Genomic DNA, 72,089 nt, shown 5'->3' on the forward strand with positions numbered 1-72,089 from the left:
TTGTTAGTGGCATGGAAGATCGTAACCCTCCCAGAGCTCTCACGCGATCGCAGTCCTATCTTGGTGGCTTCTTGGACACATTTGGTCTGATCGATTGTTGGCGGATGTTTCACCCTGGGCAAGCTCAATACACCTTCCACTCTGGGGCACATGGGAGCCTTGCCAGGCTTGACTACATCCTCATGCCTGCGACACAGGCCATATCGGTGAGAGAGGTGCGACATTTGCCCAGAGGCATCTCGGATCACTCCCCTCTATGGCTACTCATAGATCTCCATCTGGGGGCCGGGGGTCGGGTCGCCCCGATCAATCCTTGGCATCTCCGTCTTCCGGAAACCAGGGCTGGTGTGGTTAAGGCTATCGACAATTACTTTGCCGAAAATGTGGGATCGGTGTCCTCGTCTGTGTCCTTGTGGGAGGCTTTTAAAACTGTTATCCGGGGCCAGACACTGTCGCTGATTGCCGGTTCTAGAAAACGCCACAATGAGGAGGTTGTGCAACTCGAATCTGAAATTACTGCTCTAGAGGCCGATCTTGAATCCGGGGTCACGCAAGATAAGGTGCATGTTTTGAATTTGAAAGCCATGAGTCGTGAGCAACAGGGTCTGTTGTATGATGCGGGCGACAAGGCAGGGAAATTGACTGCATGGTTGGACAAGAGAGAAAGACTGAATCGAGTGGTGCCGGTTATTGAATGTGTGGATGGTGTGCGTGTGGTAGATCCACTGGAGATCGTGGAGGAGTTCGCCTGTCATTTCCAAATGGTGTATGCGCCGGTCTCCGATCGGCCGGAGGAGGACTCGCATCTTTTGCTCAGAGATATCGCATTGCCTAGCTTGTCTGACTCTGATAGAGAGCTTATGGAGGCGGAATTTTCCAGTAGCGCTCGCTATTCGCTCCATTCGCTCGGGGATAGCTACAGGCCCGAATGGTATACCCATCGAGTTATTCAAGTTGTGTCCGAACTAAATGGCGCCGTACCTTCGTTCGATGTTCTTGGAGTCTAGGGAGAGTGGCTCACTTCCCTGAGACCAGAGATTGGCGTCTATCGCCGTAATTCATAAAGAGGGGAAGCCCCGTGAATTGTGTACCTCTTATAGACCCATCTTGCTTCTTAATGCTGAACCTAAGATCCTGGCGAAATTGTTAGCGAATCGATTGATTAAAGTGATTGGGGATCTTATACATCCAGATCAATCTGTCTTTATCCCAACCCGCAACACTGCGTTGAACCTACGCCGTCTGCACGGCGTTCTTGCGAGGGCGGAGACGTTGCGTGAGCCGGCCATTTTGGTTTCTCTAGACGCCACTATGGCCTTTGATACAGTGGAATGGCCATACTTGTGGGCGGCCCTTGCGAAGTTCGGCTTCGGGTCGGTGTTCATTAGCTGGGTCAGGCTACTCTACGTGGAGCCTCTGGCTCAGGTTGTCGTTAATGGTAAGGTCACGGCTCCCTTTGTTCTTGGGAGAGGTACGCGACAAGGATGCCCCCTGTCCCCGCTGCTTTTTGCATTGGCTTTGGAACCTCTGGCCGCATGGTTGCTGTGGGAACCATCACTCAAGGGTATCAGGTGGGCCCCCGACTTTGAAGACCGCATATCATTATATGCGGACGACATTCTCCTTTATCTTACTTCCCCTCGGAAATCATTGGGGGTGCTGTTTGATATCCTCAGCTCTTTTGGTAAGAACTCTGGTCTGGTGATCAACTGGAGTAAATCCTGTGTCTACTCGCTCACTGATGATATACCTCTCGTGCCGCGTAATTGCCCGATACAGATTTCACACTCCGGCTTCAAGTATTTGGGTATATATATCTCGCGTGACCCTGTCATTAGGTACCAGCGTAATTTGCTCCCCCCGCTTCTCTGGTTGAAAGCCGATGTGAAAGCTTGGTGTAGGCTGCCGCTGTCTCTTGTGGGCAGGGCAGCTCTCTTCAAGATGATGTCCCTCCCTAGATTTCTGTACGCACTCCAAAATACTCTTGACCTTGTGCCCTCCAGCTATTTCCATGAGATCGAAAGCCTTCAGAGAAAATTACTGTGGATCGGACAACCCCGTATTGCCCTGGCTAGGCTCACACTGCCTTGGTATGATGGAGGTATAGCGCTGCCTGACATCAGGCCAGTGGCGTAACAAAACATGAGGGGGCCCCCCTGCAAACTACATGGAGGGGGCCCCCCTCCCATTCTCCGTGCCAGTCTAGAGCTCTCAGGCCAGCGACCCGCCATACTGCAGGGGATGCGGGCGATTGTTATGCCACTGTCACCAATACAGCCGTTATAAGTAACACTTACCTTGCATCCTTCTCCTCTCTGCCTTGCACCCTTCTCCCCCGCCGCCTTGCACCCTTCTCTACCCTGCATCCTTCTCCCCTCTGCCTTGCACCCTTTTCCCCTCTGCCTTGCACCCATCTGCCCTTTGCCTTGTACCCTTCTCCCCTTTGCCTTGCACCCTTCTCCTCTCTGCCTTGCACCCTTCTCACCTCTGCCTTGCACCCTTCTCACCTCTGCCTTGCACCCTTCTCCCCCTCCGCCTTGCACCCTTCTCTACCTTGCACCCTTCTCCTCTCTTCCTTGCACCCTTCTCCCCTCTGCCTTTCACCCTTCTCCCATCTGCCATGCACCCTTCTCCCCCTCCGCCTTGCACCCTTCTCTACCTTGCACCCTTCTCCCCTCTGCCTTGCACCCTTCTCCCCTCTGCCTTGCACCCTTCTCCCCTCTGCCTTGCACCCTTCTCCCCTCTGCCTTGCACCCTTCTCCCTTCCGCCTTGCACCCTTCTCCCCTCTGCCTTGCACCCTTCTCCCCTCTGCCTTGCACCCTTCTCCCATCTGCCTTGCACCCTTCTCCCTTCCGCCTTGCACCCTTCTCCCCTCTGCCTTGCACCCTTCTCCCCTCTGCCTTGCACCCTTCTCCCCTCTGCCTTTCACCCTTCTCCCATCTGCCATGCACCCTTCTCCCCCTCCGCCTTGCACCCTTCTCTACCTTGCACCCTTCTCCCCTCTGCCTTGCACCCTTCTCCCCTCTGCCTTGCACCCTTCTCCCCTCTGCCTTGCACCCTTCTCCCCTCTGCCTTGCACCCTTCTCCCCTCTGCCTTGCACCCTTCTCCCTTCCGCCTTGCACCCTTCTCCCCTCTGCCTTGCACCCTTCTCCCCTCTGCCTTGCACCCTTCTCCCCTCCGCCTTGCACCCTTCTCCCCTCTGCCTTGCACCCTTCTCCCCCTCCGCCTTGCACCCTTCTCTACCTTGCACCCTTCTCCTCTCTTCCTTGCACCCTTCTCCCATCTGCCATGCACCCTTCTCCCCCTCCGCCTTGCACCATTCTCTGCCTTGCACCCTTCTCCCCTCTGCCTTGCACCCTTCTCCCCTCTGCCTTGCACCCTTCTCCCATCTGCCTTGCACCCTTCTCCCCTCCGCCTTGCACCCTTCTCCCCTCCGCCTTGCACCCTTCCCCCCTCCGCCTTGCACCCTTCTCCCCTCCGCCTTGCACCCTTCTCCCCTCCACCTTGCACCCTTCTCCACTCCGCCTTGCCCCCTTCTCCACTCTGCCTTGCACCCTTCTCCCCTCTACCTTGCACCCTTCTCCCCCTCCGCCTTGCACCCTTCTCTACCTTCTACCCTTCTCCTCTCTTCCTTGCACCCTTCTCCTCTTTGCCTTGCACCCTTCTCCTCTTTGCCTTGCACCCTTCTCTTCTCTGCCTTGCACCCTTCTCCCCTCTGCCTTGCACCCTTCTCCCCTCTGCCTTGCACCCTTCTCCCCTCTGCCTTTCACCCTTCTCCCCTCTGCCTTTCACCCTTCTCCCCTCTGCCTTTCACCCTTATCCCATCTGCCATGCACCCTTCTCCCCCTCTGCCTTGCACCCTTCTCTACCTTGCACCCTTCTCCCCTCCAGCCTTGCACCCTTCTCCCCTCCAGCCTTGCACCCTTCTCCCCTCCGCCTTGCACCCTTCTCCCCTCCGCCTTGCACCCTTCTCCTCTCTACCTTGCACCCTTCTCTACCTTGCGCGCTTCTCCTCTCTTCCTTGCACCCTTCTCCTCTTTGCCTTGCACCCTTCTCCTATTTGCCTTGCACCCTTCTCTTCTCTGCCTTGCACCCTTCTCCTCTTTGCCTTGCACCCTTCTCCCCTCCGCCTTGCACCCTTCTCCCCTCCGCCTTGCACCCTTCTCCTATCTGCCTTGCACCCTTCTCCCCTCCGCCTTGCACCCTTCTCCCCTCCGCCTTGCACCCTTCTCTACCTTGCACCCTTCTCCTCTCTTCCTTGCACCCTTCTCCCCTCTGCCTTGCACCCTTCTCCCCTCTGCCTTGCACCCTTCTCCCCTCTGCCTTGCACCCTTCTCCCCTCTGCCTTGCACCCTTCTCCCGTCCGCCTTGCACCCTTCCCCCTCCGCCTTGCACCCTTCCCCCCTCCGCCTTGCACCCTTCTCCCCTCCGCTTAGCACCCTTCTCCCCTCCACCTTGCACACTTCTCCACTCTGCCTTGCACCCTTCTCCCCTCTACCTTGCACCCTTCTTCCCCTCTGCCTTGCACCCTTCTCTACCTTCCACCCTTCTCCTCTCTTCCTTGCACCCTTCTCCCATCTGCCATGCACCCTTCTCCCCCTCTGCCTTGCACCCTTCTCTACCTTGCACCCTTCTCCTCTCTGCCTTGCACCCTTCTCCCCTCTGCCTTGCACCCTTCTCCTCTGCCTTGCACCCTTCTCCTCTCTGCCTTGCACCCTCTCCCCTCTGCCTTGCACCCTTCTCCCCTCTGCCTTGCACCCTTCTCCCCTCTGCCTGCACCCTTCTCTACCATGCATCCTTCTCCCCCTCTGCCTTGCACCCTTCTCCCCCTCTGCCTTGCACCCTTCTCTGCCCCCCATTTCCCTCTCCCTGCGGACGCCCATGGTGTGTTCTAACAAGCGTGCTTACCTGAGGGCACCATTTTGCTGCCTCGTCCCTTCTCATGTGAGCTTTGCCCTGGAGAATACTCTGTCTGGGGGGCCCCCACTCCCACCCTTGTCAGGGTCCCGAGCACTGCTCCGTGCTGTCTCTTGCTGTTGCTCTCTGAGGCCCCCACCCCATCCTTGTCCCTGTCTCTTCTCTTCTCTTGTGGGTGGGCCCCCCACCCCATCCTTGTCCCTGTCTCTTCTCGGATGGGGGCCTGTCCCTTTCTCTTCTCTTCTCTTGTGGGGTGGGCCCCCCACCCCATCCTTGTCCCTGTCTCTTCTCGGATGGGGGCCTGTCCCTGTCTCTTCTCTTCTCTTGTGGGGTGGGCCCCCCACCCCATCCTTGTCCCCGTCTCTTCTGTTCTCTTGTGGGTGGGCCCCCCACCCCATCCTTGTCCCTGTCTCTTCTCGGATGGGGGCCTGTCCCTTTCTCTTCTCTTCTCTTCGCTTGAGGGGTGGCCCCCCCACCCTCTCTTCTCTTGTGGGGTGGGCCCCCCACCCCATCCTTGTCCCCGTCTCTTCTGTTCTCTTGTGGGTGGGCCCCCCACCCCATCCTTGTCCCTGTCTCTTCTCGGATGGGGGCCTGTCCCTTTCTCTTCTCTTCTCTTCTCTTCTCTTGTGGGGTGGGCCCCCCACCCCATCCTTGTCCCTGTCTCTTCTCGGATGGGGGCCTGTCCCTGTCTCTTCTCTTATCTTGTGGGGTGGGCCCCCCACCCCATCCTTGTCCCCGTCTCTTCTGTTCTCTTGTGGGTGGGCCCCCCACCCCATCCTTGTCCCTGTCTCTTCTCGGATGGGGGCCTGTCCCTTTCTCTTCTCTGGGGGCCGGGCTCTGTGCTGCCTCAGAGGAGCAGTGGAGACTGCTGTCTCTGGTGCCCCCATCCTCTTTCCGGGACTGCCTCTGGCTCTGACTGAAGAGAAACAATGTCAGTTGATACTTTGTTTCTCTTCAGTCAGAGGGAGGGGGCGAGGGGCTCCGAGCAGGCTGCACCTGCTTCAGACAGAGGGAGAGAGGCTTGCTTCAGCGCAGACCTCTCTCACAGCTCTCAGAAGAGCTGAGGGGGCCGGGGACCCCTGGGGGCCCCTTCATTAACTGTAGAGAGTGAGGCCCCCCGCACTGCGGGGTCTGCGGGGGCGTTTGTTACGCCCCTGCATCAGGCGTTACTACTGGGCCTCCCAACTAAGCGCGGTCAATCACGCACTGTATGGCTCGGTGTCCAACCCGGCCTTCGCCATGGATAAATGGTTGCTCCCGGGTGGGAACTATTACAGGGCACTCTATTCCAGCCGGTCGGATAGGACGTTAACTGGACCCACCAAGGTGGCGGTGCGGATCTGGTATAGTGCCAACGCAGCTATGGGCTAGTCGGACACTGTCACTCGAGCGGCTCCATTATATGTCTCTGAGAAGTTAGGCAATTTATGGACCACCAAAGGCTTTGAGAAATGGGACCTCATCGGTATAAGCAAGGTAGAAGACCTTTGGATTAAGGATAGGGTAAAGACCTTCGATGAGTTGAAGACTGAATATGCACTCAGCGATAGGGAATACTTCCGGTACTTACAGGTCCGGCACGCTATTGGTTCGGTCTTCCCGACCGGCACTCTCATTCCAGAGTCCTCACCTCTGGAAGACAGAGTGCTTGACGGTCACGTCCCGGATAGTACCATCTCTCTTATATATAAGAAACTGATAAACGACCGGACAGACCTTCTTCTACAACTGCGGGAGGCCTGGACCAGCGATGGACTGGAATTAGATGATGAGGATTGGCAGGCAGCGATATCCTCTCCGAAGGAGGTGGCAATCCCTGCCCATCTGCGACTGGTGCAACTAAAAATTCTACACCGCGTGTATGTGACAGGCCCCCAATTGTTACGTATGGGATACTCTGTGGATGGACTGTGTAAGCGTGGGTGTGGAATGATAAGTACCTTCCTCCATATTCTGTGGGAATGCCCCGAGGTCGTATCCTTTTGGAGCCGTGTGCATGATGTCATGAAAGAGGTAACGGGAGTTTCGATTTTGCCTGAGAACCGTAGGTGTCTGCTGAATGTGTGGGAACCCACCAACTACAACGTGGCTCAGACACAATGGGCCACTTTAGGAAATATGGTCGCCAAACGTGACATTGCACAACTTTGGGGATCCCCGAGGGCACCCAGTCTGTCCGCCTGGTCAAAGAACATGGATTGGTGCATGTTTCGAGAAAAAACGGTGTACGTCGCACGGGGTAGACCCAAGAAGTGGGGGAGGATATGGAGCCAGTGGAATCAGTATCGCGGAGAGATCTGTACTCCCCCTTTTGTAAATCCACCGGAGGTGCTGCAATCCCCTTAGCCAGATATTCCTTCTAGTCTAGATTTTCGCTACTGCACTGATTGCTTGCTCTCTTCCCCCTTCCCCCTTCCCCCCCCCCCCCTTATAGCTTTCGAGCTTCATCTGCTGACACATAAGATCCTTTTAGATGCGGTTCTCCCCCTCCCGGAGGAATCACTCGTGTGTATAATTCCTGTATTGCCTCGACAGTTAATTGCATTTTTCTTTCCTTTTTACTTTGTTTGTTTCCTTTTATAAAACATAAAAAGCAAAAACCTTCTTTATCCTGTGACCAAAAAGCTGGTTAGAGGAGGCAGACCCTGAAGCAGAGGTCAGACCCGGGACCAGGGTTCAATTCCCGACGCGGCAGGGTCTTCAGTCCAATTGTCCACGGACTCGATAATTCTCGCTTCGGTGCCCACTCTAAGCACGGGTTCACCCTATGCAGCTCTGGGCATTAAGCTTGCTTAATCTCCACAACGGCCCCCCGCGGCAGGATGCCTGGCTTTCACTTGGGGATACCCAGTATGCGTTATCTCACAGGGAAAAAGCCAGGACGGGTTCCCAATGCAAGCGCCGAGATGCCCTAGGGTAAGTCGAGCGCTATATAAGAACACACATACATAGATGTGACATGTTTGCTCAATCCCCGCCGGACCCTCGGGTTGCCGGCTGAAGCGCTGTGTAACTGTATTATCCTATGCACTTGTCAATATTAGTGACAGCCGGCCCTGGCGGTTGTATGCTTGCTATTGTTTACTCATAACTGTCAATAAAGGTTTTAAAAAAAAAAAAAACAGAAGGAGCAGCAATGAAGTGCACTCTTGTCACCCACCGAGGGAGCCAGGAGAGCCAACTGATGTACCAGTCCTGCTCAGAAGGGCATGTCCCTCCTTACACATGTCGGTTTGTGAACGGTGCAGTGCTTGGAGGGCAAGAGTCTCATTGTTCATGCCTTTGCCTTGGATGAACGTGCGATATCAAACAAGGGGAAGAAGGTTGGACAATTTTTAAGGGGGTCCAATGTACTTGTCCTGACAACAGTAAACAATAAGAGGTGTACAGAGTTCCCCCAGGAGAGCTCTAGGAAGTTAGCTCAACCAGTAATTCTCTCTCACTCAATCTAGACAAAGGGTGAAGTGAGGGTCTCAAGTGTGCGGTGTAGACCCATATTCCAGAATGTAAAGGTACCTCACACAGGCTACCGACAGGACTACAGCTGTAGCCCCAGTCGATAGTTGTCCAGCCTCATCATCGGTACCCTGCTCCTTCGGCAGGCTGGCGGTGCAATGCCCGTCGGGCAGCGATGGAAGCTGCACTTTTGATGGAGATCTTTTATTCTGGGCCAGCGGGTGTGTGTGTGTGAGGGGCCTAAGGGAGTGTAATAGTGAGCGTGGTAGTGAAGTTAAAAGAAGTCAGGGAAGTCCTGTTGGTGAATATTTTAATAGTCAGGCTTCCTGCTTCATTAAAAAGGTACAGGGGTACTAAGGGGTGGTAGGTAATGGAACCAACCCTTACTCGACCCTTAAAGTGCAAGAAATGGTCAACATGTTTCACGCCCTAAGGGCGATTCATCAGGACCTGGGTGCTCATAAATTACTCGGGTCCTCTCAGTTTTGCAGGACACCAGTATACGACCTGAGGCAGTGTCGTATCGTGATGGTTCCACAGAGGGGGCCTCCTGGGAACTGAAAAAGAATAAAGAGAGACAACAGTATAGACACGGATAATGGCACCTATACTTTGACTTATTAGTGACCTATTATCTGTGTTTGTGTGCATGATATCCAAAACATGCGTGCCCAGTGAATGGCTCTGCCCAAACTTTGGCAGCATCAAGTGTTATCGTAGGAGAGAGAGAGAGTCAGAATTCAATTAAGATCAGGTGAGTGCGTGGAAGATGCTCGCACTAGACAGTGGTGGCGTGCTAGTTTATTATGACTGGTGTGCTTCAAACCATGTCGTAAAATCAACACTGCCGCCTACATCATGCAGTCTGTCATCACGTGGCAGGACGCGTGTTCAATCATACACCTCGAGGAGATGCGGCAGCGTGTGACACTGGCCAGCCAAACGTGATCGGTTCGAATCTTTACGCTTAAAAGTAGTGAAAAAGCCACACAGTGAAACCGGAAACGGTCGTAGTTTGACACTCTGTTGGGAATAATCAATCTGTGCACCGGTACAATGGTCATAACGATTAGTGCGCCGTGGGGTTGCATATATGCCCGACTCTGATCATAAGAGAGGCGGGAGACCGAGTGCAGGGGCCCTTTATAAAGCCATGTGGTATTTATCGGATCGTTTTCTCCAGTGTCGGTGCACTCACCCCTAATGTTTCCTCCTGGAAACCTCACGTGCCGTCCAAGTGGGGCCGGCAGCGAATGAGGAAGTCCTATGGGGGGAGAGAAAAAAAGGGCGGACGCCCACAGGGGAATCAGACGGACATGAAAATTGATCCGCGCTACTAAGGGCAGATTGTGAAGATGACACTGCGTCAATTCAAACGGCTGATAACATACCCACCCAACACCTTACCTCTTACGTCGCTGCAGGCAAGCTGCTCTGCACCTACCCTTCCCACTGGAAACAAACGGTCTGGACAGCCGGCATGGTTAATCAGATCGTTTCCGGGTATAAATGAGGGAGGCAGCGCGCGCATATTGAGGGTGTGTCCGTCCAGTTGCTAAGCGACGGTACACAGAGGTGAAAAGAGAGAAGGGGTCGGTGAAGGACTGCGCAAACCGGGCGCGTTAGTGTGAGCGCCATCTTAGAATGGGGTCAGGTGTATTGTTAACAGGGAATGCACAGAAATGGAACTAAACGTGGACAACATGTCCAAACTTCTGACTATCTGGCGAGAGTCGTCCAGGGCACCCCGTCATTTAAACCCAACGTATCACACTGCAGTCGATGTATCCATCTTTGTTCATGCTTGAAGAGTGCTTGTTGATTGAGGTGTGGTAGAGATTCAATCACAGTCCATCGGATACTTTCAGGAGGGTGTTCCTTATCCTTGCAGTGGTCATACAATTTGGTGTGAGATTTATGACATCGAATGTTACTGTTATGTTCCATTATCCTTTGCTTGACCGGGCGCATGGTCATCCCTATGTACAAACAATTGCAAGGACAGATCAGGGCATATATGCACCTGGAGCTGTTGCAATTCGTATGCTTGCTGTAGGTCCATGTGAAATTGTTGTTAAGGGTAATGGACTTGCCCTGGATGGTCTGTGGACATACGACGCATGTGCCACACCGATAGTGTCCAGTTACAGGGGGGAGGTCCCACAATGTCTTGGTAGTTTGAACAGTGGTCTTCTTGGGGCGAGTGTGGACAAGAGTATCTTTAAGGTTTGCCGTCCTCTTGAAAGCGAAACGTGGACGTGGTATCTCCATTCCTGCAGAGTTCAGGATGCCCCAATGGGTATTGACAGTTTTTTTGATAAATGCGGAGTTCCTGGTAAATGAGGTAACACAGGTGATCTTATCGTCTGGTACCTTAGGGTGCACCTCGAGCAGGGCCTCTCTATTGTTATTGAGAGCTCTTTTGGTAGAGTCTTTCAGTAGGCGGGTGGGGTAACCCCGGTCCAAGAGTTTGGTTTGGAGGGAGCGTGCCTGTAGTTTATAGTCATCGGTTGAACTACAGTTTCTCCGGAGGCGGAGAAATTGACCAAATGGTAGATTGTCCCTGAGGGATTTTGTATGGTGGCTGCTATACGGTAGCAGGCTGTTCCTGTCCGTCTCTTTCTTGTAGAGGGTGGTGCTTATTGTCGTGGGTTCCAGTACTATGGTAAGGTCAAGGTACGGGATGTGTTCACTCGACATTGTGCCCGTAAATTTGAGGAACGGGTCTTGATGGTTTATCCAACCACAGAACGCCTCACAGGTCATCCGGTCCCCTTTCCAGAATACCAGAATATCGTCGATGTACCGACGCCAGCAGGTGAGATTCTCACGGAATGGATTGTGGTCTGGGGGGTAGATGCATCTTTCCTCGAATGATGCCATGTAGATGCAGGCTAGGCTCGGCGCAAAGGTCGAGCCCATAGATGTACCGCGTATCTGATGGTACAAGGACGACTCATATTTGAAAAAGTTTTCAGTTAATGCCAGATGAGCCAACTCCATAATGAGGGAAACCGGTGTAGGTGACACCCACTCTTCTTGTCGGAGGAGTGTTTCCACGGATTCCAGTGTAGCCTGTTGGGGGATGTTCGTGTAAAGTGCTTCCACGTCGAGTGTCAGGAGAAGATCGATGTCCTCTCTCCCATCCATATCGTCAATGAGGCGAAGCACATCTCTGGTGTCCTGCAGGTAGGATGGAATGAGTTTAACCAAGGGTTGCAGGAAGGCATCGCAGAACTGAGAGAGGGGTTCTAAAATAGAACCAATGCCAGACACAATGGGTCGTCCTGGAACAGGGGTGATGCCCTTGTGTATTTTGGGCAGAATGTAAAAATACGGTGTTACAGGGTCTGTGGTCACCAGGAACTCTGCCTCTTTTTTGCTCACCCATCCGTTGGTCTCTGCTTCAATGACCAGGGACATCACGGTAGTCATGAGACGGTTAGTGGGATCTTCTGTCAATAGTCTATAATGGTTTGAATTAGACAATTGACGTCTGCATTCCCGATCGTAGTCATCATAATCGAGAATAACAGTGGCACCCCCCTTGTCAGCTTGCTTTATGACAATGGAGGTGTCATTGCCAAGCGAGGAAGCTGCCCTTCTCTCATCATTAGATAAGTTGTTGAACGGTTTGGTGGATGGTATGTTCCTCAAGGTTCTCAGAACAGCTCTTTCGAATGTTAAAACCTCAGGAGGGACCATCCCATCGGTTGGAGTAAAAGTGGATGGTTTCCTGAGGCCCGTGTCTTCACAGGGGAGGACCGGTTTGTTGTCGAAAAAAGCTCGGAGACGTATCTTCCTGAAGAATTGCTTCAGTTCTATCATTTCATGAAAGGTGTCGGGGGTCGGGGTAGGCACAAACCCGAGTCCTTTCTCCAGGACTGTCTTCTCTGCAGTGGTGAGGGTTCTCTTGGAGAGATTTACAATCAGGCTCTTCTCCCCCTGGACGTCGTGCTCCTGGTCTCCATCCCCGTTGGTTCTGGCATCTGGTCTTGTCACTGGATACCTTTGTTCCCGCCTCGCTTTCGCCCTCTTCCTCTGCCCCAACCTCTGCCTTGAAAAGGAGGCGGATTAAGGGGGTAGAATTGCGGGGGGCCCTGGGGGTAAAATGGGTATTGCCATGGTGGAGGTATATTCGGTGGGCCATGGAACATTGGTCCTTGATGGTATCCTTGTTGCCATGGGCGGGTAGCTCTTGCATTTCTTGCTGGGTAGCCCCCACTGGAGTCACTACTCGAAGAGCCACGCCTGGAGTCTGTGTTCGAGTTATCATCCGAGGAGTAATTGTTCTTTCTACTCTTAAAACCTTCTTTGAGGTAGGGGTATACCTTTTCCTTAGAGAACTTCGGTATATCCTTCTCCAGTTTGGTGGTTTTCTGTTTGAGCAGAAAGTCGTAGTGATCAGTCATCTCCTGATTAATCTCAGTGAGTTTAGTTGCGTATGCTGTTTTGTTGTTTTTAGAAGTAGCATTTTTCATGGTCGTCTCTAGGGCAGAGATTTCTTCTTGAAGTGCCTCAGCTAGTCGTTTAGCTGTCTGACTAATCAGGAACAGCAGGTCCTTGGTGCACTTCCAGGAAACCTGGCACCAGTCTACCTTAAAGCGATTGTCCTCCAGGAACAATCTCGGGACGATGTTCACAATAAGGCCTTGTGGGGCAATATTGCTCCTTAGATACTCAGTCATCATCAGTCCGTGGATCGTTATCCTGATCAGTTCTTTTTTCATCTCGCTCAAGACAGACCACTCATTGGATGTCGCTCCGGATGTTCCTGATGCAGCCGTCGGTGGATTATTAAGTAGGGAAGGTGTGTTCCTTAGTGCTTCAGCTATCGTGTCTTCGTTAAAGCTGAGGCCAGGGACATCCTCCATGTTGGGGTATCGTCTGGGGTGCCCTGAACTCGTGAGCCAGGGCAGAGTGTCAAATAGAAGCCCTAGTAAAGGGTACGTGGAAGGTTCACTGTATGGCTTGGTCCAAAAGGCGGGAAGGTAGACCGCCCCTGGTAACCTAGTTCAACAATTCCCGTGCACAAAGCACGCTAACTGTGATATCAAACAAGGGGAAGAAGGTTGGACAATTTTTAAGGGGGTCCAATGTACTTGTCCTGACAACAGTAAACAATAAGAGGTGTACAGAGTTCCCCCAGGAGAGCTCTAGGAAGTTAGCTCAACCAGTAATTCTCTCTCACTCAATCTAGACAAAGGGTGAAGTGAGGGTCTCAAGTGTGCGGTGTAGACCCATATTCCAGAATGTAAAGGTACCTCACACAGGCTACCGACAGGACTACAGCTGTAGCCCCAGTCGATAGTTGTCCAGCCTCATCATCGGTACCCTGCTCCTTCGGCAGGCTGGCGGTGCAATGCCCGTCGGGCAGCGATGGAAGCTGCACTTTTGATGGAGATCTTTTATTCTGGGCCAGCGGGTGTGTGTGTGTGAGGGGCCTAAGGGAGTGTAATAGTGAGCGTGGTAGTGAAGTTAAAAGAAGTCAGGGAAGTCCTGTTGGTGAATATTTTAATAGTCAGGCTTCCTGCTTCATTAAAAAGGTACAGGGGTACTAAGGGGTGGTAGGTAATGGAACCAACCCTTACTCGACCCTTAAAGTGCAAGAAATGGTCAACATGTTTCACGCCCTAAGGGCGATTCATCAGGACCTGGGTGCTCATAAATTACTCGGGTCCTCTCAGTTTTGCAGGACACCAGTATACGACCTGAGGCAGTGTCGTATCGTGATGGTTCCACAGAGGGGGCCTCCTGGGAACTGAAAAAGAATAAAGAGAGACAACAGTATAGACACGGATAATGGCACCTATACTTTGACTTATTAGTGACCTATTATCTGTGTTTGTGTGCATGATATCCAAAACATGCGTGCCCAGTGAATGGCTCTGACCAAACTTTGGCAGCATCAAGTGTTATCGTAGGAGAGAGAGAGAGTCAGAATTCAATTAAGATCAGGTGAGTGCGTGGAAGATGCTCGCACTAGACAGTGGTGGCGTGCTAGTTTATTATGACTGGTGTGCTTCAAACCATGTCGTAAAATCAACACTGCCGCCTACATCATGCAGTCTGTCATCACGTGGCAGGACGCGTGTTCAATCATACACCTCGAGGAGATGCGGCAGCGTGTGACACTGGCCAGCCAAACGTGATCGGTTCGAATCTTTACGCTTAAAAGTAGTGAAAAAGCCACACAGTGAAACCGGAAACGGTCGTAGTTTGACACTCTGTTGGGAATAATCAATCTGTGCACCGGTACAATGGTCATAACGATTAGTGCGCCGTGGGGTTGCATATATGCCCGACTCTGATCATAAGAGAGGCGGGAGACCGAGTGCAGGGGCCCTTTATAAAGCCATGTGGTATTTATCGGATCGTTTTCTCCAGTGTCGGTGCACTCACCCCTAATGTTTCCTCCTGGAAACCTCACGTGCCGTCCAAGTGGGGCCGGCAGCGAATGAGGAAGTCCTATGGGGGGAGAGAAAAAGGGCGGACGCCCACAGGGGAATCAGACGGACATGAAAATCGATCCGCGCTACTAAGGGCAGATTGTGAAGATGACACTGCGTCAATTCAAACGGCTGATAACATACCCACCCAACACCTTACCTCTTACGTCGCTGCAGGCAAGCTGCTCTGCACCTACCCTTCCCACTGGAAACAAACGGTCTGGACAGCCGGCATGGTTAATCAGATCGTTTCCGGGTATAAATGAGGGAGGCAGCGCGCGCATATTGAGGGTGTGTCCGTCCAGTTGCTAAGCGACGGTACACAGAGTTGAAAAGAGAGAAGGGGTCGGTGAAGGACTGCGCAAACCGGGCGCGTTAGTGTGAGCGCCATCTTAGAATGGGGTCAGGTGTATTGTTAACAGGGAATGCACAGAAATGGAACTAAACGTGGACAACATGTCCAAACTTCTGACTATCTGGCGAGAGTCGTCCAGGGCACCCCGTCATTTAAACCCAACGTATCACACTGCAGTCGATGTATCCATCTTTGTTCATGCTTGAAGAGTGCTTGTTGATTGAGGTGTGGTAGAGATTCAATCACAGTCCATCGGATACTTTCAGGAGGGTGTTCCTTATCCTTGCAGTGGTCATACAATTTGGTGTGAGATTTATGACATCGAATGTTACTGTTATGTTCCATTATCCTTTGCTTGACCGGGCGCATGGTCATCCCTATGTACAAACAATTGCAAGGACAGATCAGGGCATATATGCACCTGGAGCTGTTGCAATTCGTATGCTTGCTGTAGGTCCATGTGAAATTGTTGTTAAGGGTAATGGACTTGCCCTGGATGGTCTGTGGACATACGACGCATGTGCCACACCGATAGTGTCCAGTTACAGGGGGGAGGTCCCACAATGTCTTGGTAGTTTGAACAGTGGTCTTCTTGGGGCGAGTGTGGACAAGAGTATCTTTAAGGTTTGCCGTCCTCTTGAAAGCGAAACGTGGACGTGGTATCTCCATTCCTGCAGAGTTCAGGATGCCCCAATGGGTATTGACAGTTTTTTTGATAAATGCGGAGTTCCTGGTAAATGAGGTAACACAGGTGATCTTATCGTCTGGTACCTTAGGGTGCACCTCGAGCAGGGCCTCTCTATTGTTATTGAGAGCTCTTTTGGTAGAGTCTTTCAGTAGGCGGGTGGGGTAACCCCGGTCCAAGAGTTTGGTTTGGAGGGAGCGTGCCTGTAGTTTATAGTCATCGGTTGAACTACAGTTTCTCCGGAGGCGGAGAAATTGACCAAATGGTAGATTGTCCCTGAGGGATTTTGTATGGTGGCTGCTATACGGTAGCAGGCTGTTCCTGTCCGTCTCTTTCTTGTAGAGGGTGGTGCTTATTGTCGTGGGTTCCAGTACTATGGTAAGGTCAAGGTACGGGATGTGTTCACTCGACATTGTGCCCGTAAATTTGAGGAACGGGTCTTGATGGTTTATCCAACCACAGAACGCCTCACAGGTCATCCGGTCCCCTTTCCAGAATACCAGAATATCGTCGATGTACCGACGCCAGCAGGTGAGATTCTCACGGAATGGATTGTGGTCTGGGGGGTAGATGCATCTTTCCTCGAATGATGCCATGTAGATGCAGGCTAGGCTCGGCGCAAAGGTCGAGCCCATAGATGTACCGCGTATCTGATGGTACAAGGACGACTCATATTTGAAAAAGTTTTCAGTTAATGCCAGATGAGCCAACTCCATAATGAGGGAAACCGGTGTAGGTGACACCCACTCTTCTTGTCGGAGGAGTGTTTCCACGGATTCCAGTGTAGCCTGTTGGGGGATGTTCGTGTAAAGTGCTTCCACGTCGAGTGTCAGGAGAAGATCGATGTCCTCTCTCCCATCCATATCGTCAATGAGGCGAAGCACATCTCTGGTGTCCTGCAGGTAGGATGGAATGAGTTTAACCAAGGGTTAGAGGGGTTCTAAAATAGAACCAATGCCAGACACAATGGGTCGTCCTGGAACAGGGGTGATGCCCTTGTGTATTTTGGGCAGAATGTAAAAATACGGTGTTACAGGGTCTGTGGTCACCAGGAACTCTGCCTCTTTTTTGCTCACCCATCCGTTGGTCTCTGCTTCAATGACCAGGGACATCACGGTAGTCATGAGACGGTTAGTGGGATCTTCTGTCAATAGTCTATAATGGTTTGAATTAGACAATTGACGTCTGCATTCCCGATCGTAGTCATCATAATCGAGAATAACAGTGGCACCCCCCTTGTCAGCTTGCTTTATGACAATGGAGGTGTCATTGCCAAGCGAGGAAGCTGCCCTTCTCTCATCATTAGATAAGTTGTTGAACGGTTTGGTGGATGGTATGTTCCTCAAGGTTCTCAGAACAGCTCTTTCGAATGTTAAAACCTCAGGAGGGACCATCCCATCGGTTGGAGTAAAAGTGGATGGTTTCCTGAGGCCCGTGTCTTCACAGGGGAGGACCGGTTTGTTGTCGAAAAAAGCTCGGAGACGTATCTTCCTGAAGAATTGCTTCAGTTCTATCATTTCATGAAAGGTGTCGGGGGTCGGGGTAGGCACAAACCCGAGTCCTTTCTCCAGGACTGTCTTCTCTGCAGTGGTGAGGGTTCTCTTGGAGAGATTTACAATCAGGCTCTTCTCCCCCTGGACGTCGTGCTCCTGGTCTCCATCCCCGTTGGTTCTGGCATCTGGTCTTGCCACTGGATACCTTTGTTCCCGCCTCGCTTTCGCCCTCTTCCTCTGCCCCAACCTCTGCCTTGAAAAGGAGGCGGATTAAGGGGGTAGAATTGCGGGGGGCCCTGGGGGTAAAATGGGTATTGCCATGGTGGAGGTATATTCGGTGGGCCATGGAACATTGGTCCTTGATGGTATCCTTGTTGCCATGGGCGGGTAGCTCTTGCATTTCTTGCTGGGTAGCCCCCACTGGAGTCACTACTCGAAGAGCCACGCCTGGAGTCTGTGTTCGAGTTATCATCCGAGGAGTAATTGTTCTTTCTACTCTTAAAACCTTCTTTGAGGTAGGGGTATACCTTTTCCTTAGAGAACTTCGCTATATCCTTCTCCAGTTTGGTGGTTTTCTGTTTGAGCAGAAAGTCGTAGTGATCAGTCATCTCCTGATTAATCTCAGTGAGTTTAGTTGCGTATGCTGTTTTGTTGTTTTTAGAAGTAGCATTTTTCATGGTCGTCTCTAGGGCAGAGATTTTTTCTTGAAGTGCCTCAGCTAGTCGTTTAGCTGTCTGACTAATCAGGAACAGCAGGTCCTTGGTGCACTTCCAGGAAACCTGGCACCAGTCTACCTTAAAGCGATTGTCCTCCAGGAACAATCTCGGGACGATGTTCACAATAAGGCCTTGTGGGGCAATATTGCTCCTTAGATACTCAGTCATCATCAGTCCGTGGATCGTTATCCTGATCAGTTCTTTTTTCATCTCGCTCAAGACAGACCACTCATTGGATGTCGCTCCGGATGTTCCTGATGCAGCCGTCGGTGGATTATTAAGTAGGGAAGGTGTGTTCCTTAGTGCTTCAGCTATCGTGTCTTCGTTAAAGCTGAGGCCAGGGACATCCTCCATGTTGGGGTATCGTCTGGGGTGCCCTGAACTCGTGAGCCAGGGCAGAGTGTCAAATAGAAGCCCTAGTAAAGGGTACGTGGAAGGTTCACTGTATGGCTTGGTCCAAAAGGCGTGTCGATTTGTGAACGATGCAGTGCTTGGAGGGCAAGAGTCCCATTGTTCATGCCGTTGCCTTGGATGAACGTGCAACAGGACACACTGATCTTGGCTCACACCTCTCCCTCCCTCCATTGCGGTCATCAAGTCCAACATATATCGATGTTGCATCACAATGAGGCAGCGGGTTCTTAGTTCTTCCTTGATTACATTAAGTCAGAGCTCAGTACTGTTCATCATTTCCCATCTGGTTATTTGCGAAGCACAAGCTACACCTAATCTCCAATGTCCAATTTTTCCCTAATGTTTGAATTTCACCCTATGTCATGCCTTTACACATGTCGGTTTGTGAACGATGCAGTGCTTGGATGGCAAGAGTCCCATTGTTCATGCCGTTGCCTTGGATGAACATGCAACAGGACACACTGATCTTGGCACACACCTCTCCCTCCATTGCGGTCATCAAGTCCAACATATATCGATGTTGCATCACAATGAGGCAGAGGGTTCTTAGTTCTTCCTTGATTGCATTAAGTCCGAGCTCAGTACTGTTCATCATTTCCCATCTGGTTATTTGCCAAGCACAAGCTACACCTAATCTCCAAGGTCCAATTTTTCCCTAATGTCTGAATTTCACCCAATGTCACACCCAGGGGTCATGTGTACTGTAGGAGAGTAGGGTCTGCTTCGTATGGTCACCCCCACTTTTTGCTGTGATTCTCTGGTTTTTTTACTTTAGTGTGGCTGTGGGCCTGCTAATGAGACCCACAGCCCAGCTGTTCTCTCTCTAAATGGATACCATGTACTTTAGGTACATACCTGATCGGGTATTGGGTCACCTTTGTGAGCCCCTGTATAGTGTACCATAGGTACCCAGGGTATAGGTGCATCCAAGGCCCACGAGGGGCTGCAGCATGTATTATGCCACCCCTGACTGGCCATGTAAACTGACACCACAGGCTGATCACTCATCTTGGGTAAGGTGGTGTAATCACCCGTTACTTAGATATAGTGTATCTATATATACCTTATATATAGACACATAGTAACCTATAAGTCACTCCTATGGCAGGCCTTAACAATCCTGGAGGCAGAGTGCTTGGTTTTATGTGAGAGGGTGCCCTAGCATGAGCTGGGCCCCTCTGCACCTTTCGGAACCATCTCCTTATAGCTGTACCATATACTCTTAAGTGCATTATAATCCTCGCAGTTAATGCTAACTTTGGTTTGGCTTTATCAAAACATGTTGTGTAGGGTGTCAAACACTTTGGAATACTACCCCCCGCCAGTCCTGGCGGTGGGGGTAGCATTCCACCCTTCTAGAGGGAGAAGACATGTAGTTACTGCTTTACCCGGTTAGAGTTAAACAGAGCCTCAGCATCACAAAATGGATGCTGCTACCACAGACACAAGTCTGACCTCCTGGTGCTGGACGAAACCCCGGCAAGGGAGGCCTGGACAATAGGTTTCCTGTCGAGGGAGGTGCTAGCACCTCCCCAGATAGCCTGTAGTGTATTGGGGCAGGGTGGGTTGAATGGAAAGATGCTTTTCCAGACACTGCCTGGGGCATACAAGGTGCTCCACGCATTGCCCGGTTCAAACCAGTTGCTGGGGCACTCCAGCCCCGCTCTGGTGCAAAACTGGACAAAGGGAAAGGGTTGTAACCACCCCCTTCCCAGATCCACCCATAGGAGGGACCTAGCAGGTAATCCAGCCCCTAAAATCAGTATAAAGATAGGAGCTGTGTCTAGAGACTTTAGATTATCCTGGACTGAAACTCTGAAATGAAACTCTTGGACCTTCAACGTCCTATATCGACTAGATGACTGAAGACATCTCCCTTGTTGTCAAGGAGTGACCACCCTGTGCAAACAGGCACCACCAGTAACTTGCCGGTTTGCTTTGTCGACGCTCCTGCCGGAACCCGAATACTCAGCGACTCAGGAACTGGATTTCCAGACTTCTCCGACTCCGATCCACATCCACAGCAAAACTGAGACCCGTGGCGGACACGAGAGACGTGGGACCGGACACCCTGGACTTCCTGCATTTTGCTAACTGCTCGACTCCCGAGGTACCCTTGCAGTTGTGCATCGGGGTATGAGAAGCCCCAGACCCAAGCGTCATTTGCACCAAAGCTCAGCCCTCCACACTCCACGAGTGCCGCGTGGGGCCTGCTCCTGCATTTCAGCTCGACGCGTCTTCCAGGTTGCTAGCCCGCAGGCTAGTTAGCCCTCTGAAGACTTCTTTTTTAATTTACACCGCTGGCCTGGTAGCTCCAGGCTTGCTCCAGCTTCCCTGCAAAGGAGAAGCTCCCCAGACCTTGCTGGTCCAATCCGGATACCGATGCCGCAGTCTACTAGATCCTTTGTGGGACAACCTGAATCCAGCTCCTGGTCGTCGTCGAAACCTCCTGGTCCTCGTGGCTGCTGAGACAAGCTTCACCTCTTCACCTGAAACTTCCTCAACATCGCCTGGTTCCTTCCAGGTCACTGGCTAGTGACCCAGACTCTGTCCCCTCTGCTTTCAGGTTGTTCGGTTCCTCGATCCACCCAGACACTTTTCCTCCGGTCGCCTGCAGCACTTCTTCGCAGATCTCCATAGGAAACATCAACGAAACCCGACACCTAAAGACACCTATGCACCCGGCTTCCCTGGGTGAGGTAACTCGAGTACTCCGGTGCTCCCGTGGGTATTGACTATCCAAGTGTCCTAGTCTAAAGTGGTTTTGTCGTAGTCCACCCGGAAGTGCCCTAAATCTTTAACTTTTACGTTCTCCATTCTAAGTCAAAGGTAACTCGCGACTGTGTTTAGACTCTGCACGCGTCTCCCGTGGGTCTTCTTCCTAACCTTTGGTTGTCTAGTGTAGCCCCAGAGATTCCCTAGGCCTATTCACTATTTCTGAAGTGGTTCTTATACCACTTACTTAGTATATGGTTTGTGAGGCCCCTAGGACAAAACTGTATTTGTGCAACTTATCGTATGCTATTTAAGTAACTTGTGATGTACTTCGATCTCTGACCTCATAAAGAAGTCAGAGGGGTTGTGTTAGAAATAAATACATATATATTTGATATATACCTTGTGTGGTGTTCTTTCATTTGGTATTCAAGGGATTATAATTGGTAAAACAAACAGCTTCACATGCTCTTTGGAGTTTAGCCTACGACTGCTGGTCCATGCTACCACTAGGATAGCTTGTCTATAAGGTTGACTTTACAACCACCATCAATAAGGGTAGTTTAGACTGGTGCAAGGTGCCCACTAGAATAGTGGACAGCATATGCCAGGCTAACTTCTCACATGTACCATCTGTATCAAGCCCAGCAGTCCAAACTAATAACACCTCACTTCTTTCAGATAACAATAGTGTTAAGAAACCTGTAGCACTGAAAAAACCTTTATAGACAAAAAAATAAGATCAAGGTGCTGGCCCTAAATCACACCCAGGGCCTTTGCTTACCATCTGCATCACGCCCAGCGGTCTAAGCGGTGAGACCTCGCCCCCTGCATCACACCCAGGGGACAAACCTGTGTCACGCCCAGTGGTCCAAGCCACTAACAACTTTCACCTTTCCTAGCATGCTAGCTATCGAAAAAAGGTGACGTCCATGGGATCGCCTCTCTGGCCGCCTTGTGACTACTCAGTTCAGACACGTAAAATAGGCACTATGTCAGATTTGTGTCAGTGTGCTCAGGTTACATTTTTACGCTTCTTGTTAGCTTGCCATACGCCAAATGCTGGGACTAAGGATTAGATGTAGTCTCTTAACCATTTGATGACAGCTTTAGGACAGTCCTCCACCCGTGTATTCAGCAACACTTTCAGTCAATTTATGGCATCTGCTCACCTTCCTTGCTGCGCTGATGTGAATTCGTCAGAGCAGGGTCCTTTCCTTCAGCTGCAGTCTAGTTCGAAGCACCAATTTCTCCTGGCTGGCCTACCAAAATGTTGCTCGAATATGCATTTACCTTGAAAAAACAAAGACAGGCATTTGGCAAAACAGGAACAGTTTGTTTAATTAAACACTATGGCCGGGAGCACAGTTACAGACTATGCCTCTCAAAAGTAGAATCTGCTGCCTTGAGATACATTGCCCCCATGTGTTGATTTACTGCTCATAGCGCAGACTTTCTACACATAAGATCAGACTCTGGCATCATTAACCAAAGCACCTTAAAACTATCAAGTAGCTCTCCTGGACCTGCACCTGGAAGAAGGACTGCTTCATCAACACACCCAAGAGTCCCCGGTGACTGTCCCTAATACCCACCAAATTGGAAGAAGTAGCCCTGCTGCAGCCACATGGCCTACCTGTTGCAGTCCCCGTCAAGCCCACAGGAAGTCAGCTGTCCAAAGACAGTTGCCCACGTTGTTCCCTCCCAGACACTATCAAGTGGTTTGCACCTGTCTGACCTGAACAGGGCAACCGCATGACTATTCCAGCCAGCACGCCTCCAGTGAGCACAAACTTTGAGCAAAGGCCCAAACGGCCGCCTACTGTAACTCGGAGAACGGATGACAGACTGAGTGCGAATACAAGCAAAATAGACTATTAGCTAATGTGGGGGAACACTTCACCAGCAGTGATCATTGTGCTCACTAGGATCTAGGATACAAGCGTGATAGTAAGGGGAGGAGAGGAGAGTGGCAGTGGACAAGAGCCCATGATCAATACTGTTACTAAACTAAACAAAATAATGAGCAGATGGCAGGATCTTCTCATGAGAAAGAAGGTGAAAAGTACATCAGGACAAGGTGCAGGCACACAAACAAGCACTGACTCCATTTCTTTATAAAAATTTATGCTTTGAGGTGCCAGTCCTCAAAATAAGGGTACGTTTACTGCAGCATTTAGAAAGTGTGCCATTGTACACTAAATTAAATTGTTTTGGTGCAGTGGAAATAAATGAAATTTAGCAGACATACTAGAATGAATGCATTCTTCAGGTTAATATAAAAATGACATTACAATTCAGTAATAAAAGGTATCAATACATCTTAAAGGTACATATGAGCATTAGCATAGTCTCAATTAAGTAACGCTATTAAGTCATGGGAACACGTAATTCTACTTTATCAGCACCCCTAATTCAATTGAATACAGTCTTATGATTTTAGTTTTAACATTATTATCACCATCTTTATCATCCTCACATGTGGCAAGCCAATAATTGTGGACAGAGCCTGTATTAGATCACGTGTTTGGGATGATGCACACTAATAGTTTAATTTCAATATATAGAGTAACAATAATTTGAATTACAGAATTTACTATTTGAAAAATTGTCATCTCACAGTTCCGGAATATCCCTGACAACCAAGAACAATAGCACTTAAGTTGAAATCGAATCCATTCTGAATCGCATCGAGTTTCTTGGTCATGTATGCTAAGTGAGGTGTTAAGGCGGTATGTACAGCACTCTGTCCTTACTATAGCACAACCAACCCCTTTGGAAGTCATTCTGCAAGAGCATGGTTTTCTGTGCATCTAACTTATCCTTAATGAATCCCCCAACACAGTGGTGTTTTGCTTTCACTATTTCAGATATTTCAGTCTTGCACCTAGTTTCTCGAATAGCCTGCCCGTATTCATATATGGGAAAGAGAAGAATCTGTTCATTTCAGAAATCTTGCAAGGGCTTCGCAATCTCTGGAGAGGGTGAACAGCAGAATGTCTGACAGCATAATCAGAATGATAGACCCCTAGCCCACTTCCGAGGCAGCCAGGAATAGACATATGAAGTGATTGTATCCATCCTGATGATGATGTGAAACAACATGCCAATAAGAAGTTGGTATTCATATGGGGAGATTTGAAGCTTATGGTCTTACAACAGTGTCACACACTATGGCCCATAAAAACACTTCGGTTGCTTGGTTTGCAGAGGGTAGAAACAATTCCTGTTTCTGACATAGCAAGATGAGTAATATCAGGGTGGTAACATTCAAGAGGATTTTGGTACTTTTCAAGTCCTTGGAAAGACTGGGGGAAGACACCAGCACATTCCGGCAGACTGTGCCCATGATAGTAGAAGTCAAGGCAAGTTTAGTTTTTATCAAGGCGCACTCTGATAAAAGGTGCATTTTCCCTCAACATCAACAGGTAGATCCAGCAATAAGATAAATTGTTTGTATTTCTGAAGCAATAGCATATAGGAATTATTCACATAGACAAAGAGGTGTCTCTGCACGGATATACTGGATCAAGGTAAGGCACAGTGTGTATAGAGTCCACAAACCCCAGAGGTTATAGCCAGGTGTGACCTTACTTTCTAAAGTGGTAGCTTGGTCGAGCAGTAAGGCTGTACCAGAGGACAAGTGTAAAGCATTTGTTACACCCACTCAATCAGCAAAAGGTTTCACACACTCAAAGACTGAACTCCAGGCCAATTGTTTTATATCAAATATATAGTTGTTTTATTTTTAGAACCAACAGGTATCAAAATATACTGTTCTCAGATGAGTACTTTGCAGAAAGCCAATAAATTTGGTAATCACAATAGGTACAGGGTTTGCAGTAGGCAACACAATTCTTAACACAATTTACCATTGAGTTCAATGGGTTTTTCTGTATAAATACAGGTGATTACTTTGTAGATTACTCTGGTAGTTCCAGGACTGGATCCTAGATTGGGCTGAGTGATGTGGTGGTGTATTAGAGTGATGTGGTGGTGTCTCAGAGTGATGTGGTGGTGTCCCCGAGTGATGTGGTGGTGTCCCCGAGTGATGTGGTGGTGTCCCTGAGTGATGTGGTGGTGCCCCTGAGTGATGTGGTGGTGTCCCTGAGTGATGTGGTGGTGTTCCTGAGTGATGTGTTGATGTCCTTGAGTGATGTGGTGGTGTCCTTGAGTGATGTGGTGGTGCCCCTGAGTGATGTGGTGGTGTTCCCGAGTTATGTGGTGGTGTTCCCGAGTGATGTGGTGGCATCCCTGAGTGATGTGTTGTGAGTGATGTGGTGGTGTCCCTGAATGATGCGATGGTGAACCTGAGTGATGTGGTGGTGTTCCTGAGTCATGTGGTGGTGTCCCTGAGTCATGTGGTGGTGTCGCTGAGTCATGTGGTGGTGCCCGTGAGTGGTGCCCCTGAGTCATGTGGTGGTGCCTCTGAGTGATGTGGTGGTGCCCCTGAGTGATGTGGTGGTGTCCCTGAGTCATGTGGTGCAACAGCACAGAGACTGAAGCTAAGAACACGCAGGGTTGAGTGCTATAAAGCGCGTTCAGTTTATCAAAGCACAGAATGATGGAGCCGGGAAAAAGCAAGGGGAAACAGGAAAACACAGGGAGAGTGTATAATGATAGAGGCAGCGAGGCTGGGGCTTGGACAGCAATCACGTACGGGGTCAGGAAGGCACTGAATGGGAGAACACGAAAAACACCCAGGGCCAAGGAAGGAAGATGCAAGTACAGGGGAAAGCAGGCGGAGACCAGAGGGCAAGAAGTATCAAGCACAACAAGCTCTCGGCATTGCTGTGGCGGGGGAGAGGAAGCGCATTACTTTGAAGTCTGATGCCGGGGGCGGGGGAGCGGCAGCCTTTGAAGTCAGATGCGAGGCACAGACAAATGGTGGTGTGTGACGTGGCTGGCGCTGTGCACGCGCATAGATCAAATGAACTGTGTCTAATCCGCCGTTTTGGTAGACTGTTCTTTTCCCCTTACTATAATCTCGCCGAAGCAATGTGCAAGAGCATTGGCTCAGGCGAGACCTAAAAAGGGAACAAAGGCTGCAGACTCGGGGACGGTGTTTCTTCAGGTGCGACCACCACTTCGAGAGGTAAGTTGGGATCCTGGAGAAGATGTAGGTACTCCAAAGGGAGGCACAGGGGGTCGTAGGGCACCGGGTGCAGGGGTGTCTTTGGTTGTCGGGAAATCTTACCTTCGGATGGTCGCTGTTGGAGGGGTCCGTAGTACTGAGGCTGCAGGCATCATCTGGTTCATCGAGGAGGGTCTTTGGGCACTAGACTTTGGGTCCCAGTCACCGGGGGGATGTCCTCGTGGTCTTGAATCATTCGGGCACGGGCCAGGCTCGGTGGGTGCAGAGTGGGCAGGTCTTGAGCTTCCTGGCTGGCACCAGGGGTTGGTTCTTGAAGCAGAGCCTCTGCTTATGGGAGTACCAGTCGTTAAGAGGGTCAAGGCAGGCAGGTCCTCCGACTGTCCCAAGGTTGCTGTCCGCAGGAGTCGCCGGGATTAAGCAGGAGCAGGTTCCAGGATCTACAGGCCGTTAGGGCTGGGGCCAAGTCAGTGGATGTTGTCTTGTTGTTAGCAGCTGCACAACGGGTCTTCTTCTTCTTGATCTTCTTTCTTCTTTTCTTATCGGGATCTGAGGAAGGAAGGTTCAGTGTGCCCCTAAATACTAAATTTAGGGGCGTTACAGGTAGGGCAAGGGCAGGGACCAATAGGTCCCTATCTTGAGGTGGGTACACCCCTTAGCCTGCTCTTCTCCTGTGGGAGGGGGGCAGGAGACTAGCTGTGATTGGGCAGGGCTACCCATCTTCAAGATGGCCGGAGCCTGGGGTCATGCTTCACCTCGCCTCTCCCACCTGAGGGGTGGGGTTGGCACAGGCTGGCACACTCCTCTTCCTGACCTGGGATTTCCTGCCAGTCTTCCCGCCAGAGTGGGGGTTGGAACTGGTGGGGGCCAGTTGCTGAGTACAGCAAATGGTCTGGAGAAGCCCACAGAGGCAGCATGCCTTTGAAGCTTCTCTCTGCCCTTCCTGCGGGAGGAGACCTAGCATCTCGCCCAGGATGTGCATTGTTGCAGGCCTAGGAGAGTGGAGGGCTCTCTACCCAGGGCTCCAGCAACATGTCTGCTGTGTGGCAGCCTCTGCAGCCACTCAGACCAGACGTGGATTGAAGGTTAGGTTTTCTGGGGGCATCTCTAAGACGCCCTCTGGTGCATTTTACATTAAATCCCACACTGGCATCAGTGCGGGTTTAATGTGCTGACAAGTTTGGTACCAAACTTTTCAGTCTTCAGTGTAGCCATTATGGTGCTGTGGAGTTCGTAATGACAACCTCCCAGCACCATATACTCTTAATGGCATCACTGCACTTACAGTGCCCAGGAATGGCTCTGGGTACTGTAGGGGCACAGGGCTCATGCACCTTTGCCCACACCGCTGGCATAGAGCACCCAACTAGAGGGGTGACTGAAGTATGTCAGGGCAGTGGGTTCTGTGGGCATGGCACACAGGGATGTGTGCCATGTCGACTCTCTGTTTAGTTCTGTACCCAGGCACTCAGCCTGCGAAGGCAGTGTGTGGGTATCAGGGTACAGGGCCCCTAAGGGTGGCACAATACGTGCTGCAGCCCTTAGGGGTCTTCTCTGGTCACCAGGCCCTGGGAACCTAGGGTACCAATTACTAGGGGCTAATAGGTGGCCAGAGATGCCAATTGGGTTTTGTTTCAATACAGCTTTAGGGAAGGAACACAGGCCCTGGGTACCTGATTGGCAGGAGCCCAGGGCACACTCAGTCAAAGCACATCAGCAGTTCAGCAAAAAGTGGGGGCATACCAATGTAAGAAAGATGGCACTTTCTCATACAACCCCCCCCCCCTCCGTTCCCCCCAACAAAAGGTGATTAGACTAACCTTGCCCTAGGGAGTCTTCATTGTCTAAGTGGAAGAACCTGGAAAGTCCATCTGCATTGGCATGGGCACTCCCTGGTCGGTGTTCCACTTCAAAGTCCATTCCCTGTAGGGAGATGGACCATCTCAGTAGTTTTGGATTTTCCCGCTTCATCTGCATTAGCCATCTGAGAGGTCTGTGGTCAGTTTGAACCAGGAAGTGAGTTCCAACCAGGTAGGGCCTCAACTTCTTCAGGGACCAAACCACAGCAAAGGCCTCCCTCTCAATGGCACTCCAACGCTGCTCTCTGGGGAGTAGCCTCCTGCTTATGAAAGCAACAGGTTGGTCTTGGCCTTCCTCATTGACCTGGGATAGGACTGCTCCTATCCCCAGCTCTGAGGCATCAGTCTGCACTATGAACTGCTTGGACTAGTCTGGTGCTTTTAGAATGGGTACTGATAATATTGCTTCTTTCAGGGTGTCAAAAGCCTTTTGGCAGCTAACAGTCCAGTTTACTTTCCTGGGCATTTTCTTGGAGGTGAGTTCTGTGAGGGGGGTTACAATGGACCCATATCCCTTCACAAACTTCCTGTAGTATTCAGTCAAACCAAGGAATGCCCTGACTTGGGTCTGGGTTGTTGGAGCTGTCCAGTTCAGGATACTCTGGATCTTGGGCTGTAAGGGTTGGACCTGGCCTCCACCAACAAGGTGGCCCAAGTACACCACAGTGCCCTGCCCTATCTGGCATTTAGATGCCTTGATAGTCCGGCAGATTTCAGGGATTGTAGAACCTTCCCAAGGTGGATCAGGTGATCCTCCCAGGTGGAGCTAAATACAGCAATATCATCAAGATAAGCTGCACTAAAGGACTCCAATCCAGTCAGGACTTGGTTCACCAACCTCTGGAAGGTGACAGGGGCATTCTTTAACCCAAAAGCATTACAGTAAACTGATAGTGCCCATCAGGGGTGGAGAATGCTGTTTTCTCTTTGGCTCCTGGGGCCATGCCAATCTGCCAGTACCCTGCAGTTAAGTCAAAGGTACTGAGAAATGTTGCTGCCCCTAACTTGTCTAGCAACTCATCTGCTCTGGGAATAGGGTGATCATCTGTCTTGGTGACAGAGTTGAGCCCTCTATAGTCCACACAGAACCTCATCTCTCTCTTTCCACCCTGTTGATGAGGCTTGGGGACCAGAACCACTGGGCTAGCCCAGGGGCTCTCACAGGGTTCAGTCACCCCTAGCTCCAGCATCTTGCTGACTTCAGCTCTGATGCTTTCCTTGACTTGGTCTTATTGTCAATAGATTTTGTTTTTGACAGGGTTACTGTCCCCATTGTCTACATCATGGGTACACCAGCTGGTCAGACCAGGGGTCAAGGAAAAGAGACTAGCAAACTGTTCCAAGACTTGCTTGCAGTCTGTCTGCTGCTGGGTAGAGAGGGTGTCCGAAAAGACCCCTCCATCCACTGACCCATCTTTTGGGCTGGAAGAGAGGAGATCAGGGAGAGGTTCACTGTCTGCTTCCTGTTCCTCATCAGTCACCATTAGCATGGTGAGGTCAGCCCTGTCATTGTAGGGTTTAAGGCGGTTCACATGGATAACCCTTTTGGGTGTCCTGCTGGTGCCCAGGTCCACTAAGTGACCTCACTCTTTTTCTCCAGGGTAGGGTAAGGGCCACTCTATCTGTCTTGGAGAGCCTTTGGTGCCACTGGCTCCAAAACCCACACCTGTTGTCCAGGTTGAAATTCAACCATATCAGCTTTTTGTTCATACCAGTGCTTCTGAAGCTCCTGGCTGGCCTCAAGATTCTTGGATGCCTTTTCCATATACTCAGCCATTCTGGACCTTAGGCCAAGCACATAGTCCACAATGTCCTGCTTGGGTTTTGGAGAGGCCTCTCCCAACCCTCCTTCACAAGACAAAGTGGTCCCCTTACAGGATGACCAAACAGGAGTTCAAAGGGTGAAAACCCCACTCCTTTCTGTGGCACTTCCCTATAAGCGAAACGCAGGCATGGCAACAGGACATCCCATCTCCTTTTGAGTTTTTCAGGGAGCCCCATGATCATACCTTTCAATTTCATGTTGAATCTTTCCACAAGACCATTCGTTTGTGGCTGGTATGGGGTAGGAAGCCTGTACTGCACACCACACTCCTTCCACATGTGTTTCAGGTAAGCAGACATGAAGTTGGAACCTCTGTCTCAAACCACCTCCTTAGGAAACCCTACCCTGGTGGAGACACCCAGGAGGGCCTTGGCTACTGCAGGAGCTGTAGTAACCCTAAGGGGAATTGCTTCAGGATACCTAGTAGCATGATCCACTACTACTAGATGAATTTGTTCCCTGAGGCTGTGGGAGGTTCAAGTGGACCCACAATGTCCACATCTACCCTTTCAACGGGTACCCCCACCACTGGCAGTGGTATCAGGGGGGGCCTTTGGGTGGCCACCTGTCTTGCCACTCAAAGTTCTTCCCCCTATAGGGCTGAGGCATATAGGGAGTAGTTTGGGACCCATCCATCTGTACAGGTTTTTGGGGCCCTTTGAAAGACTCAGACTTTTTATCTTGGGGATTCTCACCACCCTTCCCCTGGGGAAGTCTTATAACCACCTTCTTTTGGTCACCCCCAGTGGCTGTCCTTGTCACCCTAGTCTTGACCCAATGGTCTGCCTTCTTTCCCAATTCTTGGGGAGAAATTAGACCTAGGTTTACCAAATGCTGATGCAACTTCTCATTTGTGCAATTACTCAAAATGTGTTCCTTCATAAACAAATTATAAAGTCCAGTAAAATCATGCACATTTTGTTCAGTTAACCAACTATCCAGTGTCTTTACTGAGTAGTCTACAAAATCTATCCAGGATTGGGTCTGGGTTTTGTGAGCCCCCCCCCCCCCCCCCCGAACCTGATTCTATACTCCTCAGCAGTGAGCCCAAATCCCTCAATCAGAGTTTTCTTCATGAGGTCATAGGACCCTGCATCTGGCCCGAGAGGGTCAGAAGCCTGTCTCTGTAGTTACCAGAGAACAGTTCCCACAGGAGTGCCCACTAGAGAGGTTTTTTTAATCTTCGGATATCACAAGCCCTCTCAAAGGCTGTGAACCACTTGGTGATATCATCATCTTCCTCAAATTTAGGGACAATCCCTTTGGGGATCTTAGGATCATAAGATTGTTCTTTATCCTTATTATTGGTACTGCTGCCACCAGAGATGGGAGCTAAACCCATCTCTTTCCTTTCTTTTTCTAGAACCAGAAGTCTGGACTCTAGATCTAATCTCTTGGCCAACTTTGCTAAGAAGTTGTCCTCTTCATTGGGGCTCCCCCCAATGTGTTCTCTGGGGCCCAGTCCACCTGTGTGGTTTCCAGGCTCCCAGAAGCTGACTCTTGGATTTAAGGGTGTAGAGATCCTTACTTCCCTAGAGATGTAGGGAATTGGTATCATATTCCTCCTCCTCCTCCTCTTCTTCCTCTGACTGGGTATCACCCTTTTCAGAGGGGTGGCCTTTTGCGTACGCAGCCAGGAGCTCCTGGAGCCCTTATTTGGTTGGATGCAGGCCCATGTCTATATTTTTAAGTTTGCATGGGGACCTCAATTCCTTGAAAATCAAGTGCAAGTAAGGTGTGCGGTCGAGCTCCTCAACCAGGTCCATGTTATCTCCACTAATAGCTGGGTTCTGTTGAGGCATTCTAACCTGACAGTTCTAACCCTCTACCCTAACTATAGTGACTTTTATTTTTCTAAAATTCTAATGGGACTTAAGCAAGGCCCTACCAGACTTAGTTTTTTTGGAAAAAACAATTTCATAATTTGAAAGGCAATGTATTAGTTCTGTTGTGTGATCAGATGGTAACCAAGTAGTCCAACAAATGCAAGTTTGTATCCCACTGCTGATCCACCAATGTGAGAAAGTGGTCTATATATACTGGGCCATGGTAAGGTACAGTGTGTATAGAGTCCACAAACCCCAGAGGTATAACGGAGGTTAAAGCCAGGTGTGACCTTGCTTTCTAAAGTGGTAGCTTGGTCGAGCAGTAAGGCAGTACCAGAAGACAGTGTAAAGCATTTGTTGTACCCACTCAATCAGCAAAAGGTTTCACACACTCAAAGACTGAACTCCAGGCCAATTGTTTTTATATCAAAGCTATAGTTTTATTTTTATAACCAACAGGTATCAAAATATGCTGTTCTCAGTATGAGAGGTCTCAGATGAGTACTTTGCAGATAGGCAAAAAATGTGTTACTCTGGTAGTTCCAGGACTGGATCCTAGATTCAGTCCTGGGATCTAAGCTGAAATCAGTTTAGTAAAACCGTTTTTGTAATTGCAGTGATTTTTAAGGAATCTAAAGCTATTTTAAAAGTTCACACTTAGAAACTTTTCAATGGAAAACTGGCAATGTTATCCAATGGGAGAAAATTCAGGTTGCAGTTATAGTACGATCTTGTTACTTTTGTAATCCAGTACTGGGCATCTAGGTCCAGCACTGGGGTTCTCAGCTTAAAACAGGTAAGTAATTACGTTTCAGTATTTGGAATGATTTTTAAAGAATGTTTCAAGTTTTCAAAAGTAGACACTTAGAAGAAATTTCACAGAAAAGCACACAACGGATTCCTATAGAGAAAATTCAAATTACTAGTAAATCCGACTAGAATTATTTTTGCGGTTCAATACTGGGCTACAAGATGCAGTACTGGCTTCTCTCCTGATCACAGGTGCGTACTTTGGAATTCGGAATTTGGTTGATTTTATGGGAATATTTCAAGTTTTCAAAAGTAGGCACTTAGAAGATTTTTCGAGTCAAAAGATTTTTAGAGTTAAACCAGTCAATGTTATCCAATGGCAGGTAAGTGAATTACCAGTTTCCAGGTGAGTACTCGGCTGGAGAAGTTAGGGTTCTGGGCATAGACGCAGGGGTCCCCCAGGGTCAGGTAGGTACAGTTGGTTCACCCTCAGCGGCACAGGGGCGGCCGGGTGCAGAGGTAGTTAGGCCCAATATTATCCAATGAGGGGCAGGGAGGCCTCCGGTTGGTGGCTGCTGGCTAGCAGGCCACACGGCTGTGAGAGCTGGGCTCCTGGTCACTTGCTACAGGCAAATGGGAAAGTAGGATAGGGCACAGGTTGCGCTGCCAGGGGCACTCGGGCAGCTGGGTGCAGGGTGCCTTTGAGCCGTCGGGAGCTCAACGGTATTCAATGGGAAAGGTAAAAAGGGAACAAAGGCTGCAGACTCGGGGACGGTGATTCTTCAGGTAGGACCACCACTTCAAGAGGTAAGGTGGGATCCTGGAGAAGAGGTAGGTACCCCAAAGGGAGGCACAGGGGGTCGCAGTAAGTTATTATGGTTTACTGTCCAGCACTTTCTCTGAGTTATGTTGGATTGGAGTTAGAATAGTAAATTATTATGGTTTACTGTCCAGCACTTTCCCTGACTTATGTTGGATTGGAGTTAGAATAGTAAATTATTATGGTTTACTGTCCAGCACTTTCTCTGAGTTATGTTGGATTGGAGTTAGAATAGTAAATTATTATGGTTTACTGTCCAGCACTTTCCCTGACTTATGTTGGATTGGAGTTAGAATAGTAAATTATTATGGTTTACTGTCCAGCACTTTCCCTGACTTATGTTGGATTGGAGTTAGAATAGTAAAATATTATGGTTTACTGTCCAGCACTTTCCCTGACTTTTGTTGGATTGGAGTTAGAATAGTAAATTATTATGGTTTACTGTCCAGCACTTTCCCTGACTTATGTTGGATTGGAGTTAGAATAGTAAATTATTATGGTTTACAGTCCAGCACTTTCTCTGAGTTATGTTGGATTGGAGTTAGAATAGTAAATTATTATGGTTTACTATCCAGCACTTTCCCTGACTTATGTTGGATTGGAGTTAGAATAGTAAATTATTATGGTTTACTATCCAGCACTTTCCCTGAGTAATGTTATATTTGGAGTTACAATAGTAAATTATTATGGTTTACTGTCCAGCACTTTCCCTGACTTATGTTGGATTGGAGTTAGAATAGTAAATTGTTCTGGTTTACTGTCCAGCACTTTCCCTGATTTATGTTGGATTGGAGTTAGAATAGTAAATTATTATGGTTTACTGTCCAGCACTTTCCCTGACTTATGTTGGATTGGAGTTAGAATAGTAAATTATTATGGTTTACTGTCCAGCACTTTCCCTGACTTATATTGGATTGGAGTTAGAATAGTAAGTTATTATGGTTTATTGTCCAGCACTTTCCCTGACTTATGTTGGATTGGAGTTAGAATAGTAAGTTATTATGGTTTACTGTCCAGCACTTTCTCTGAGTTATGTTGGATTGGAGTTAGAATAGTAAGTTATTATGGTTTACTGTCCAGCACTTTCTCTGAGTTATGTTGGAATGGAGTTAGAATAGTAAATTATTATGGTTTACTGTCCAGCACTTTCCCTGACTTATGTTGGATTGGAGTTAGAATAGTAAATTATTATGGTTTACTGTCCAGCACTTTCCCTGACTTATGTTGGATTGGAGTTAGAATAGTAAATTATTATGGTTTACTGTCCAGCACTTTCCCTGACTTATGTTGGATTGGAGTTAGAATAGTAAATTATTATGGTTTACTGTCCAGCACTTTCCCTGACTTATGTTGGATTGGAGTTAGAATAGTAAATTATTATGGTTTATTGTCCAGCACTTTCCCTGACTTATGTTGGATTGGAGTTAGAATAGTAAATTATTATGGTTTACTGTACAGCACTTTCTTTGATTTATGTTGGATTGGAGTTAGAATAGTAAATTATTATGGTTCACTATCCAGCACTTTCCCTGACTTATGTTGGTTAGGAGTTAGATTAGTAAATTATTATGGTTTACTGTCCAGCACTTTCCCTGATTTATGTTGGATTGGAGTTAGAATAGTAAATTATTATGGTTTACTGTCCAGCACTTTCTCTGACTTATGTTGGATTGGAGTTAGAATAGTAAATTATTATAGTTTACTGTCCAGCACTTTCCCTGACTTATGTTGGATTGGAGTTAAAATAGTCATTTATTGTGGATTACTCTGAAGTATTTTAAATGAGTTATGTTTTATATGTATTATATTTTATATGATTTTATTTAAATTTAAAAATATATTTCTTAAAAATTTTTTATTTAAAAGTTATAATAATAATAATATATGTAATGTTGTAATATTATTTTAAACAATAAACAATTAATAATTTTTTGAACATTTTTACATACATATCACAAGTTTCAACATTTATTAAGTAAAATAGTTATTTAGTTTTGTACAATAATTTTTTATTCATAGTTTTATTTGTTAATGCAAACATTTATATAATTTGATTACAAATTTAACAAATTATTTGTTTACAATTTACATTGCAATTTTTGCCATATATACATTTATTTATTACATTAATTAGTATATTAAATTTTACTTATATTTATTAAAATTTAATATGTTAATTAATTTACATGTAATTGTATTTTCCAAAAATATGTACATAAAACAGTGCATGTTTTTGTACATTACAAAAAAGTATTTAACAATCAGAAACATATTTTAATATACAATAATTAATTGATACATAATTATATTAAAAATATTATTGTATATTTTACATTATTCATATGTTTTTTCACAATAATAAGAAAATTATTAGTAAACATGGAAAAAAAATTCTATTTATCACAATTTTTTGGGGAAAAAATGGGTTTTTAGTCCTATTTTTGTTTTTATTATGCTGCCATTTTGTTTTTGGAAATTCACTTTTTAGTCTATCGACATCGTTGTTTGGGTCATTTCAGAAAACGGAACCTCGCGGTTGGGAGCTGCTTCGTGTTGGTGAAGGTAAGTTTATTTTACATTAATTTTAACTACATTGTAAGGTATTTGAGAGCTAGTTGTAGTGTGTACGTATTGGTATGTGTAGTGATTTACAGTTTATGTGATAATTACGTGTTATTTCAGGTCGTTATTGATAACGTACTTTGTTAGGTATTTCTAATGAAACTAAGGTTTATGTATTGTATTAATGGATGACTTCAGGTGTTTTCCGATGTTTTATATGTTATGTTTAGGCTTTGTGTATTTCGTATGTATTGTGGGTGGGTTTTGTTTGTATTTATTTACAGGTGTTTGTTTTGGTGAGCAGATGCATTTTATCTCGTTTTTTTTTAATACAGGTAAATGTTTCATTACATTTCCTGACTTTTCGGGATTATGGAGCTTTTTTCTCGTGATTATTTTTCGAGTTTTTAATGGTTCCATTCTCCAGAGGATTGCGACGTGGGACCCTTATAAAACAGTTGTATTTTTGCATTTTGTGGGGATTTTTTAAAACTATATGGATTGATTTTTGTTCTATTCCTGTGGAAACAATCGTCTTGGAATATATTCTACAGCAGCAGAACCGTAAGTTATTATTATTTTTAATTTTGGGGTGGATTGTGTTATATTGTACAATTTTGTTTAATGTCGTTTTATTATGTCTTGTAATAATACATTACATTTATTTTTACATGACATAATTTAACTACATTGAAAAAAAATGTTGTTTTATTTATTATTTGCTAAGTTTTTAGGTATTGCTTGTTAAAGGATGGATTTTGCTATTAGGTCTAAGTATTCTAGACCTTCGATACTTGGGTACATTCTGGTTTTTTGCTGTAGGTATTCGTACATATTTAATGTTTGTTTACTTAGTTTAGGGCCGATTTTAGATAGAGATTGCTCTATTCTGAGTTCTTGGTAGCTTTGTTCTTTTTTATGCTTTGGATTAGTTTATGAAGTGTCGGTTGTGTTCTTCCTAAAGTGGCTTGGAAAGCATTATGCCATCCTTCAACTGCGTTGTTAGTTTTTGCTTTCTGTGCTATAGTACTAGCATACACATTCCACCATGGAATTTGAAATTTAGGTTGTCTGCGGTGGCCTGAACGATGTAATCTTCCCACCCAGGTATCTTCAAAATAGTCTAAGAAGGGAGTTTATTTTTTCTCATTGGTGCGGTAGAAAGGGCTGTCAAGTAGTAAATTGTAGTAGTTAGCAACTTCTGTTGTTGGCACATATGCCAATGCAATTAACTTTTTAATCTGATAAGCAAAGTTACTGTTTGTTGAATATTCAATGCTTAAAGTAGATTTTTGTAAGTGCCTCCATATACTTTGGTTGTAGTGATAATAACAACCTTGTATTGAGGTGTGGGGATATATTTTAAGGATAGCTTGAATCATGGCAATTTCAAAGTCAATTATGATTCTTTGTGGATAGTAATTATCTGTAAATTCTTTGATAGTTGTTAAAATTTCTACGTAGGTAGCATTTGTTTTATTTGGCAGCAGAGTATAAATTAGAGGGATATTTGTTTCTTGGTATTCACCATGGATGGTGTAAAGTTGATAGAAATGTTTGGGACATACTTTAAAAGTTCCGTCCATCATCCAGGTTTCACATGATTTTAGTTTTTGCAAATTGCTATTTGTTGCAAAAATTAAAATTCTTTTGTCATGACTGTGGTTATCATACATTAAGAATTTATCTTCATTGTGTGTAATAGTATATTCAGGATATATTTTTATGTCTTGAAAAGTTTCTGGGGTTGGTGGAGTTGGATCAGAAGCATGTTTTGTTTTAGCTATTAATCTTTTCAAGTTGGGGATTGAAGGTAACTGTCCTGTTACATATTCTGGCACTTTGCTTAAAACATTTTTCAAAATACTAGTGCTTGTTTCTTGTGAGCCTGTACTAGCATCTCTCAATGTCTCTAGTGCTTCTCTAACTTCGACTTCTGTTACATTGGGTGGGTGGTTATGCTCACGTACATTTACAACATTGTTATCAACAGTAGTTGCTCTGCCATAGCATGCACTTGAGTAATATTTACTACATTTCCAATGGGTCTTATTCCCTTTGATTCTTTCATGGGTGTAGGTGTAACCCATGTAGCTCAGGATGATTTCCCCTTTTTGAGAAGTAATAAAAGTAGCTCCAGTTGCCATGTCTAAGGTAGATCTGTGGAAACATATATATGTATTTTTATTATAAGTGAAAAACATTTTTAGAGATGTGTATATGAGAAGGAAAAAGTGTGAAAACGTACTTACAATGTTGTTTTCCTGCTAATTATATAATTCTTGTTTTTCTTTCTTGAGTTTCTCTTTTTAATGTTCTGTAGTTGTGGTAAAGAATAATACAAAAAAATGATTTAGTGTTATAGTTGTTTGTTTTACCTTTCTGATTTTTAATAGATACAGTGACTATACTTACTTAATGTAGTAGAAGATGTTGGTAGTGTAGTTGTAGATTGGTAGATGAAGTTTGTATAATCTGTAAAAAAAAAATTATTTGTGTTACTTATTGTATTAGGATAATAGTAGTTAATAACCTATGAAGTTTATTGCACGTTTACTTTTCTAATTTTTTAAATATTTTACAGCTATCTAAGTAGACATGGATAAGGCAGTCATAATTTTATTTAATTATTAATTTCTGGTGGTTGTTGATAGGTTTTTGAAGTTGTATTTTAATAGAAAAGAAGACCAGGTTTTTACATTAGGGAGTTGAGGTAGTTTTCGACAGGTTTGAATGATAAATGAAATGGGATTTCACTTACTTGAATTGTAGTATGAAGTGTTGTAGTTGTTGTAGTAGCTGTGTATTCTCTTCTCTTCAGCAAGGTAACCGTTTTTCTCCTAGTTTGGGCCAAAAAAGGTAAATTAAGTTAAGTGTGTAATTGTATTTATATTAGTGAGTTAATTAATGGTAGCATTTGATTGGTTCAATTATATATATTTTAAAATCATTGGTTGAGAACATTATTTTGAATTGAAAAGCCGTTATTTTGGAAAGAGTTTGTTGCATCAATAATTGTTAGCGAATTTAAATAGTAAAATGTATTATATGTGATTTATTTTAATTGAAAGAAATTTTTAAAATGTACAAATTAGTTAAATGTGCTTTAAAATTATCCAATAGGAGTGTATGATAGTGTTTGTTAATGTATTTATTAGTAAACGATATTTTATTTTTACATATAAATAAATAATAGGTTTTGTTAATACATATATGTGCGAAAAGTATTTTTTAACAATAAATTATTATAAAAATGTGAATAATATGAAGGTATTGTGTATATTTGGTTGTTAAGAATAGGACGATATTATTTGTATATTTATATAAGTAGAGAGGTGGTCGATGTTAGTGTTGTCGATATTAATGTAGAAGGTAATGTTATTTTAAAGAATTTCGATAATGTAGTAGTCGATATTTAAGTAGTCGATATAAGTTTTAACGATATTAGGGTAGTCGATAACAAAATATCAATATTTGTGTGAAACCTTGTTTAAGTATATGATGACGATATTTTTGTAAACGATATTTTTGTAACGATATTTTTGTAGGACGATGTTTTTGTAATCGATATTTCATCATGGAACCCCTGGAAACAGCAGTTGATGGGCTCTCTTTCTTGGACCGATAGGTTGTACTGTTCGTGTTCTGTGCACCTTTTTAGGTCTCGACTGAGCCAGCGCATGCGCTACTCTGATGAGACTTTTCGTTAGTGGACTTCAAAAAGCTGACCACAGCTTTTTGTGAGGCATAGAGTGCGCCAATACACGCAGAAGCGCGCACACCTCGCTTCGCCTCTCTGTCTTGCTTGCCTTCAATGCTCCTCCGCCCCTCCCCCGCCGCGTCTCGCATTAATTCGAAACATATGTGCAAACACAGTGCTTTTACTTCCACTGCGGCGGGTGCTCACGCGCGCACCACTTTCGAAGCCGGGTTTGTCTTGTTTTTGTTGCGGTTTTATATAGCGTGAACTCAACCGGAAGGTATTGGAGCACTTTACATGACTCCCTCTGTGTTTGCGCTATGATCTGCATCCCCTGTAGTCTCTTTCCAGGATTCTAGGGTTATGGTCCTCCAGCACACGTCCATCAGAAGAGAGGCTAATTTGCTAAGCCCCGCTGCTCAAGCTGCAACATTTTTTTAGATATGTGTTCACTGCTCAGCTCAGCCCCCGGTTCCCTGCCACAGCAGCTACTTATTTATCTTTGCATCACCATGTCTAACGCACGGTTACTGATTTGCCCAGTTTATTGATAAGCCTATTGTTTATAGGGTGTACGAATGTTTTGTAGAAGAAAGACATAAAACATTCAAAATGTGCATTTATGATCTTGCAGTATGACCGAGCAAGTGTTGTCACAAGAAGTTTTGTAAATTACACATTTTACTCTTGAAGCATCCAGAAAGTTGTTGTAATGTTCATGTAGAGCATACATAATGGCAGGATAATGTTGTAGTCTTTTTCTAGGGCTAGTTTTCAAAACTTGCTTTTTGGAAACGCTGCTAAATGAAGCACTGTGCTCGACATTGGTGTTTCCTGCTCAGGTTCTGGCGTTTGCTTTTCCTGGAGTGCAAATTATAAAACAGAGGAATGCAATACATTAGGAGCATAGATGCATCTAATGCTAGATGACCCTGATGTAATCATCGGATGTGTTAATTTTTTGTTCATTCTGATAAGATGTCCTACTGCATCATGGGTTTAAAAAAACCTATTCTAATACGTGTTTAATTGAGAGGTTTACTTTCTATGTGGCTTTTAAATACCTTTAACATACATACATGTATGCTCTTCCTATTTCCCTTTAGTTTTACCATTATTTCCCTTTCAGTTTAACACTGCACCACTTTTTCTGTGAGAGAAGGCTAAAATCAAAACATTTTCATCAGTTTGCGTAAAGGCTTTATTTTCTAACGCATGCAAATTCAATTTCTTCTGAAATGTGTTCCATATAGTTCGAGAGAGTGTGGCATGGCTGCGCCTTAGACAGATGCAACCCTTGCTAATTAATCATGTTTGACATTAAGGAATCACAAGGAAGCGGCAAGGCCTCGCTGGTATTTCATGTGTGGGGCCGAATGTGAGTCCTACAGCAAGTGGTTTTTCATAACAAGACATCTACAGGAGCCATTTATATAATCGATAGCAGCATCTTCTGCTGTGAACATGGGCCAACCTCTTCTGTGTTAACAGCTTACACCTCTCCTTATATCTGTGTACTATAGTTGAAATAATATCTGCCGTTGCTGTCAGTTTGGGAGGTTCAAGCCATGTGCAGCCTTCGTTAGAGTTCTGTCAAGATACTTCAGAGGATGTGGTATTTGTCTGTAGGGCTTCTAGGCTCTGCAAGACCTTACTTCCTACAAGGGTTCCCTTTAAGGGACAATTTGTCGAGAGAAGGTTTTTTCAGAAGCATTTATTTTCATTAGGCATCCCCCAGTTGCACTGTCAACAAGAAATGCAGTTTAATTCAAATGAGAGGATTTGTTGAAGAGAACGTTTGTTGCCTGATTGTGTCTTGGGGTGTGTTGGTATTGGTTTTATTCCCTTTGTGGGATGACCAAACCATGGTATTTACAGTTTTTACACCACAAAATCTTTCACAACTCAGGGCATTACAGCGCAATCCATTACATCGCGTTCCCTATTACAGCACAATTTACTGTTCTAACTCCTCAGGGTTTTACTTTGGGGAATGCTTTGTAATAGTTTGCCAGTAAAGCCCTGCATTGTCAAAGTTTTTGCGGTATAAAAAATGTGGTGTAATGGCATGCGGGGTAAAGGATGTTTCCCTAAAAGGACTATTTCTTCTCTCTCTATCTCCCTTCCCTTTTCTGCTCATATACAGTTAATTCAGATTCTGAAGTTCATTATGGACCTTATTTGACTAAAGGTGGAAGAATGGGGGCTAGAATTGGGGTCTCTGTCCTGAATTCCAGTGAAATCCTGAAATGCACGCAGATATAAATCCAGTCCACAAGCTGGAGGGGGTGGCAGACTTCATTTGGACTCTCGGTTTAGAAATCATGGGTGTGATAATGGAAATTATAGAGCTAGCCTATTAGTTTGCAGCAATACCATAAAACTGCTTCATCATTTTGTTGTAAGTATTACACAACATCAGAGATTGGAGTATTTGAGGGTAACACCATAGGTCACCATGTAAAAATGTCATACTTACTTTTCTGAGTAGGTATGGCTCTGATAGACCACAGATCAGAACTTCAGGCCACGACAATTGCATTTCTGATTGTATCTTTTCTAGCTTATTCTCGAGGGTTCAGTTGTTCCTTTTTAATTTCCAGGCTCACTCTGGATGGCATGTCCAGTAGAAATGCTGATCTATCCCTAAGATTTCATAGATCTCCTGCGCTACAGTCGAGATGATTTGTTTTCCTCGATCACTCGAAAGCCGATTCAGTATTCCAAAACAAGGAATAAAATACCTACATAAGAGTTTTGCAATTGTGATGGCATCCGCTTTGGAGTAGATGTTGCTTCCACCTACTATGAATACATACAGACTATGACCAAGACACAAGAGCATGATGCACACCTTGGCATCTAGATCTGAATACAATCCATCTGGAGGTGCATGAAGATGTTCAAGGAGGAGAAAGGTGATCATCGGGGTCATCTTATTCCCTTTCCTGGAATTATGGAACTGACAGATGATACAGGAGTGACAATGATTTTGGGCCATAGAAAAGAAGAAAGCATACTAGTGGGTTGCTGTGGAACGTAACAATCCATCCCTACCTAGAATGGGCTGCTCTGTGATACAAGCGTTTTAGGTTGTGAAATAGAAATATCGGTGTGACCGCACGCCGAGTGCTGTTTCCCTACACTCCTCAGTGTCTCCTAAACATTTCTGCTTCATTCAGAACTGTTTCTCATTTTCCGAGGATCATTATTGTAACAGAGACCAATCTTCCAGAGAAGGTAAAGGAAATGAATAAGTTTGTGGCATTTTCAGACAACACAGCTTTATTTGCTGCTGAATCTGGCAGGGCAGTTCCGTTAGACACCTCATCGTGAGGATATTGATAAGCAGCACACTTGACCACTGCTAAATGCTTTGGTGTCAGTGGCGGCGGCTCACTGGGAACGGTTTGCAAATATAGACCGGTTTAGATGGGGGGGATTTGGCAGATGTTAAGAACTGCAATAAACAACAGAGACCTGGCTGAAAAGGGGGCTTCCACTGAGTTACTTTCTAGGACCAGAGACGGGGGGCCACTCCTTCTAACCACAGAAACCCAACACCTCCCTACAACTTATCCATATATGAGATTGTATTGCTGTCTCCTTCACACATCACTCTCATCCTTTGCCCTGCTTCTCTGATGCCTACTCTTGAGGGAGCACCTCATGACTGTCTCATTGTTACTGCTCATTTAACTGAGCTCTAACCAACATCCCTACACCCTATTGTTAGTGATGATGGATCCTGTCTCTGAAATGATGGCGTTTTGATCAGTGGTATGCTGTATGAAATGTATAAAGCTGGCAATTATCAAATGTGAGATCTGGCCAAATGGCTGCCCGGGCTGCACTCAACAGAGCATGGATACTTGCTAAAGAAAAGATTCCAAGTGTGTATACGGACTGAAAGTATGCATTTGAAAAGAGGCATAACTTTGGGTTCTTTGAATGCAATGGCAGTTCTTAACATCTCATCACAACAAGGGGCTCAAGAGGGAAAAATTACAATCAGGTCGCCCTCCACTCAATAACCACAATAAACAACAGAGACCTGACTGAAAAGGGGGCTTCCACTGAGTTACTTTCTAGGACTAGGGCACTACCTCAGCTCAACTGCTGGGTTTTAACCTTTACTAGTCTTATCTAGTCATAAATGCCCAAATCTTTCTATTAAAATAAAGTATGTTCATCAGTCATCTTCATCTACATATACCCCCCTACTGAGAAGGTGTACGAAAACAAGCAAAAGTTTTATGCAAAAAAATGTGAGTGAAGGGGCGAAAGTACCTCACGTTGAATCTCAACATGCCTGAGTCGACTTCAGCAGCGGTTTCTCTTCATGGGTGGAAGAGCGTTGCCCCACATGCTGGCGCATCGGTAAACACAGACTAATACAATGATCATTACCATTTTATTATACTGTGTGCCGCCGACCCGCATTGCTGGAGTGTGAGAGTGGGGACAGGGACAATTTCCTCTAGATTGGAGGATGTTACCCAGGGCTTGGTGTGCAAGTCAGATTGAACAACGGAATAGAAGGGGGTTCCCCAGTGGGGTAGTTCGGATATTGGCAGGAGGAGGGGGGGGGGGAGAAAACACTTAAATAGAACAAATATACCCTGCCAGAGTTAATTTATAGGTCCCGAAGAGGGGATCCTGGTGATAGCGGGAGTGGTGACACAATTCTACGTCTCAGAGCCAACAATACATCACACAGGTTCAATACATCTTTTTATGAAAATAGAGTTGATTTATTTATAGAGTTATAGTTCATATATGAATCCATGTATAGACTTTAAGACAAATATACAACAATGGATTAAACATTTGGTATAATGTAGGTCATGATTAAATTTCACAGAGAATAATGCATTTATTCACGTCCCACACACTTCCGCAGTCATTCACTAAACATACACACTCTCAAACTCACTCACTATAATAAAAATACAATCACACACATAAAATCATGGAAGTACATTAGAGCCTGCAGATAACAGATTTTAAAGCTGCTAGGACTGAAATAACAACATGGAGGCAAAACAATGTGGACAAGGTAATTAGACAACAACTACACCAGAGGCCATCCACGTGGATCACGCCAACGCGCGCTTCGATGCGGAACTCTATTAATAAATCAACTCTATTTTCATAAAAAGATGTATTGAACCTGTGTGATGTATTGTTGGCTCTGAGACGTAGAATTGTGTCACCACTCCCGCTATCACCAGGATCCCCTCTTCGGGACCTATAAATTAACTCTGGCAGGGTGCAAGTCAGATTGGCCGGCTGCCTACAGCCGGCCTATCAAACATGCGCACTTCAGACCCAGCAATCCCAGGGCTGAGAAACAGCCGGGAGATTGCTGGCACAGGCCCCCAGCTTCAAAATGAGCGCTGAGTTAGCCTGCTCTAACCAATCCTGGAGCTGCTCTCATGCTGAAATCAGAATGACATCAGATCCAGGATTGGTTGGATTTGTGCTGCACTTGAAGGAAGTCCGTTCCTTTCCTTCCTGCTCCTCATCACTCCCAGGATCAGCGCGGGGAGAGAAGCACCGGATGGAGGACCCGGCGACCAGCAGCATTTATGGCGAGTGCCTCACCATTTATTAATGTTGCCAGCTGCCACTTATGCTACATTCAGGATGAGGGATTACTATGTTTGCATATGGAGGTACTTAAAAACAATTGCAGTTTATCTTATGGCAACATGGCAATATACGAAGGGCATAAAGTTCCTAGAAGCTGACAAGGAGGGAGAGAAATATAGAAAGATCCATAAAACAGATGAATAAGCCTGCACTCGCTCCGTGTATTAGGAAATGGCTGTCTGTAATGTGATGAGAAGGTGGCTATCTGTGTGCGCTGGGAGGGGGGGGAAGTCTAGATACAGTTGCAGCATGCTGTACTATGTAGGCATGCGGGTTGGTTGCGGCGAGGCAGAGGGCTTAGAACCCCTGTGTGGTCCTCCGTGTTTGGCAGGGCGGAGTGGAGCTCAATCAGCAGGTTATCCCTGCTAGCTGAGATGGGGTATTTACACATGCTCCTGACTTCCTGGCTGTGCAGGGCTACACTCTCGGCCCGAGCCCAGGTCCTCATAGAGTATCCCCAAGCAGAAATCCCAGGGGGAGCCGATGACTTCCATCTGCAAGTTATCAGGCATTTAGCAAGAAGAAGATCGGTGAAGCGAAAGGTGATCTTGCTTTTCTTGGTCTGACACAGCATGCCCAAGAGGCATACCTCCTATGTGTGCAACGAGGTGCTCCCTGTGCAGTTCACTAGGCAAGCAGTGATGCCCTGCCAGTACTGGTGAAGAGATGGGCACGTACAGAACATGTTTAAGAAGTCTGTGTCAGGTAAATGGCAGCGAGGACAAGCCGCGTCTACGCGGTGAAAATAGCAGTTTATCTTATGGAGAGTGAGGTGGGTCTTGTGTGTTATGTAGTATTGCATGAGCCTTAAACAAGATTAAGGGGACACCAGTGCAGGTTATGCCAGTATGCAGAGCAATTCATTGTCTGAGCATGGGTGGTCCAATTCGGCACCCCAGTGGCAATGCATGTGTGCGTAAGGAACCGACAAGCCAGCGTGTTAAGTGGCGGCCCATGACATGTAAGTATTGAATGGTGAAGTGCATTTCATGCTCTTACTGCAGGCCCACCCCCAGCGTGCCCCTGATGAGGGAAATATAGAGTAGAAATTGGCCAGGGGGCAGCTCATCTTTAGATATTAGGTCATAGAGGGGGAGGAGAGTGTTGTCGCAATACAGATCTCCCACTGTGTGTGAAGACCCGCCTCATGCCAGGCGTTAGCTCTACCATGGAAGGGACTAACACCCCACATGGTGTGCCCAGGATAGGTTAGGTTGCGCCGGAGCATATGACAGTACTGTCTTAGTGAGGAGAAGGCAACATTGGTAACAACGGAGCGCTTGACATTGGGATTAGGCAGCAGGGCTCTCGGACAGGGTGGAATAAATATAGTAGATGGGGCAAGTCCCATTGGAGAGAGGCAATTGCTGTATCTGCCAGCTGGTGTAGCTTAGCAGCCAATTAATAGTGCTCCAAGTTCAGCACTCCATGACCTCCCAGATCAGTGGATAAGTAAAGTGTGGGATGTTAGGTAAATTAATTAGCCCGTTAGCACATTCAAGCATGCCGAAGAAGGGTCGGATAGTGTAAAGAGGAATGCTGACGAAAAAGTATAACAGACGGGCAGCATCCCCATTATTTTTAGAGCTATGCGTTCCACCATGGAAAGTGGCAGGGACCTCCAGAATGTCATATGTGCACGCATGGAGGTCACGCTCGGATAAGGTTACCATCTAAGAGGTCAGCAAGATTCTGATAGATACAAATGCCTAAGCTCCGGAATGTGTCTGGCTACCACATCAGTTAGGCACCATTGATTCGAAGTGCAGGATCAGGCATTGGGAAGAGGCAGGACTTAGCCCAATTGAACACGGCTGGAGTGCTCAGTGAATTTGTTAAGTGTCAGCGCTATGCCGGGTGGCATATGGTGCATGTCTTTAAGATATAGTAGCAAGCCATCTGCGTAAAGGGAAACAGCATGTAGCCTATCGCTCAGCGGAATTCCCCAGTTGCAACCCGGTGCATGGACAGCGTGCACTAATGGTTCCATAGCGAGGGAAAAAAGGAGTAGGTATAAGGGGCACCCCTGTCAGGTACCCCTGTGGATAGGAGTGGGATCCGATATGAGGGCATCTGTTTTCACTCTAGCCAGAGGTTGGGCATAAAGAAGTCGAACTAGCCGAATGAAGCAGACCATCAGGCCATAACGCGGCAGCACTCTAAACAGGAAGGACCACTCCAGTGAATTAAATGCTTTTCCCAGGTCCAACACCAGGCAGCCAGCATGGTGCATACTCCAGGTACTGGAAAAACCTGCTTAGATTGAGTAAGGTGTTGTGAGACGGTACAAAGCTGGGTGTACAGGGATTGGGACGAAGGGCGCTAAGCAATCTGTCAGATCCTTAGCAGGTATTTTATAATCTCTGTTGAGTTGTGCCAGCAGGTAGTAAGATCCTAGCATGTGTGGTCCCTATCGAGTTTTGGCAGCGATGCAAGAAGTGATTCGCAGAGTGTGGCTGGTAGGCAGGCAGCCAATAGCTCTTCATAGTAAAGCGTCTTTAAGCGAGGGGCTAGGGAGGGAATGTTTTGCCTTGTAGAAGTCGGATGGGAGCCGATCAGGGCCCGGACTCCTGCCGATGGCTAGTGCGTAGATAGCCTCCTGAATTTCGAAGAGCGAAATGTCACTGTCAAGGTCAGCCCATTGTAATGGTGATTCATAATATGTTAAGGAGTTTGGTCGGATGCCGAGAGGGCTAGCAAAGTGGCCAGGGTGGCAAATTTAGAGGATATCTTTCTTTCACACATTCCTCTTTCATGGTACTGTGCTTCAGGTCCTGGCACTCCTTCCTCTTTCCACTGCTTCGGCACTATTTATGGAACCTACTTTCTCGAAACCATGGATTCACATATACACATTCTGTCTCTCGACTCTTCCCAGTCCAGTAACCCATTGTCTCCTTCCCAGACAAAACCTGTTTGTGCACTTGTAACAGATTCCAGACAAACAGAGCACAATACAGGTCATGCCAGCAAGCCAAATATGGTAAGCTCAATTAGACTTTACCTAAGTTTGGTTGAATGTGTTTACGCTATCTGGCCAACTCACCATGTCCCATGCTGGGCCGTGCTCCACCTAGTCCACCTGGAGAAACTTCACCCTTACCTCTGGCGAATGGGGTAGTATGTGCAGCCTGTTCGCATTCTCTTCTGTTCATAGATTGTATTGTATTGGTCCCCAGCGCCTAGAGACCCTAATGGGTGATGGTTCGCGCTTTACAAATGTGGATTATTATTATTATTATTATTGTAATTGCATTTATGTAGCACTTACTACCCTTGACTAGGTCTTGAAGTGCTTTTACGGCATGTAGCACGCTACTGCGGAACCCACAAAGAATTAGTGGTGAATTAGTATAGTGAAAGTATGAAAGTAATTCGAATGGTGGATATGTTAGTCAGTTATTTGGATTGAGAAGGATACTTGAGAGATTGAAGAGGGAAAAAGGTAGATTGTTCTAAGCATAAATTTCACCAAGCTGTAAAAGAAAACATAACACTTTGGGAAAGCCTAAAAGTCTAACATATGATGAATGCATAAAAAGCCAGTATGCAAGCAAAACATTGCATGACAATTGACGTGTCAGAAGATAAATGCTTCAGCCCTCAATCAATTACAGCATATGATGCTAAAATCCATACATTATGAGCACACATTTATGCAGTTTTTTCCTCAATGAAAGTGAATGAAAGAATAGCACATTAGCAGTACTGTTACCAAACAAAACGAATAAAGGAGCAGATGGCAGGGTTACTCACTGGAAATAATTTGAAAAGAACTTGAAAACTAGATATAGAATATACAAACAAGCACTGATTCCACTACTTTCCAAAATTCTCACTTCGTGGTGCCAATACTCAAAATGAGACTGTGCTTACTACAAGGTACAGAACATGTGCAATTGTATAACACTATATATAATGACTTTGGTGTATTAGAAACAAATTAAACACATCACACATACTAGAATAAGTATGTTCTTCATTTTCATATAAAAATTACATTGCAATTCAGTAATAAAATGTATCAGTGCATATTAACGGTATTCATTAAATTTCCAAAGCGCATAACTGCTACACATTGTAGCGTCCAAGCAATAGATACGTTTTAAGGAGGATAATTGGATAGAATAGAAAAGCCAGGTCTTATAAGCTTCCTGAACAATTCCTCAGTGGGGCATTTGTGTAGTCAAGTTTGCAAGGAATTGCATAGTTTGGTGGCCAGATAACATTAGGACCGACCACCCTGTCAGACCCTGCATACACAGGGTGCTACCGCTAAGAAGGAATTAGATGACCTAAGAGTTCTAGAAGGCCTATATGGAGTAAGCAAGGGATGAGGGTACTTTGGGCTAGTTTTAGATGGTAACCTATAGGCAAAACACATGGCCATGAACTGAATTCTTTTTGCCACTGGAAGCCACGTGGAAACCTGTTTAGGAAGGTTCAAAAGGAGTTAAACAGCAGAGTTCTGAGCAGTCTGAAGACAATTAAAAGGAGCTTGTGGAAGCCCTAAGTACAACACATTGCAATAGTTCAAACGAGATGTAACTAGAGCCTGGACTATGGTTTTCCGGGGCAAGATATGAAAGAACTCCAGCGCGCCTCAGTATCCCGACAGTAACAAGCAGCCAAGAGAGACTTAATCTTGTGCATAAGGTGCCATCCATCTGTACACTCAAATTCTTCACCACTTGTTAAGGTGTAAGAAGCCTGTCTAGGGAGTCTGGCCACAAAGCACCAAACAGATGCTCTCTTGACTGCCTATCGTCAATACCTCCGTCTTAAGGCCATTAATTTTAAGACAGCTCTGCATGAGCATTCGCGTATTCACAATATAGTAATGGCATTATAGCACAGCATCAAGTAATTCTACTTTCTCATTACCACTGACAGTCAAGTGCTGAGGAGGTTGTAGTTGGCCTAGGTTGGAGAGCCATTGCAAGATGGACCCTGGGACAGTAGAGGCAAACAACCCCAGTCTCCACAGCTGTGACCCAGTAGCCCCTGCTCGCCCCGTGGCATTCCCCCCACCCCTCTCCCCCGAACAGGGTCTGAAACAGATCCACTTGGCCCAGGGAACAGGTAATTAACTTCTCATTTCTCAACTTCTGTTCCTGATAAAAAATAATTGAAAAACATGTGAAAGCTTCTTGGTCCTTGTCAGGCCAGGTTCCATCCTTTAATAGCACCATATCTGCTCTATTATATATCCTAGATGATTTGCACATGCTGATATATCAAGGCAGCTCAATAGCACTCGTACTACTTGATCTGTCTGCAGCATTTGATATGAACTCCTGCACAATTGTCATTGAATATTTCTATATCACCGATATCAGGGACAATGCTCTTATATGGATCACTGGCTACCTACAAGGTAGATCCCAAGCAGTGTGTCTCCCATCATACACCTTTCTTAGAGATCTCTGCAGGAGTGAGGCATTTATCTTCATTAAGTCCTAAATTATTTAACCTTTTAGTGGCTGTCCTGTCTTGCCTCAGCAGGTACTCCGCCCCCCCCCCCCCTCCCCAGCGCCTTGGGACCCTCACGGGTGAGGAGCGCTTTATAAAACCCCTGATTGATTGATTGATTGACATATGAAGATGATATCCAAATTCTGCATCATCTTGACCAAAATGGTTCTCTTCTATCTCCAGCATCTGAAACTGTCTCACTGTATTGGTTTCTTGGATGGCCACAACCCACTCAAATTGAACACTGATCTAACTGAAAGTCTGATTTTTAGCAAAGCTACCTCTTCTAATATTCTCTCCTGGTGGCCATCTTAAGTAGGCCAAACCCCTATACCTGTCAAAAAAGTGAAACACCTCAGATTATGGAAGGAAGATTTGGTCTCTCACAATTCGAATGTCCAAAATACTGACTGCTTGCTTTTCACACCTTAGGTTACTTTGAACCATTATACTCCTTCTATCACCTCCTTCTAGGCAGACAGTGGTCCTAGCAGTCATTTGGGCTTGTCTGGACTATTGTAATGTGCTGTATTTTTGTATCCCCAACTCATTGATCCGTTGCCTGATTCGAAATCCACATGCAGCGGCCATCTAATCTTTAATATTCCTAAATTTTGAACTGATTTTCATGTCTCTACTGCCTCTTGGTTCCTTCAAATCTCTTTGTATTGTCCATCAGGCTTTCCATAAAACTGGACATCTTTTTTCACAAGCCAAATTTAAGGCCTCCTGTCCTGCGTGATCATTGTGTTCTTCTACGCTGAGGCTTTTGAAAGTCCTTTGTATTTAATGATCATGACCTGGTTTGCATAGCTTTCTCACACCTTATTACAAAACTATGGAAGTTGCTTGCTCTTGACATCGGATTAAACAATGATCATCTCCATTTCAGAATAAAACCCTTGAAACCTGCCTCTTTTTGCATTCAATATAAATTCGTCATAGAAAGTCAACCTTTTCTCCTAATCCCAGTATACACCGCTGGTTGACCACTTGTAAGTAGCAGATGATCTGGATATGATTCACAAAGTAGCTTATTCAGCTCTTACATAAGACCCCTGATCTGGCCAGGTCCTCATCAACTGTCCCCAAAGCCTCTGCTCATATTATTCCATATTCCAGAATAGAAGCATGGTGGTTGCCAAGGTGCAGCTGAACCATTACAAGGTACATCCTACTTTACAATACCATACTACAAATATGGAGGCATTAATTAACAAGATATAACACATCCCCTTTCCTTAAACATAAAACTGCTTTTAGCAAGCTATAACACATCCCTTTCCCTTAAATATGAAAACACAATTTAACTGTTTTATTACTTCATTGTCTATGGACATACATAATCCTTCTGCCACACGGAATTGCATTTTCTCCGTACACCCAGCTCTATTCCATCTTTCCCATTCTCTGATTTATCTGCTCCCATTGTTGCGCCTTTGTTCATCCACAATCTTTCCTCAGTTTTGGCACAAATAGCAACACTCCTAGAATTCCACCACTTGCCATCAGAAAGTAAGAAAGCATTGCCTTTCACCATAACCACCCTCCTTGGAGAAAGAAATTTAGAAGCCCCTTTTCTGACTGAGTTCCCTGGACACACTCTTACCAACATTTCTTCCTTATATATCCTTTTTTTGTTGCATACTTTGTGGCTGTGTCTTTGTTTGTACTGTTCTTGATACTTCTCTACTTTATCTCCTATGTCATCATTTGTAATCTCTCTCCGACCACTCCTACCCATCCATGCAGTTACAGCTACTGTGCATGGTGCTCTACCTCTCAACAAGCTGCATAGAGTTGCCTCCGTTGCTGAATGGGGAGTAGTGAGATAACTCCATAACATACTTTTGACCTGGTTTTTCCAATTCAAATTGCTAGACAAAGCCAATTCAATGCATTCACCCAACACGTGTTTAAAGCGTTCTATGAGACCATTGCCCCTTGGATAATAAACCGGCGTTCTAAGGTGTTTGATGCCCCATTTCTCCCAAAAATCTGTACATTTTTTTGCTATGAATTGAGGCCTTATCAGTAAGAATTTCCCCTCGGACAACCCTCCCTGCGAAAAATCTCCTAACAGAAATTAATTACATTATTGGATTTGATTTAGTTAACAAACTGTAATTCAGGCCATTTGGAATGATAATCCATTAATACAGTTGCATACTTTTCATTCATGCATAAGCAATCAAAAGGACCGCAGATATCCATTGCTACTTTTTTCCACATTCTATTAGGAAATTTCATGGGACTTACGGTACTGTATTGAATAGTATGTGACTTCTCATTACACATGTAGGGAATGCAGTCCCTGACAAATCTTTCAATATACTTGTCCATCCCTGGCCACCAAAAATCCATTCTTACTTTTCTTTTCATGGCAGATACACCACCGTGACATTTATGTCGTATAGTCAACAATCTTTCACGCTTTATAAATTTATATCATATTCATCACAAGTAAATTGAAAGGGCATACAAACTGTTAGATGTAATATGCAAAGAACATAGGCTAATTAGGTGGCATCACTGATTATTGATGTAATTTGATAACACAAACGTCAGGCGTTCCCTGTGAGTACTCTGTAACTACTCAATTAATGAGATTCCCACTTTTTAGACATGTATATGAAAAACCTACACTTGAGTATGGGGCATCAGCGAGATTACAGGACAGATGACACTTGTTACACTATGGTCGCATTATCTGTGGATTTGTATCCCACAAAACGCCCTTGCACATTCTTGCACCTGCACAAATGTTATCAACTCAATATATTCTACTCATCTCTGTGCGCTTCTTCAGGAGTGTGCAATGCATGGAATATCTGAAACACAAAGTTTATATGAGCAGCCTATGTGAACTTTAATGGACAGTCTTATTTATATATTGTTTCTTTTTTTATGAAATTAAATTTTTCCCAACTTATTTGAAAGAAACACTGTTATGTGGGAATCTAGGATCCTAGTGAAATTATCCTGATTCATCCATACTAATATAATAAAGAGAGAGCGCAAACCTTTGAGGCGGGTAATCTCAGGAACCACAGCACCAATCACAACACCCAATACAGCATTGGAAAGGGCAGTTGCAGCAGAAGGACATAGGCTATGCAGACACCCACCATATACATTTAAAAGGTAAAAGAACTGGGCCAGCAAAGTAGTCCCTTGTGGGCGTGTCTGCGTTGTGCTGTGGGCGTGTGCTGGGGGCGTGACAAACGCTGGGGACGTGTGGTACGTTCCGCCCTTCTTGCCATGTCTCATATCATGTGCTAATCCCACCCTGCTCCCTTTAAATACCCCTACACCCCATAATCATAACCCACCCTTACTCCTTAAAATACCCCAACACCCTTAAACACTAACCCATCTTAATGCTATAAATATATCCTGTACCCCAAAACCCAAACCTATCCCTAAACCCTAAAAAAATCCTGTACCCCAAAACCCAAACCTAGCCCTGAACCCTATAAATACCCCTGTACCTCAAAACCCAAACCTAGCCCTGAACCCTAAAAATACCCGTACCCCAAAACCCAAACCTAGCCCTGAACCCTAAAAATACCAATGTACCCCAAAACCCAAACCTACCCCTGAACCCTAAAATACCCCGGTACCCCAAAACCCAAACCTAGCCCTGAACCCTTAAAATACCCCTGTACCCCAAAACCCCAAACCTACCCCTGAACCCTAAAAATACTCCTGTACCCCAAAACCCAAACCTAGCCCTGAACCCTAAAAATACCCTGTACCCCAAAACCCAAACGTACCCCTGAACCCTAAAATACCCCAGTACCCCAAACCCCAAACCTAGCCCTGAACCCTAAAAATACCCCTGTACCCCAAAACCCAAACCTAGCCCTGAACCCTTAAAATACCCCTGTACACCAAAACCAAAACCCACCCCTGAACCCTAAAAATACCCCTGTACCCCAAAACCCAAACCTAGCCCTGAACCCTAAAACTACCCCTGTTCCCCCAACCCCATACCTACCCTTAAACCCTAAAACTACCCCTGTACCCCATAACCCAAACCTATATCTGAACCCTTAAAATACCCAAACACCCCAAAACATATACCCCAGTACCCCAAAACATTACCCCTATACCCATACTTACCTTATCCAAACATTAAAAAAAAACATGCTTTTACCATTCATGCATTTACAACGAATTTCGCTGTAAATGTATGCGTGGTAAAAGCATATAAAATGTAATGCCATGCGTTATAATGGCATTGCGGAGTCATGGTTCTTTCGGAATGAAAGTATGCGGAGTGATGGTATGCGGAAAGAAAGTTGCGGAATAATGGGTGTTTACCCTCCCCCAGTGAGTACATTGGTGGCACGGCGACCCACATCTCCAGCAACATACTCATATTTTTTCACCACCCATTTGAAAAATGCACAGGTCTCTCTCATTGATGGCCAGCACCGACATACACTTTTAGACACACCTCCCGCCACAAGTTCTAGAATTGCGAACTTTAGAGCTGGGGAGCTACGTTCGAATCTCGGCATCAGCTCAACATTCTGTAATTCCAGGCAAATCGCTTTGTCTCCCTGTGCCTACCACAAACGAATGTGTTCTTCTGTAATGTAAATTGTGCTCATGCCATGTTGTCGAGTTCGAGCTATATAATATTGCAAGGAAAAATAAAGTAGGGAAACTCGAGTTCACACACTACTGAAAGCGCACTCTTAAGTGCATCAGTAGTGCACTGTGAATCGGAGCGTTTCACAGGCCTGTCACAGATAAGGAATGCTATCAAAACGAAATCCTACAAAAAAATATACTACTGGCTGGCAGCAATTCATACTCGGACAACATCGGGACGGGCTGCTAGTGCCCATATATAGGTATAATTCACCCAATCCGTATATAGTCATAAGGAATCATTACCTTATTTAGTCTTAGCCTGTGCAGCCCAAATACGGCATGGCTACTTCCACTAAACTCCTAGAATCCACAACGATTTCTTGGAAAAACCAGCCTTCAGCAGTCAGGTACCTCCCCCTGCTTGAATACTAATTTATCCAAGAACTCCTGGAGTTTTCAAGGAACTGAGACACTAGTGACGATATTATGTCCAATCTTACGTCAAACTCGGCACCTTCAAAGTATAAATATGCCTACATTTGCCCAGTCAAACACACAGTGGTTTAGGAGCAGATCGACTAACTACTTGCCCGACGCCCTGCTGCTGCAAGTGCCGAAGGAAGCCGACCCTCCAACTGACGCACTGAGAAGACGCTGTCTTTTCTCTTGCCGAGAAATCCAGCTCCGGTGTTTCTAGGCTAGCCTTGCGGGTTGCTGGGAGATCGAGTCCTGAGAGAGAGATACAAGACCTTTTTCATTCTAAAACCAAGGTACAGAGCTGATTAGACCCTTAGAGAATTCCTGGAACAGATTCTTGGCAAACAAGCATTGGAAATGCAATAGGGCTCGCATTAGGAAAGTTTGAGCTATTGGTGTTATAAATGAATTATTTTTATTTGTGTTTTTTTTAAAATAGCTAAATTAATAGCTTTATCATTTACAATGCCAATAGTTATAACTTTCGCAAATGTGACACCTATAGCATTTGCAATGCAACATGTTTTGTATTTACGTGACTTAGATGTATTGATATTACAAATAACAATGGCTTTTAATTTTTTTAAATAATTAATACTTAAATAATTTATTTAATTTGTAATGGCAATAGCTTAAACTTTTGTAAATAACATTTGTGAAGATTATGTTCAGTGTTTTTTATTGTGACGAAAATCCAAGAACAGAAGTGAAATATTAACATCTTTTTGTGATTTGTAATAAAGCGTGAAAGCTTGAAAAATTGAAAGAACATATTTGAACCAGTGATGCTGTGGTTGCGCTGAGTGGTGTGTGCATCGGTGTAGCTGTTTGGTGGGTGCATTGGTGGAGCTTAGTTGGAGCATCGGTGGAGCTGTATGGTGGGTGCCACGGCGGAGCTGTGTGGTGGGTGCCAGGGCTGAGCTGTGTGGTGGGTGCATTGGTGGAGCTGTGTGGTGGGTGCATTGATGGAGCTTAGTTGGAGCATCGGCAGAGCTGTGTGGTGGGTGCCTCGGCAGAGCTGTGTGGTGGGTGCCTCGGCGGAGCTGTGTGGTGGGTGCCTCGGCGGAGCTGTGTGGTGGGTGCATCGGCGGAGCTGTGTGGTGGGTGCATCGGCAGAGCTGTGTGGTGGGTGCATCGGCAGAGCTGTGTGGTGGGTGCATCGGTGGAGCTGTGTCGGTGGAGCTGTGTGGTGGCTGCATCGCTGGAGCTGTGTGGTGGCTGCATCGCTGGAGCTGTGTGATGGGTGCATCGCTGGAGCTGTGTAGGTGGAGCTGTGTGGTGGGTGTATCGGTGGAGCTGTGTCGGTGGAGCTGTGTGGTGGGTGCATCAGTGGAGCTGTGTGGTGGGTGCATCGGTGGAGCTGTGTAGGTGGAGCTGTGTGGTGGGTGCATCAGGAGCTGTGTCGGAGGAGCTGTGTGGTGGGTGCATCGGTGGAGTTGGGTGGAGGGTGCATCGCTGGAGCTGTGTAGGTGGAGCTGTGTGGTGGGTGCATCGGTGGAGCTGTGTGGTGGGTGCATCGGTGGAGCTGTATAGGTGGAGCTGTGTGGTGGGTGCATCGGTGGAGCTGTGTGGTGGGTGCATCGGTGGAGCTGTGTCGGTGGAGCTGTGTGGTGGGTGCATCAGTGGAGCTGTGTGGTGGGTGCCTCAGTGGAGCTGTGTAGGTGAAGCTGTGTGGTGGGTGCATCGGTGGAGCTGTGTCGGTGAAGCTGTGTGTTGGGTGCATCGGTGGAGTTGGGTGGTGGGTGCATCGGTGGAGCTGTGTCGGAGGAGCTGTGTGGTGGCTGCATCGGTGGAGCTGTGTGGTGGCTGCATCGGTGGAGCTGTGTGGTGGCTGCATCGGTGGAGCTGTGTGGTGGGTGCATCGGTGGAGCTGTGTCGGTGGAGCTGTGTGGTGGCTGCATCGGTGGAGCTGTGTGGTGGGTGCATCAGTGGAGCTGTGTGGTGGGTGCATCGGTGGAGCTGTGTAGGTGGAGCTGTGTGGTGGGTGCATCAGGAGCTGTGTCGGAGGAGCTGTGTGGTGGGTGCATCGGTGGAGTTGGGTGGAGGGTGCATCGCTGGAGCTGTGTAGGTGGAGCTGTGTGGTGGGTGCATCGGTGGAGCTGTGTGGTGGGTGCATCGGTGGAGCTGTATAGGTGGAGCTGTGTGGTGGGTGCATCGGTGGAGCTGTGTGGTGGGTGCATCGGTGAAGCTGTGTCGGTGGAGCTGTGTGGTGGGTGCATCAGTGGAGCTGTGTGGTGGGTGCCTCAGTGGAGCTGTGTAGGTGAAGCTGTGTGGTGGGTGCATCGGTGGAGCTGTGTCGGTGGAGCTGTGTGGTGGGTGCATCGGTGGAGTTGGGTGGTGGGTGCATCGGTGGACCTGTGTCGGAGGAGCTGTGTGGTGGCTGCATCGGTGGAGCTGTGTGGTGGCTGCATCGGTGGAGCTGTGTGGTGGCTGCATCGGTGGAGCTGTGTGGTGGCTGCATCGGTGGAGCTGTGTGATGGGTGCATCGGTGGAGCTGTGTCGGTGGAGCTGTGTGGTGGCTGCATCGCTGGAGCTGTGTGATGGGTGCATCGCTGCAGCTGTGTAGGTGGAGCTGTGTGGTGGGTGAATCGGTGGAGCTGTGTGGTGGGTGCATCGGTGGAGCTGTGTGGTGGGTGCATCGGTGGAGCTGTGTCGGTGGAGCTGTGTGGTGGGTGCATCAGTGGAGCTGTGTCGGTGGAGCTGTGTGGTGGGTGCATCAGTGGAGCTGTGTGGTGGGTGCATCGGTGGAGCTGTGTTGGTGGAGCTGTGTGGTGGGTGCGTCGGTGGAGCTGTGTCGGTGGAGCTGTGTGGTTGGTGCATCGGTGGAGTTGGGTGGTGGGTGCATCGGTGGAGCTGTGTGGTGGATGCATCGGTGGAGCTGTGTGGTGGATGCATCGGTGGAGCTGTGTGGTGGGTGCATCGGTGGAGCTGTGTGGTGGGTGCATCGGTGGAGCTGTGTGGTGGGTGCATCGGTGGAGCTGTGTGGAGGGTGCATCGGTGGAGCTGTGTGGTGGGTGCATCGGTGGAGCTGTGTGGTGGGTGCATCGGTGAAGCTTAGTGGATGCATTGGTGGAGCTGTGTGGTGGGTGCATTGGTGGAGCTTAGTTGGAGCATCGATGGAGCTGGGTGGTGGGTGCATCTGTGGAGCTGGGTGGTGGGTGCATCTGTGGAGCTGGGTGGTGGGTGCATCTGTGGAGCTGGGTGGTGGGTGCATCTGTGGAGCTGGGTGGTGGGTGCATCTGTGGAGGTGGCTGCATCGGTGGAGCTGTGTGGTGGGTGCATCGGTGGAGCTGTGTGGTGGGTGCATCGGCGGAGCTGTGTGGTGGGTGCATCGGCGGAGCTGTGTGGTGGGTGCCTCGGCGGAGCTGTGTGGTGGGTGCCTCGGCGAAGTTGTGTGGTGGGTGCCTCGGCGGAGCTGTGAGGTGGGTGCATCGGTGGAGCTGTATGGTGGGTGCAACGGTGGAGCTGTATGGTGGGTGCATCAGTGGAGCTGTGTGGTGGGTGCATCGGTGGAGCTGTGTGGTGGGTGCATCGGTGGAGCTGTGTGGTGGGTGCATCGGTGGAGCTGTGTGGTGGGTGCATCGGTGGAGCTGTGTGGTGGGTGCATCGATGGAGCTGTGTGGTGGGTGCATCGGTGGAGCTGTGTGGTGGGGGCATCTGTGGAGCTGTGTGGTGGGGGCATGTGTAGTGGGGGCATGTGTGGTGGGTGCATCGGTGGAGGTGTGTGGTGGGTGCATCGGTGGAGGTGTGTGGTGGGTGCATCGGTGGAGGTGTGTGGGGGGTGTATCGGTGGAGCTGTGTGGTGGGTGCCTCGGTGGAGCTGTGTGGGGGGTGCATCGGTGGAGCTGTGTGGTGGGTGCCTCGGTGGAGCTGTGTGGTGGGTGCCTCGTTGGAGCTGTGTGGTGGGTGCCTCGGTGGAGCTGTGTGGTGGGTGCCTCGGTGGAGCTGTGTGGTGAGTGCCTCGGTAGAGCTGTGTGGTGGGTGCATCTGTGGAGCTGTGTGGTGGGTGCCTCGGTGGAGCTGTGTGGTGGGTGCATCGGTGGAGCTGTGTGGTGGGTGCCTCGGTGGAGCTGTGTGGTGGGTGCATTGGTGGAGCTGTGTGGTGGGTACCTCGGTGGAGCTGTGTGGTGGGTGCCTCGGTGGAGCTGTGTGGTGGGTGCCTCGGTGGAGCTGTGTGGTGAGTGCCTCGGTGGAGCTGTGTGGTGGGTGCATCTGTTGAGCTGTGTGGTGGGTGCATCTGTGGAGCTGTGTGGTGGGTGCCTCGGTGGAGCTGTGTGGTGGGTGCATCATTGGAGCTGTGTGGTGGGTGCATCTGTGGAACTGGGTGCATCGGTGGAGCTGGGTGGTGGGTGCATTGGTGGAGATGTGTGGTGGGTGAATCGGTGGAGCTGTGTAGGTGGAGCTGTGTGGTGGGTGCATCTGTGAAGCTGTGTTGTGGGTGCATCGGTGGAGCTTAGTGGGTGCATTGGTGGAGCTGTGTGGTGGGTGCATTGCTGGAGCTTAGTTGGAGCATCGGTGGAGCTGTGTGGTGGGTGCATCGGTGGAGCTGTGTGGTGGGTGCATCAGTGGAGCTGTGTGGTGGGTGCATCAGTGGAGCTGTGTGGTGGGTGCATCTGTGGAGCTGTGTGCTGGGTGCATCTGTGGAGCTGTGTGCTGGGTGCATCTGTGGAGCTGTGTGGTGGGTGCATCGGTGGAGCTGTGTGGTGGGTGCATCAGTGGAGCTGTGTAGGTGGAGCTGTGTGGTGGGTGCATCTGTTGAGCTGTGTGGTGGGAGCATCTGTGGAGCTGTGTGGTAGGTGCCTTGGTGGAGCTGTGTGGTGGGTCGTTCGGTGGAGCTGTGTGGTGGGTGCCTCGGTGGAGCTTTGTGGTGGGTGCATCGGTGGAGCTGTGTGGTGGGTGCATCAGTGGAGCGCTGTGGTGGGTGCATCAGTGGAGCTGTGTCGTTGGAGCTGTGTGCTGGGTGCATCGGTGGAGCTGTGTAGGTGGAGCTGTGTGGTGGGTGCATCTGTTGAGCTGTGTGGTGGGTGCAGCTGTGGAGCTGTGTGGTGGGTGCCTCGGTGAAGCTGTGTGGTGGGTGCATCTGTGGAGCTGTGTGGTGGGTGCATCTGTGGAGCTGTGTGGTGGGTGCATCTGTGGAGCTGTGTGCTGGGTGCATCGGTGGAGCTGGGTGGTGGGTGCATTGGTGGAGCTGTGTGGTGGGTGCATTGGTGGAGCTGTGTGGTGGGTGCATCGGTGGAGCTGTGTAGGTGGAGCTGTGTGGTGGGTGCATCTGTGAAGCTGTGTGGTGGATGCATTGGTGAAGCTTAGTGGATGCATTGGTGGAACTGTGTGGTGGGTGCATTGCTGGAGCTTAGTTGGAGCATCGGTGGAGCTGCGTGGTGGGTGCATCGGTGGAGCTGTGTGGTGGGTGCATCGGTGGAGCTGTGTGCAGGGTGCATCGGTGGAGCTGGGTGGTGGGTGCATCGGTGGAGCTGTGTGGTGGGTGCATCGGTGGAGCTGTGTAGGTGGAGCTGTGTGGTGGGTGCATCTGTTGAGCTGTGTGGTGGGTGCATCTGTGGAGCTGTGTGGTGGGTGCCTCGGTGGAGCTGTGTGGTGGGTGCCTCGGTGGAGCTGTGTGGTGGGTGCCTCGGTGGAGCTGTGTGCTGGGTGCATCTGTGGAGCTGGGTGGTGGGTGCATTGGTGGAGCTGTGTGGTGAGTGCATCGGTGGAGCTGTGTAGGTGGAGTTGTGTGGTGGGTGCATCGGTGGAGCTGGGTGGTGGGTGCATCATTGGAGCTGTGTGGTGGGTGCATCGTTGGAGCTGGGTGGTGGGTGCCTCGGTGGAGCTGTGTGGTGGGTGCATTGGTGGAGCTGTATGATGGGTGCCTCGGTGGAGCTGGATTCAATGGTCTTATTACGAGGAGGCCCTGGTGTCAGAACACTCATGTTGTAATAAAACAACGGATAGTACATTATCTAGAGATGTATTTGAAATCAACTTCAAGAAATTTGTTTAGCAATATTAGAATCTGAGTGCTTACTCACTCAGCATCAGAGTGGTTAAGCTGCTGACCATGGAACGACTAGTTTCGTTCCAATTGTGCAGTACGGTACAAATAAATCTGTTTTGTGGCGTTCATTCAATTTCTTCATGCATGCCAGGTCACGTGCTTTAAACCACAGCCATATTACGTAGGCCATGCATCTTAGAAAGGATTTCTAGTTACACTTTTTTTGGTCATTCCCTTTAGAGAACACACCTCAACTTTCACGAAAGTTACAGCACATTAACAATGAGAGCTGCATTATTGAGCGCAGGACCCATGATCTTCAAATTGCACACAGTTCTCTACAACATGCAAATTAACCCACTTAGCTATGACACCGCTCAGAAAAAAATGCCTTGATAGGGGAGGGTGACACAGAAATTGAGCAGCAGGTGTGCTTCGTGCAAATTATGATGCGATATGTTTGGGGAGCACACTCACACACAACTCTACTCCACACTCCGAGCTCGTGCTAAAACCCGAATCTCGAGGGAGTGGTGTCTCTGTGACATTGTAACCTGGTAGCTTTTCCATCTTCCTTCCTTGTGTGCAGATATTTTCGGTGTGACGATTACGATGCAAATACACTCGTTCGAGAGATTGGAGCTGTCACTAGGGCGCTGGAGTCACAGCTGAGTTTGGAATGAAAGAGGCGGATGCGTGCACTCAGCATTCAAAGACCCTCGGACGCCTTAATGGCACATGGAATACTTTACAGCCTTCTAATGGCAGACGGCGGTTATTGACTGGGAAGAACAAACAGAAAGCACCAGAAACGAGGCGGAAATGCAAGACACATGGCAAGCTGGAGGGAAAACGTGCGGTATCGGCCTCTGCTTTTAAGGGATCTGAGATTTAATGAAAGGTTGGTGCATTTCAAAGGCATGGTGTTTGACGTCTGTGCCCCTTCACATGCGCGGGAAAGGCGGGAAGACATAGCCCTACTTGGCTTTCTCTGCCCTGCTCTCTACAGAGAAATCTCCCGAATAGCCCCTGCATTCTGTTGGTTAGAGATGCTGATTTATCAATTGTTAAGGTAGGTGGAAAATAGAAATGGAACTGTCCCCGGAATGGGTAATCAGCATGCATGAAAATCTACAATCCCTAAATAAAACGCCTGTCTCTAATTTCTTTATACCTCAAAGAAACAAGTTAAACAGGTTTTAAAAGGAGACACGGCCTCCGGCCGTGAAACTGAAAGTACGGCCGGCCGGCCGTGAATAATTAGGTGGTGACAAATGCGCTGGGAAGGCTGCCTTTGATGTGGTAATGCGAGGCAGGCAGGCAGGCGGCTCGTGGCATTGTGCACGCGCTTTTTAGGGCTTGCGCTTGCGCAATGACCTAAAAAGCACATGCACTCAAAGGAATCGCCAGTGGAATCGCCAGTGGTGGTTAAATACTGGATAAGCCCCTATAGAGCTTCCAGCTGTGCACATGCGCACAGCAGGCGAGCCCTAAAAACGACTAGAATTAAGCTACACCACACTTACTCCTCCCTCGTACTAGACTTAAGTTAGGTTCACCGGGGTAGGCGTATTTTAGAAGCACCAGTTGAGTACTTTTTGCCATTATTTTATCACTGTATGTATTTTATGCATTTTATGTATACTATGTTTATGGCTTAGAAACCATATCATGCTTTTACAGTACTATTCTATAATACTATTCGTATTATATGCCTCATACTTCTTAACTAGCATTTCAATTGTAGCAGTGCATTTTCTTATGCTTAAGAAATAAGACTGTTCAATAAATACTTTTATTGAAAACGCCCGTCTCTCTATTTCTAAGTAACTCTGGTTAAACGGAGCATGCACGAATGACTGAGTGAAATAGCGGTCTATTGTTTCCGCGACTCTAGAGATACGTTTCATTCTGGGGAAACAAAGTTGTCATGTTATATGGTTGTCAGAGACTAATCCCTTCTTGTTTATTCGAGAAACTTTCTAGTGACCTCTGAGCTAGCTGGCACTCACAATTAAGTCTAATATATACGATAGAGACCTAGTCGACTCCAGTCCTACGTCTAAACTATAGTATATGTTATTCCAATGTGCAGAGCCTATTGGGAATATAGGAACTACACTACATGGCGCCCAACGTTTGGTAAGGCAATAATTTAACGCTATATACTAGAGTAACTCAGTGGTGTTTTTCACACAGACCCCTTTTCTCCCGTAAAATACTCCAATAGACGTCTGTAGTGGGTAAAAGGTTAATATCCGCCAAAACTGAGTAGGACGAAAAATCCTATGTATTAGTTTTTGGTTTATTCAACGTTGAAGGATACAGTGTTCCAAAATATTGTGCACCTAATCTTTGTTTCCTTGAAACTTGTTCTGCAAACGCTCAGACAACTAAAATCTTGGATAATGATATCGAAATAGAGAGGGCTGCAGCAGCAGCTCAAGCGGCTTTAGATGACGCTGCTATCTTAGAAAATGACACAGATGCCATACTGCTCCCGGTAAATGTAAGGAAAAGTGTAACTTACAGACTCATAAATAACAGAGAATCATCAAAGGGTGGCAGGGTAATATTTGTCATAGAGGCACATGAATATCGGCAGACAGAGGTATTCTATTCATGGATTCAGTTTCCAGCAGCTATTGCGGGAACACATGAGTTCCACTACTACAAAACAGAGGAACCTCCAGCGGAATACGATCCTTTCGAGGCAATGAAATTCCATTAACTTACCAAGAGCATCAGCTCTGGTTTAAAAGCGCCCTAAAACATCAAAATCACATTACCAGGCTCGGTCCACTAGGTAGACCAGGAGCAACATGGCCGGTCCTAGCCAGCTATATGTTATATGGTTGTCAGAGACTAATCCCTTCTTGTTTATTCGAGAAAGTTTCTAGTGACCTCTGAGCTAGCTGGCACTCACAATTAAGTCTAATATATATACGATAGAGACCTAGTCGACTCCAGTCCTAAGTCTAAATTATAGTATATGTTATTCCAATGCGCAGAGCCTATTGAGAATATAGGAACTACACTACAACACGTTCTTAAGAAATTACTCAATACACAGATATAATTTAATGAGTGTAAAGATAACAATTGGATGACTTGAATATTTGAAAGTATGGTTATAAGAAGGGCTCCTGGTTGTATGATATATATTGTTTAGACCTGTATTGTTTTCATCTGTATTTATCAATATTTATGTTTTCCTAATTTTATTTGTATCCAAATTTATTTTGAGTTTTGTGAAAAATTAAGTTGAAACTAGTATATTTCCACATTTATTTAACAGATAAATGTACAGTCTTACTTGAATGCCTGACAGGTTTCAATGATATAAACACCCACAGATGATACATCAATACCCCTTAATGAAAACATGAACATTTTAGTATCAAGTTTATGCATATATGCTGCTGGTTGAGCCTAATTACTGAAATGTATTTCTTTTTTTTATCCTCCTTATCTGTCAATCTCACAGCTATTTGCCTGGCAGTCATGTAGTATCACTCCAACAACAACCCAATTTCTGTTTTTGGTCCACATTATAAAAAATAAAAAAATATAGGCAGGAAAATAAATGGTTTTCTTTCTGACCACCCAATTATGTTGGTGGTATGTCGGGCAAACCTCTGTCAAGCATATGCCGTCTCCATTGTGTTCAAACTACTCCATCGACTGTATATCTGTTGAAAAGTGGCTGACGGAGTTGTGCCAGTGATAACTCTGCCTACCAGATTACAACTTTGCTTTCCGACATCCTAGGCATGGTGGTTAAACCTCCACACCTGAGTTGGCGGTTTCATACATATAATAGGGGATAACAGACCTCACCTACATTTGCCCATCAATCTGTCACCGTGAATTGTATGTTGCAAGGCTTCACTTACCTGCTGTTCAATATGGATGACAAGCAATGACGGCCCTGCCGTAATCTAAGGTATGTGTAGTTTTGTTTGATTTTGCCATAAACGTGCCCATTCTGAAATGTGTTGTTTTCTCTAAATTATCAGCATGTAGTAATATATTTAGTAATTATACATTTGAAATGTGTCTTTTATGATATTGAAACTGTGTAGGCAAACCCTCACCATAAAAAAAATTCTTAGTACAACCGTATATATCAGATTTGTTTCCATGTATTACTGTTCACTGCCTTTTTGCCATACATATCCATAAATATGACAGAAACACACACCAAATAAATTATTTTGCTCAAGCTCTTTTACTACTCCTAAAGGAAAGTATGTTAAACTGGTTATGTAATATGTGTATGAAACTTATATTTACATATGAGCAACATTGTAAACACCTATTTTAGTTTCAAGTCTTATTTAAATCACATATGTTATCACATCATATCATCAATATATGTTGATATTCTGTATACTTTCCAAAACATACCTAATGCACATAATCTGCTTTCTCTTTCCCAATCGTACCTTTATCTGACTCTTCTTTAATGTTAGAAGTTGGTTATCCAAATACTTTGAACATTAAACTCAATAATAATGAAATACACCAAAGCTACATATTGACATGGTGTATATGTAAATCAGAAATTAGCAATCTGTTGAAAAATACACAACACGTCTCTCAAAAGAATAATAAAATGTCAATCATACAAATAAATATTGATTTCACTTGTATAAGAGCGACAATGTTTTGCACACTGCATAGTGTAAATAAGTATTGCCTCTACGTAGCTCTGTTCAAAAATAATTCCTCCTAAAGAAGGGGCTTTTCTCACACCGTGAGCTGATTGAACTCTTGCGCCACAAACATTTAGGGAGATGGGGGTTGGTCTCTTGTTGAGGGGCTTGGGATTAGGAGTTGGTGTCTGAGACGGAGCTGTTAAGAGAGATTGGGTTGGTGAGGTGATAGTATGGGAGGCACTGGGTGTAGAGATTGGTGATGGTTGTCTTAGTGTGAGGGTTAGGGGGTATGTTGTGCTGGTATTAGGTGTGGTGGTGGTATGTGTTGTGTCTTTAGGGTTGGGTGAAGATATGGGTTGGGGTGAGGGTAGGGGTCGGGGTTTGGGTGTGTGCTTGTAAGGGTGTTTGGGTGAGGGTGTTTTGGGGGTATCTGATTGGGTGAGGGTGTTTTTTGGGTGTCTGCTTGGGTGATGGTGTGGGTTTGGATTGTTCTGTGGGTGAAGGAGTGGCTGTGTCCGTGCTTTGTGGAGGGTGTTGTAGGTGGTGGCTGACATGTGGTTGTGTGTGTCTGTGTGTTGATGCTATCTCTAAAGCTTGAAGCGTGTGCAGATAGTTGTGATGAGTGATGGGTGCATGAGTGTCTGTGTGAGTCAGCATGTTTGTTGGTTGTGTATATGGTGCAGTTGTTGTGGTGGTTGTGTTTTCTATAGTGTTAGTGTGTTTGCTTTTATGGGTGGGTGAGTCTGTTGGTAAGTATCTGTGCTTTTTGTTTTTCTGGGGTGGGTGGGGGTATGTAGGTGCTGTTCTGGAATTGGTGTGTGAATTGTGAGGAGAGTGATGGTGGAATGGTAGTAGGAGGAAGGGTTTTGGATAATGAAGGGTCGACAGAGGAAGGGCTAAGTGGTGGTGGGTGAGAGGGAGTGTGGTCTATGGGGCACCTGGTCCAGGACAAGCCTCTCTGTATGGCAGACACAGCACAGTATATGCCATCCATGAAAGCCACCAATTGTGCGTACTATTGGATGATTCCCTGGATGGCACACATCAGTGCAGTCTGCCCTACAGAGAGGCAACGTAACACATCAAGAGCCTCCTCAGAGATCACTGCTGGGTGGACAGGGCAGGAACTGAGCTACCTGGGGTGAAGGAGAACTCAGCCTTTTTGGGGCTGCTTGCTGGCCTACACTGGGGGGAGCATAAGGGACTTCTGGAAAGTCTCACTATACATGCAGGACACACGCCTATGAAAGACAACCTAAAAAACTACAGATATTTTCTATCACCAAAGGAATATATTATGCACCCAAAGACATGTACGGCGGATATATATGCCATTGGATGTACTTTGTTACAACGCATGCTTTTACCACACATGCCTTTACAACGCAGGTTTTTCAACGCAAGTCGTTACAACGACTTGCGTTGGGGGGTGCTGGATAGTGAATAGTTTAATTTACTATTCCAACTCCAGTCCCCGTGGATAGTAGGGAAGGTGTTGGATAGTAAATTAAACTATTACCTATCCTAGAGCGCCCCCCAGCGCAAGTCGTTGTAATGACTTGCGTTGAAAAACCTGCGTTGTGAAGGTACTGCGTGGTAAAAGTTGCGTCGTAAAGGATGTTTCCCATGCCATCAGCAAATTGATTCATCACATCAATAGTTGCCCTGTGATAAGCAGAAGTGTAAGCAATGCTGTATTCAGCCAACAGCTTAATACATCTTCTGCTAGCCTTCACTCAAGGATGTCAACATTAACTCTAACGTTCACCTGACTTACCTTAAACGTCTGCTACAGATACATAAAAATGTGCCTTTCAAATAAAATATTACACCACATATGATTGACATATGGTAATTAAACTACAAAAAGCTGTTGAGCATGCCGACCACCTGTACAGGGGAATTTGGACACACACTAAACTCTTCTCTGGCATGTTAACACGTAACTATAAACTGGACACACATTCCCTGTCAAGGTCTTGAACATCACTCCATGGTGTAAAGTGAAATAATTGCCAGAAAATATACAGTGGGAAGATAGACACTTAGTAAGTTTAATTTCACCAAGTAAATCAGAATTGAGCATGATACAATAGCTAATTGTATTTTGCAAAACCTTAAATATGCATTGCTCACCTTATACCATATCTTACATTACACATCTATATTAAAAAATGCTTTTATTTCTTATGATTGAGTTGTGGCTTCAGAAATAGAGAAACGTACACTTACCCCTTTATTGCTGCTCTCGGGCCTTCTTCACCCCATCAAGATGTGGCTGGGCAGCACCAAGATGTGGGCCATCAAGGGGTTGGGATATGCCGCATCCTCTTCCGCTACCCAGCGGACTTTACCATTTGGGCCTCTGCGGTTATTTTGGTCCAGCGTCTTAGGTCCTCCCACCGCTCGGAGCAGAACAGGCTACATCGCTTATGGACCCCCACTGTCATCAATTTCCTTGCAATTGCTAACCTGATCTTCTTCTTACGATGGGGGCTCATCTACACGTATGAAAAATTAAAAGGAAAATAAAACATATATGTCATATCTGACAGCATGTAAGAAGCACGTGTGAAAATGTGAACGCATTTGCAATCAATTGTTTTTCCAACGTGTTTTATCTATTGATGATAAATGTTGATTTATAATACAACACATTTTGTGTTGTAAATGTTAACCAGCAAATTTATTTATGTCGCTTTCAATTCTTCACATGCTGCTGATTTACTCCACGAGTACACCAGTGCCATAATTTGGGCTATGGAACCCGCAGCAATGTGTATATGATGAAAAATAATCCAAGGCACTCCTTCACAGTGAAAGAAATCAATAATCCAACGCACTCCTTCACAGTAAAATAAATCAATTTATTTAACAATGTCGCTGACATTGTGAAATAAATTGATTTCTTTCACAGTAAAGGAGTGGCTTAGATTATTTTTTTTTACGTATGCACTAATATATGTATATTCACTGAAAAAAACAAAGGTTACAGGGGTGTTATAGTTAGGCCGAGATTTCAGTTGTATAAAGCCAGAGAAATTCAGCAGTTATAGTTACATGACCTAGCTGTAACTTACGGCCCTGCAATGCACTGCTTATGACTTCACATGTTACATCACTCATGACATGGTCAGTGACATCAGTGATGACATCATCCATTAAATGGAATTGTTTTCTAAAAGTTTATGTTTGTTAAGTATATATAGTAAACTACTACATTAATTAAATTAGTATAGTTTATGCCCTAGTAATGAGTGATACTATTTCAAACATATATTATGTGAATGGCTGTGTGACTGTGTGTATTCGTATTTTAGTGGGTGCCTGGGTGGCTGTATGAGTAGGTTTGTGAGTGGCTGTATGACTAGCTCTATGTGTGAGTGAGTGGCTGTGTGAACAGCTGTATAAGTGAGTGGGTGGATGTATGAGTGGCTGTATGGGTGAGTGAGTGGGTCTATGAGTGGCTGTATGGGTGGGTGAATGGATGTGAGCGACTGTATCAGTGTGTTAGTGGGTGTGTCAGGGGTGTATGGGTGCATGAGTGATAATGTGAGAGGCATGTAAAGGTTAGTGATGGGGTGCATGAGTGGCTGTATGGGTAAATGACTGGGTGAACAAGTATTGTAAGGGCAAGCACGTGGGTGTGAGTGACTGTATAGGTGATTGAGTGCATGTGAGAGTGCCAGTATGGGTGAGAGTATGCTTGAGTCAATGACTGTATAGGTGAGTGAGTACATGTATTAGTATCTGTATGAGTAAAATAGTGGGTGTGTGAGTGAATGCATGGGTGGGTGTGTAGCTGTAAGAGTGAATGTATGGGTGAGTGAGTAGGTGTGTGAGTAGCTGTGTGAGTAGCTGTATGGGTGACTGACTCAGTGTGTGAGTGGCTATATGGGTGTATGAGTATATGGGTGTATGAGTGGGTGTGTAAGTGTCTGTATGTCTAAATAATTGGATGTGTCAGTAGGTGTATTGGTGAGTGAGTGGGTGCATGAATGGCTATATGTGTTAGTTAATGGTTCTGTGAGTGGCTGTATAAGTGAGTGGATCTGTGAGTGGCTCTATAGATCAGTAAGTGGGTTTTTTGAGTACTTGTATGAGAATGGGTATACAAGTGGTTGTGTGGCTGTATGTGGACATATGAGAGGTTGTTTGGGTATGTGAGTAGTTCTGTGGATGATGTAATGAGTGATGTCATTTTAGGTGTCATCAGTGATGTCACTGACCATGTCATGAGTGATGTTATAAGTGAGGTCATAAACAGTGCATTGAGAGGGCATAAATTATATTTAGCTCAGGTAACTAAGCTGCTGATTTTCTCTGGTTTTGTTTGAGTGAAATGACAGCCTAACTATAGCCTTTGTTTTTCAGTTCATTTCAACGTTTTTGTAAAATGTATTTCCTAATTGTAATCTGCTGATTTTTAAACACAATCTCTGGTCTGAGCAGCAGTTGACAAGAAAGAACCCCCTCATCACAGACACTATGTGAGATATTGCACTCAAGAAAAGCAAGGGTGCAAACACCTCTATCATGGATTACAGATAACCTTTCAGTGGAAATGCAGAGAAAAAAGTTAGGATGATTAGTACTTTACAGAAGTGGAGCTTCAACTAGGGCACCTGCTTTGTTTCTATGTCCAAGTGCTTCCCATTGAGGTTTCATTTCTGTGAAATGCGCAATGTGCCTGAATGAATCCTGCCATGCATATCTATCCAAGAAGACGTCACTACATTGAGCAATACCTCTACCTAACTGGATTACTTTTTATTGACTAATTCATAAGTGCTACCTTATTGGGTACATTTACAGTGCATTTCATGCACTATAGCTGCATAAAGGACGCTGAGGAAATGTCTCCAATAACCTTGTATGTCTGTAACTTTCCCAATGTGACAGTTACCTGAGTGTCTTCAACAGATTACTGTACAAGGTGACACTGCATAGATAACACACTTAGAGGATTTGTATTTTACGGAAGTAAGTGCTTCTTTGTTTGGTGGAAATGCAATTGTATTCCTAGGCATCAAGAACCTGTCTCCAAAATTGTTGGGAAATGCGCTGGGGGGTCTTTTAGTAAGCTGGCCATCATCCTGAGAAAGTGCTGGAAGATGCTACATACTGCTAATGTACATGTGGTAGGGCGAAATGGCTGGAATTTCTAGGCAAGTTTACATATTTCTCGTTTTTAAAAGTCAAGGATGCGATCTCTGGTCTCAGCAGCAGATGTCAAGAAAGAACCACCTCACTGCAGACACTACGTGATATATAGCACTTCGGAAAAGCAATGATGCAAACATCTCCATCACAGATTACAGATAACTTTTCACGGTGGAAATGAAAAGAAAATACACTTGGATGATTTGTACTTCATAAAAGTAAGTGTTTTTAAGGGAGGGGGCCCCCAGGCCGATTTTGACCCCAGGGACCCCATCCCGGGACCCGGCCATGTCTCCTAGTTGCCCCAGGTCATCCAATGTGCAAGGGGTCTGCACGGAAACCTCAAGGATGCTGCGGTCCTAGCCGGCTCCCTGCCTCTTGCAGGAGCTGGCTGACATTGCTGTGACATAAAGGGGACTGCTGAAAGG

Source organism: Lissotriton vulgaris, chromosome 1_1, assembly GCF_964263255.1.
Source record: "Lissotriton vulgaris chromosome 1_1, aLisVul1.2, whole genome shotgun sequence".
Classification (NCBI taxonomy): domain Eukaryota; kingdom Metazoa; phylum Chordata; class Amphibia; order Caudata; family Salamandridae; genus Lissotriton; species Lissotriton vulgaris.